Consider the following 72089-nt stretch of genomic DNA (forward strand, 5'->3'; position numbering starts at 1 on the left):
CTTCCTGGTGCGGTTCGCGCACGCCCGCCACAAGAACGTCGATGTGGACGTCGGCGTGGCGACCTGCAGAGGCGTGGCGCTCTCCATCGCTCCGTGGTCGCCGGTGGCGCATGGTCATCAGCGGGCCTGGCGGTTCTACTGCAGGCTTGCGGTAGAAGGTATCCCCGTCCAAGCCTGGACCAAGGAGGCGGTGCAGGACGCCATCGGCCGCTCCTGCCACGTCGAGCGGCTCGAGAGGCAGTCCACGTCGCTCTCCAACACCTCCTGTGTCTACGCATGGGTGTGGGCATGGTCGCCTGACGACATCCCCACGGCCAACGGCTTCTCCATCATCGACCGCCCTGACGATGGCCGTGGCCGCCAAGCGCTGCCAGAGGGCTGCCCCAGCTTTGACGGGCCCTGCGGCCCGCAGTTTCCAGTGCTCATCCATTTGGATCGCACCCGCAACTACTCGCCACTTGAAGATCGCCCCCCCAGCGCGGACCAGGACTGGCCCCACGATAAGCGCTTCCACTGGGAGCGACGCACGGAGGACGGCCAGGCCGGAACTGGCAGGCGTCGTGCTGTTGCTGCTTCCTGTGCTAGGCCAAGGCCGCGCCCTCGAGATGACGACGACGACAACCAGGGCCGAGATGGGCGCGGTCGGCAGCACCATGCCCATTCCCGTTCGGCGTGGCGCTCCGGTCTGCTCGGTTGCCGCTCCGACGAGGTGGCGCCCAGCCGTGTTCGGCGACAAGGAGGCGGCGGTGGCGGGCGCCCCGGTAGGCGCCGGGTGGTCTCCCAGGACGACGTGCCCGGCAGGCAGGCCCGCAGCCTGAGCCCACCTTCTGACGGCTTGGGGCGTCGGGACCGCTCTCGCTCGCGGGACCGCACATCGCCGACAAGTTTGGAGGCTTCCTCCTTGGAGGCAGGTGGCGTGCCTGTCTCTCCGCACGGCTGCCTGCCCTCAAGCGGCGCGTTGCTCCAGGAGGGCACGGTGCAGGTGCTCCAGGGCGTCCCTGTCGCCCCGGGCGTGGCGCCTGCCCCCGTGCTAGAAGGGGTCCCCGTGGGCGTCTTCCTTGAGCCTGACATGGGGCCGTTCCACGAGGAGGTGGGGGCCTTTTGGGAGGAGCTCACGCGCTCTGACCCCCAGTTGTTCGAGCTCGACGCCCTATCGGCCTAGCAGTCCGGTCAGCTGGAGCCCGGGGTGCAGGCTGCCGATGACTGCGCGGCCTGGGTGCAGCCGCGCCCTCCCCAACCCCACGGACTACCTGCATGGGAGGAGCTCGAGGAGCCACGCACCAGCGTCCTCGTTGGCCCAGGACCTGCTGGCCAAGCCATGGCCCTCGCTGGGTTATTTGGTTCCCGCACCGATCGAGCCTGCCCCTCTAGCGGCAGCCCAGGAGCTGACCTGGCCGGTGGGGACGGTTAACCATCGGGTGGAGTGCATCATGTCAGCAGATCAACTCGCAGCATAGCTTCAGGATCTGGAGGTCGACGAGGCAACCACGTTCCTCTCCAAAGTTTTCCGTCTGCTACCACCCTCCGTCATTGGTGCGCCACCTTGCTTGGACTCCAATGCCTCCACTGATGACACCCTGCCATGGCCGGCCTCCAATGCCACGGCTCCGGCCCCAGAGCCGCCGACGCTGATGATCAAGACCCCGGCCGTCCCCCGCCGGGCCAGCCCACGGGTCGCGGCCAGGGCGGCCGGCATGACCCAGCAGCAGAAGGCGCAAGCTAGGCTCGCCAAGCAGTTGGCGTTTATTGACCACCCAGGCCAGTTCACGGCCGATGTGCGTCAGCGCTACACTGATCGCTTCAAGGCGCCACTGGGAAGGATGGTCTCCGCGTTAGGGCGGGCGGCGGGAGTGCACTCTTCGGCCACCCTCAACCTTCCGGACGAGGACCTGCTCGAGCTTGCCGGCGATGCCGCCTGATGCAATCCAGATGTCCAAGGGGCCCTGTTCTGTTGTTATGTTAGTCCGTCTCCAGTTCGTGTCGTGTTGTAGCCACCACGCCGTCCCCGGACCGCGTCGTAGGCTAGGCTTTAGTTTGTTGCGACCTCGCCGGGCGCCCGTGTTGTCACTCCGGCCGTACCAGCTCATGTGTGTTCGCTTCGCTGCTCCCTGTTCGAGCATGCCAATGCAATGGGTCTTTGTTCGTGTTTGCCCTGAGTAGCTTTTCTCTGTTGAACTGGAACGCAAGGGGCCTGAATGACCGCGCCCGTAGATGGGGTGTGCGATCGCTCGTGGAGCAGTCTAGATGCTCGATCCTTTGTGTGCAGGAAACCAAGCGCGAAGCAATTCTGGCTGCCATGCTTGCTGAGATCGTAGGGCCGAGGTTGGGGAGCTCGTTGGTTCTGCCTGCGGCTGGAACGCGGGGAGGAGTTCTATTGGCCTGGGATGCTGCCTCCTTCCAGATCGATCAGATTGATATGTCAGCCTTCGCCATTACCGCGCTAGTGGCGCCGCTGGTGGGTGGTGCGGCCTGGACGCTGACCACGGTCTATGGGCCCTCAGAGGAAGACACCAAACCTCTTTTCCTTGCTGACCTGGCTCGGATTCGTGGGCTTATTTTCGGACCCTGGCTTATAATCAGGAATTTTAACCTAATTTATGAAGCCCGGGACAAGAGCAACTCCAACATCAATCTGCGGCTTATGGCGCGATTTCGATCGGCGCTAAATAACAGCGACCTCAAGGAGATCAATTTATGCGGCAGGCGCTTCACATGGTCAAACGAGCAAGCCTCGCCCACGCTGGTCCGCCTGGATCGCGCCTTCTGCACGCCGGAGTGGGATCTCCAGTTCAGTGCAGCATGGCTCCAACCCCTCGCCACGGCCATGTCAGATCACTGCCCTCTCCTCTTGACATGTGAGTCCTCCTCGCGGCCTAGTGCGCGGTTCCGTTTCGAAGCCTTCTGGCCGCACGTCTCTGGGTTCAAGGAGGTTGTGGCAGCAGTCTGGAACGCGCCAGGTGTGCAGGGATGCGCGCTTATCAGGTTGGACACAAAGCTCAAGCGGGCGGCTAGAGCGCTCCGTCTTTGGCACAAGCACCACATCGGGAACACTCGCTTGCAGCTGCTGATGGCGTAGGACACAGTTCTGTTGCTCGACCAAGCTCAGGAAGATAGGCAGCTCGAGCTGGACGAGCTAACCCTACGCAAAGAGCTCAAGTCCCGCATTCTTGGTCTCACAGTCATCGAGCGCATCAAGGCCAGGCAGCGCGCCAGAGTCAGGAAAGTTCGAGAGGGTGATGCCAACACCAAGTATTTTCACATAAAAGCTAATGGCTATCGAAGGAAAAACTTCATTGGCTCATTGGCTTCGGGCAGCGTTTTGGCCACTGAGCAACGCCACAAAGAGCAGATCGCGACCGAGTTCTTCGACCGCTTGCTCGGGGACCCAGGCTCGGTGTCAACGGGGTTCAACTGGGATGCGCTGGGCCTTTCTAGGGCCAATCTCAATGACCTAGAGGTCGCGTTCACCCGGGAGGAAATCGCAGCGGCCATTGCGGACCTGCCGCCAGATCGGGCCCCGGGCCCGGATGGTTTTTCAGGGGCTTTCTACAAGGTGGCGGCGGAAATCATTTTAGATGACCTGGTGCTCGCATTCCAGCAGCTGCACTGCATGAACCGGACAGGCCTGCACCTGCTCAATGGGGCGCACGTCGTGCTCTTGGCCAAGAAAGATGGGGCTTCGAGCATGGCGGACTACAAGCCCATCAGCCTGCTGCACAGCGTGGCGAAGCTCTTTAGCAAGGTGCTTGCATTGAGGCTTACCAAGCGGATCGACACGCTCATCTCGCCGACATAGAGCGCCTTCATCAAGGGCAGATGCATCCAAGACAATTTCATTTTTGTGCAAGGGATGGCCAGGCACTTCCACATGATAAAGCGGGCCGCTATTTTGCTAAAGCTTGATATAGCAAAAACATTCGACACCGTCTCCTGGCCCTACCTGTTGGACATGATGCGTGCGAGAGGTTTCGGGTCACGCTGGTGCAACTGGATCGCCATGCTCCTCGCCACCAGCTCGTCCAGGGTGCTCGTCAACAAGGCGTTAGGCCGGTCGATCAGGCACCACAGGGGGGCTCAGGCAGGGCGACTCGATTTCCCCTTTCTTGTTCATCCTCGCCATGGAGCCGCTCCAGAGGCTGCTAGACTTAGCAGTCCATGATGGGCTGCTTTCCAAGTTAAAGGGGAGGATTCCAAGCCTACGAACCTCTCTCTACGCGGATGACGTTGCTCTCTTCTTAAACCATATCCACCAAGAGCTTCTTGCCGTTCAGCAGATTCTGCAAGCCTTTGGGCATGCCACGAGGCTACACGTAAATTTCTCCAAGAGCAAGGCCATTCCGATCCGCCCCGAGCTTTTCGATGTGGAGAATGTCATACAACCGCTCGGGGCCGCGCGCGCCGCCCTGCCATGTTGTTTCTTGGGCCTCCCCCTGTCCCTTCGCAAGGTTCGCAAAGCTGAGCTGCAGCCGTTGCTGGACAAGATCTTGGCCCGTCTCGCCGCATGGAAATTCAAGCTTTTCACTGCTGCCGTCCATCTTGTGCTCCCGAACTCTGTGCTCTCCGTGTTGGCTGTATATTGGCTTTCAGTTCATCAACTACCAGCCTGGGTGAGGCGTCAGATAGACAAAATCAGAAGAGCGTGGCTCTGGCGTGGACAGGAGAGTTGCCTTGGAGGGCACTGCAAGGTTGCATGGGGTAGGATATGCAGACCTAAAGAGCTCGGAGGTTTGGGCATCATCGACCTTGACCGCTTCGGAATCGCTCTCAGGCTGAGATGGCTTTGGTGGGAAAAGACGGCCCCCTACAAACCTTGGATTGGTCTCCCCGTGTCGTGCAATGAGGACGACCGCCGTCTGTTTGCGGCTGCCACAACCGTGGTGCTAGGCGATGGCCGAACGGCCTCCTTTTGGATGGACAGTTGGCTGCAAGGCCAAGCTCCATGCCACATTGCGCCAGAACTGTTTCGCCTCTCGAAACACAAGCATAGCACCGTGCGGCAGGCACTAAACGGCAACCGTTGGGTGACCAACCTGGGTGGACGAGTCCCAAGTAACCTGCTCGCTGCTTTTGTTTCTCTCTGGGGCAGGATCAGTGCTGCGACCATCCTTGATACAGGCAGGGACAAGTTCACCTGGAAGCTTGAGGCCTCTGGCAGCTACTCGGCCTCGTCGGCATACCGATTGCAATTCATGGTGTCCACCTCCTCGCCTATCATGCACTTGGTCTGGCATGCCCGGGCGCCGGCCAAGATTAAGTTTTTCACATGGCTCCTATCTGCCGGTCGACTGCTCACGGCGGACCGGCTCATGGCCAGGGCATGGCCCAATTCCTATTTCTGTCCATTGTGCTGGCGCAACCTGGAGACCGCTCAACACCTATTTAGGAAGTGCATTTGGTCGAGGAACCTCTGGACGGCAGCGGCCAGCCGCTTCCGCGTTCCCACCTTCCTTCCTTCCTTGCTCCTGGAGGTCCACAAACTGCATGGTGGAGTGGCTGGACGGCCTCAGTGTGGTGCCTCATGACCACAAGCGGGCGCGATCAATCGCTCTCCTAACCAATTGGTGGATTTGGCTAGAGCGTAACGGCTGCATCTTCAGGGATCTCAAGCACCCCGTCCGGGTAGTGCTGGAGCTTCTCACCGATGACCTAGCTACGTGGGCACTAGCAGGGGGTAACCATCTGATGCTGCGAGAGTGAGGACCTTGCAACCTGGGTTCTTGTTTTTCTTTCTTTTGTATTTTGGCAGATGTCGGCTGCTTTTGTACAGACTAGCGCTCTGTCGCTGCTTCCTCTCACAATGCACACGCAGTTCACCTGCGCTTCCTAAAAAAAGATACTATGCATCACGAAAGTAGTATCATATACTAGTATCATATGCATGATCATACTAGTATATGATTCTCTCTATTAGAGCATCTTCAGCCGCGCCCCCAATAGGGCCTTAGGGTGACTTTTTTCGCGCCGGCGTCGAACCCCCCCCCCCCTCAGCTGCGTCCTCAAGACGTCGAAATCCGCTGGCTCGGCCCTTTTTGGACCCGGCGATCCCAGACCGAATCCAGTGCACTGGGGCGCTCAGGGGCTCCGGCGGAAGGGAAAAACACGCCTGGCCCACACCGTCAAACGAAAAGTCAAGGCAATCGTCCAGATTCGCTCCCACCCTCATGCGCTCGGCCACCACCCTGCTGATTCTGGCGCCGCTCACCGCCCAACACCGCTAGATAGGCCATTCCTTGCCGGAAAAGAGAGAATATTTCGTCGCGACAAACTCTCCACCACCTTCCGAGTGAGTTTTCCGGCGCTTCGACCACGCAGGGCGGTATACCAACGGTGATTTGTCTGCTCGGCGATGAATTCAGATGACGAGGAGGCACTCGCGGCATTGCTGGAGGAGGAAGCCAATGCCGACGTCCAGGGCGAGGGAGCATCTCATGGTCCTTGCCACCCTCGTCGTCCTGCTCGCGAGCAATGAAAAGCCGCGGCGAGGTGGCTCGGCGCCGGGGCGGCTGAAAGCAAAGAACCGGCATCGCTTGGAAGGCTATTGCATGCTCTACTCCGACTACTTCGCCGACGCTCCATTGCATGGCGACAAAGTATTTCGGCGCCGTTATCGGATGAGCCGAAAGATTTTCCTCAGGATTGTGTATTCCATCCGGGAGTTCGACATCTACTTCAAGTGCAAGAAGGATTGCACTGGCAAACTTGGATTCACCTCAATCCATAAGTGCACGACAATTATGAGGATGCTTGCATACGGAGCTCCCGATGATTCACTCGACGACTATGGGTGCATGGCCGAGTCCACGACCATTGAGTGTTTCAACAAGTTGTCCAGGGCAGTGGTGGCAGTGTTTGGACCGCAATACTTGTGAACACCCAATGTTGAAGACACTACTCGGATCCTAGCACAAAATGTAGCAAGAGGATTTCTTGAGATGCTTGGAAGCATCAACTGCATGCATTGGAAATGGAAGAACTGTCCATTTGCTTGGCAGGGGATGTACAAAGGCGCCAAAGGCGGTTGCAGTGTGGTACTTGAGGCAGTGGCCACACATGACCTCTGGATTTGGCACTCCTTTGGTATGCCAGGAACTCACAATGACATCAACGTGCTGCAGTGCTCCCCTGTCTTTGCCAAGCTTGTTGAAGGTCATTCTCCTCCTATGAACTTCGAGGTCAATGGGCGGCACTACAACAAGGGATACTACCTAGCCGATGGCATCTATCCGAGATGGTCTACATTTGTGAAGACTATCTCAAACTCTGTGCCAGGAGGCAAGAACTCCCACTTTGTGAAGGTTCAGGAGGCTTGCAGGAAGGGTGTCGAGCGGGCATTTGGTGTGCTCCAATCTCGATTTGCTGTTGTCCGGTACCCCACTCAAACCTGGTCGAAAGATCAAATGTGGGAGATCATGACTTCCTATGTCATCTTGCACAACATGATCATTGAGAGCGAGCAGGAAGAGCCAATGTTTGACATTGAACCATATTACAGGTAGGGTCCTCTTGTGCAAGTTGATCATCAGCTACCGGCAACCTGGATTGTCTTCCTCAATATGCGTCAGGAGATCCGAGACACATAGGTGCACCAACAACTGCAGCAGGATCTGGTGGAGCACCTATGGCGGCTCAAGGGCAACGCCTAGCTCGACATGTGATGAAAGACGAGTTTTTATTTGTTGAACTATATAATTTGTATTAAACTATTTGTTGTTGAACTATTTCATTTCTCTTGATTTTCTGTGATGAACTATGTGATAAAAAAATTGCGTCGAACCACGGTGAATATGGGTCGATTTGCGCCGATAGCAGGTCGATTTTTCGCCGAAAGTGGGCTGAAAAGCGGGCACATTGGGCCGATATGGGCGCTTGGAGGCGACATGGGGCAGCGGCTGGAAACCCAATCACCCCAGAGACGATTTTCGCGCTGGCTCATCCCCAGACGTCGATTTTTAAGCCCCCTAGAGGCCAACGGCTGGAGATGCTCTTACGGGCAGCCTCAAGGCGACTGGACGCTGCAAGGCTTGGCCAGGGGCAGTGGGTACCTGCTATACGCTGCAATTCACAACGGGGTTAGGCCAACTCCACCGTATGACCCCAAACGGATGTCCGGTTTTGCCGGATTTTGTCCCTTTGGGGCGGCAATGGGTTTGCCCATGTCCGCCTCTGTCCATTGGGTCGTGGGTGCGCCCAGCGCGTGGCCGCACCCCAAATCATGTCCGTGTTGGACGTGATAAAAAACAGAAAAACTTAAATAAAATGACTTTAAAAGTAAATAAACGCAGATAAAAAACTTGAAACATAATTTAAGGGGTCCATGGTGCACGGGGGCGGCGGGCGGGACGGTGGCAGGTGTCTGCACCACCCCCTCCTGTGGCGAGGCGTCCCGCTCCGATGACCCCGGCGGCGTGGGGCACCAGTTCACGCCCCCACGGCGTCCGCCATCTCCGGAGCCGTGCACGACCAGCTCCAGTGCTGGCCCACCAGGCCCGGGTGGAACGCGGCCATCGGCGGCTCCTCCATCACCTTCTCCTTCGCCACCATCTCCAGCTTGGGGATGGCGACGTCGCCTGCTGCAGAGAGGGCCGTCATCTCCTCGAGGCCCTCCCATTGGCGCTCATCGTGCGTGCGCATGGAGTCCTCCATGACACGCGCCATGAGACGGGCCTCCTCCTCCGCTGTCATGCGAGGAGGTGGAGGTGGTGATGGAGACGGGGAAGGCGGCGACGTGGGCGTGAGGCCGCGCACCCGCGTACGCCGGCGCACCTCCCGACATGGCCGCCGCGGCCCCGACACCGTGCCGGCGAAGTAGGATGCGCGTCGCACGTCGTGCTCGTCCTGGAGCCACGTGTCCCAGAGCACGGAGTCGGGGGCGTACCTCTCGTCGTAGTAGAGGTCGTTGGGGAGGAGGCGGCGGCGGTGCTCAATCTCATCACGTCGTGCACGGCCGCTCATCGACACCGGCGAGATCGGGACCCGGTCGGCGGAGAGGTGCCAATTGTTGGGGAGGTGCACGTCGCTCCACGGGACCGGCGTCCTCGTCTCCCAGTACGGCCGGCATACGTCCACGGCCAGGTACTGTCGGTCGCGCTCGCCGGCGGCCCTAGGGGCGATGGTGAAGGGGGCAGGCGCAGGGGCTCGACGGGTGGTGCGCGGCGGTGATGCGGGCTCCTCCTTCTTCACGGAGCCGCGGCGGCGCCCCGAGGAGGAGCCAGCCTCGCGGTCGTGCTTCCCCTTGCGGCCGTGGTTCCAGAAGCCCATGGCTGCGAGGCGGCCGGCCGGCGAGTTCGAGGCTAGGGTTTTGGTGCTGTCGGGTTTCGAGGAGGCCGCGGGGTGGAGTGGGAGTGTGGACGACGACCGGTCCACGGGTTCCCCATTTAAGAAGGACCGCGGCTGTTCGGCTGGGCGGATGACAGGTGGGGCCGCCCGCGCGTTCGCATTGATGTGGACGGGTGGAGGTAGGTGGCCGCCTGCCACGTGGCCCCGACGCGGACGAGGCGCGCGTCTGCTTGATGTCCGCCGCGACCCAAACCCGACGCATGTTTGCACTCGAAATGGGTCGGCCCGGACACAAAACGAACCAGATTGATCCGGACCGTCGCGCGTTGGGCCGATCTGTTTGTTCCTTTACCCCAAACGAACGGGGTCGGACAGAATAGGGTCGCGCAGTGGAGTTGGCCTTATTGCCTCCTTGATTATTCGTTTCGATCAATGCCTGGTGGCAAGTCATGTGGCCTCCATTTGTCGTCGATCTCGAGGGGAAAACTCAAAAAAGACTCGGCGCCCTCCACGCATGCATGCTCCGCGCCACGGATCCGGCTTGCTTGCTCCTTCCTCATGCTTCCATCCGTGCTTCCACTTCATGCTACGATTGTCTTTTTTTCTTTTTTTCTTTCTAATCTAATCATTCCCTCCCTGATTTTAAAGGGGTGGGGCCGAGCCATATTTTGTTCCAATCGAATCAAGCCATGTATACGAAAGTACGGATGTGCACACGTCAGGGAGCAGGCAAGTCTTGTCCCCGCGCCACACCCCCTCCACGCATGCATGCATGCTCCGCGCCACACCCCCTCCACGCATGCATGCTCCGCGCCACACCCCCTCCACCCACCCCTCTGCCGCATCATGCATGCATCGTGTGGGTACGTGCGTAGTACAGCGTAGCACACGAATGCATATGCTTCCTTTCTCTGTCTGCTGCTGTAGTACTGTGCATGTACTACCAGTCATCAGGTATTATTAGATCAGTTTTGCGAAGTCTTAGTCGACTGAGATCTTATATTAAGATTAGGTGTGGCCAGGTCTCAGTCGACTAAAATTTAACAAGGTCTTAGTTGACTGAGATTTAACAACGTCTCAATCAAAGTGTCATAATATGCAAGAAAGAGAAAGAAAAAATAAAAAGAAATTTTACACCAATCTCAATGTGAGATCTTACTGATATAACATTTTTTTTAAACTTACGGATATAACATAGACTGAGATTTAGCGAAATCTCAGTTGACTGAGATTTAGCAAGACTGTATTAGATTCTAACAGTAAGTTGATATCGTCATAGACGCCCACGGTAAAAAACACGAATCTGTCCGTCGTATAATTTCGACACCAGGTACGCAAGCACGTAAGAGTCGAGTCGGGGGACACATGCTGACACGCATGCACGCACGATTGGCGAGACGCGACAGCCCTACCAGCAGAGCCGTGCATAGAGAGCAAAGCGTGCGGCACGGCTGGATCACTTATTCACCTGCCTCCTGGGGCACCCCACAACGCCCTGCCTGCCTGCCTGCTCGTGTTGCTCGCGCATCTTCGCCCTAGCTCGACTGCGTCCAGCTCCAGTCGATGTGAGAGGCAAGTCAGGAAGCACACACGGACCTAGTACGAATGTCGACCGGGAGGGTGTCCCCGCTGCGTCTAGCGCATTAGCATCGCCACTGCCATTTTTGAGGATCAGTGCTGCTGATTCATTAGGAGGCGTCGCCGCATGCAGGTGGTGCGACCCCTGCACTGCCACCGCCACAGGGTGGCATGCATGCGGCCGGAGAGGGTGGGGTCTCGCGTTTACGCGCTTGTGGTGTGTCAATCTGTCATCTGTGTGTCTCGTGTGCAGTCATGGCGCTGTGTGCGTGACTGCTAGCGGGTACGTACGTGGCTACGACCGATGGTGATGTGCCGTCGGTGTGGCCATGCATGGTACGTCGAATGGTGTCAAGTCGAGCACGACGGACCGTCGTCATCTTTCTCCACCACACATGCATGTCCTGACAGTTTCAGGGTCAGTTCTAGACGAGCGACTATGAAGCTCTGCCGATGGAGTCATGACACGTACACACATGAAATCGTGGCTACATCATTTGCATTTGGGGCGCGACGAATTATTTGTTTTTGGTTTCAGAATGTGTACATGGCACCTTGGGTAATGGAGAACTCTGTTAGAGGATGGTGGTTAAGGAAAATGACACGCACAAGCCACCAAAGGAAGGCGATGGACACGCTCTGCCGCTCACAATACTTGTCAACATGCACAACCTGGAAGAAATGAAATGTGAGAATCCTCCGCAAACCTCGACGACGCCAACTATCATCCTATTAATACCATTTCTCATCCTTTTTTCTTTTCTTGTTCGGCCTAGTGATCCCAAATAGAATTTTTTTTGTGTGGTTAAAAAGAGTTTTATTTCATAATGATCGAGTTATAATCACGAGATAACAAGTCCTCATAGAAAGGTAGGCTTGAATTCAGCCATACTGCAGTACAAGCATTGGTACGGCTATAAAGAGCCAGTTGATGTGCTACCTTATTCTGATCTCTACTAATTTTCAGTGGAAGAAACTCTCTATCAACCATAAAAGCTTTAATCTCCGCAGCTAAGTGTCCGTAGGCCGACCTACACAACGTATCTCCTTCAATGGTGGCCAAAGCACTTGTAGAATCTGACTGGACAATGATAGACATATCCGAATGCTCAATGGCCAGTGCCATACCCTGTATTAAAGCATGAATCTCCGTTTCGTCTAAGGCGTCGTTACAGTTGAAGATATATCTATAAGCCGCAAATATTGTTGAACCATTCTCCCTTTGTAGCACCATCCCAGCCGACGCGCGGCCCTCCTGAGCCGAGAAAGATCCGTCCATAAAGAGCGCCACCTATCCCACCGGTGGTAGAGGCCAACGCTTAGATCGAGCATGGTTGGTATCGGTAATTTTTACTTGGCTGTGCACAACAAATGGCATCTTTCCCTTAATAATATCCTCCATGCTATACTTCTTCGCCACATTCAGAGATTTATAGTAACTGTCTAAGTAGTCAACAGTTGCCTGTACTGTGCACTCACCTTTCCCATGCGTAATGTCATTGCGCAGCTGCCTGTACTGTCAACAGTTGCCTCTAGTCATAATTACAAGGTCTCTAACCTGTCCCGAACAATTTGCCAAAAGCTGGAGCACCCAATCTTTACCAGTATCCCAAATAGACTCGATGCATCGTAAAATGTCTCCTAAAAGATCCTCGAGAAACTAGCACGCATGCACGTAAAAAACTAACCTCTCCATCGAGCTGGCCGTTGGATGGATTCTTCCGAAGGACAAGCACGTAATAAACACTACACGTACGAATCGATTCCGCCGGCCGGAGTCCGGAGATGCAAGAGAAACGTACACGAACCCGCTGATCTGATCCGAACACACGCACACGGTGTCGGGTGTGATGGGATTAACTAAATTAAGGATCTGTCTAAGACACATCTGGATATGACATAGTTATATCACATCTAATCTGATGTCCACTACGTTTGTGGTCTATTTTTTTTAACTTTTTCTGGTTTCTTGTTGCTGCCTTATTTGTGGAGTTTAGATGTGACATCCTTGGAAAACATCTAGATGTGAATTAGATAAACTGTCTAAGACACATCTAGATGTAACATAGTTATGTCACATCTAACCTGATGTCCACTACGTTTGCGGTCTATTTTTTTTCTCAACCTTTTTTTTGGTTTTTTGTTGCCGCCTTATTTGTGGAGCTTAGATGTGATATCTTTAGAAAATATCTAGATGTGAATTAGATAAATTGTTTAGTTAATTAGATTATCATCATTAAAGAACAAATCTATCTCTAATAAGGAATTACCAATATATCCTGAAGAAAATTTTTAATCGATCCATACTAATCATTGGATCAACTAAATGCTACCCCACTATTTTGGGTAGTATGATGTATCGTAATTTTTTTTGTGGTACGAGTCAAGTCATTTGCCTCTGTTTTGAAAAAAGCATATCAAGGTGTGTACACACACGCAGCATAAATTTTAAGCGATGGATCGAGCATATTGGCCGTCGTGGTCATGTCATGGATATGGTACGATCGATTTTTCCACTGAAAGCACAAGAGAACCCGTGGAATCTCCTCCGCTTCACCGTTCTGTGGCGTTCACACTTCTGACGGCAGATCACTAGTCCAAAAGGTTGGTTCTATAACGACGCACGGCCGCCTAGCTATCGGTTTCTTTAGCTACTTGCATACGCTTAACACGCTTCGCCACACATGCTGCCGGCTGCTGTCATGCATGCCGACGAAGCTATCGAGCTCACCAGCCCGTATATAACGTCGTTGTCACTAGGACAACTTGCAGAGTTGCAAGTTCAGGTTACTTTCTTGCTTTGTTTGCAAGTTGTACTGTGATTCGCATGAATGTACCGTGCCTAATTACTTGGAAATGGATACTAGCTCGTCAATTATTTAGTTGCATTAAGGCTCCATGAATCTTATAGTATATTTGCAAGGACAGAGAGAGAGCATGGCATAGGATGAGAGAGAGAGGGAGAGCACTAGCTAGTGCCTCGGTACTAGGGAAAGGGGTTTTCAGCTCCTGCTGCTCCTATCCTTGTTGGTGATCGATGGATACAGATTCCCTAGCGAAGCAAAGCGAGCAGCAATCTATTGGCCATCATCCTTGGCCAGCCAGCGCACAGCAAATATGGTGCTCTTCAAGCCTCACTTTTGGCTCCTTCCTTTACTCGATGATGCCCGGTCCTCGCAAAGACCCGGCTTTGGCCTTGTCTTTTTCCCGCTCTCCTTTTGATTGCTAGTGCATGCATACGCGCTCATGATGCGTCGTTAAATTTGTTTTATTGCCATCACAGTTGTAAAAGGACAAGATAGGCATGCAAAAGCTACCGGCGCCACGTACCTGGACCATAGGAATGCCTTTTCTAGCATTGGTCTCGTTCACCCCTTGCTGCCTACCCATACCTTATCTCGATATACGTGTAATCTACTCACACATAAAAGACGTTTTGGATTTTAATATAAACTAGATACGAACTAAAATGAATGAACAAATACACTAAAACGTGTCTACATACATTCGACTCACACTAAAATTTGAGAACAGAGGGAGTAGCTACTTGCGTTCCTGAGTTCCGAACTAATATGCATATATAGTTTATGTATTGCACGTGCACGGTCTAGTATTGCTCGAAGAATAGAAAAAAACACAATTTCAATCACTTGATTAGCATGAGAAAATCATATTTACATGCCAAATCAACCAAACATCATGATTTGCCAGCGAATCATCTGCCTACAATCTTAGAACATGATAAAGAGATGGAAACCCTGCCCCTTCTCCGTGATGACATGAGAGCACAAAATAATCTCCAAAGATGGGCGAAATCTCCATTGATACGTACATGTAGAAGGCAGATCTTCATCAGAGATATAATGAACCACATGTATCAATGTTGTCGAGGAAAATGCGCAAGCATGTTTGATCTCACCACATAGTAACGAGAAATGAACCTACAACATCCCTTGAAATGAACCTACAACGGTGGCTAGGGTTGGTGGTGTATATATACGAGCTCTCCCGTAGCCTCCTCCCTTGATGTAACATCTCTCCTTTGATCCAAGGGCTCTAGGAGCCCAATCCTCTCCTAAAACATTCCTTAAAGAACAAGGAAGTTGTAGGAACAAATGAGACGAAATTCACGAAGAGTGCCATCTAGAAAGGTAATTTTTGGTGAGGTTTGGAGCTCATACGAGCAGGTGTACGACCACACGCGATCGTTCGGTTGGGCGTCTTGCGTTGTGTCCCCCTCAGGTAAAACGACCGTCATTTCTTCATACGAACTCGGAATTTGATGTTTTTGGACTCATTAGATTCGTATGAACGACACGGATCCATTTCTGATTCTAGATCTTAATTTGGAGCACTTTGGAAAAATGACCTTTTCACTCTTTGAATTGGCTAAGTCTGGGGCGTGGATATCCTCCGTTGAAATTCTTTCATCGTGCTTAATGCTTGGGAAATCCACGTCACCTACAGGACACGCAAATACAGAGAAAACTAATAAAAACCAACGAAAAATGAAGAATATGAAATGTTCGTGGTGAAAAGAGTAACAAACTGGAAATCATGGATATGGACATGTAATTGGCTCAGTGGGACATGATATGCTGAAATAATGTGCAACAAATGAGCTCTAAAAATGCGAAAAATATGGAGCCATCACTCTTTCTTGTCATATGTGGAGAATACTGTCGACTGATACGTCTCCAACGTATTTATAATTTTTTATTGTTCCATGCTATTATAGTATCAATCTTGAATGTTTTATATGCAATTGTATGTCATTAGATATCATTTTGTGGGACTAACCTATTAACTTAGTGCCAAGTGCCACTTGCTGTTTTTTTGCCTGTTGTTGGTTTTCCAGGAAATCGGTACTAAATGAAGTCCAAATGCCATAAAACATTTGACAATTTTTTTCTTGACATAAGATGTTGGGGAACGTAGTAATTTCAAAATTTTCCTACGCACACGCAAGATCATGGTGATGCATAGCAACGAGAGGGGAAGAGTGTTGTCCACGTACCCTCGTAGACTGTAAGCGGAAGCGTTATGACAATGCGGTTGATGTAGTCGTACGTCTTCACAATTGATCGATCCTAGTACCGAAAGTACGGCACCTCCGCGATCTGCACACGTTCGGCTCGGTGACGTCCCACGAACTCTCGATCCAGCTGAGTGTCGAGGGAGAATTTCGTTAGCACGACGGCGTGATGACGGTGATGATGATGCTACCGTCGCAGGGATTCTACTAAGCACTACGATGATATGACCGAGGTGGATTATGATGGAGGGGGGCACCGCACACGGCTAAGGGATCAATAATCAACTTGTGCGTCTATGGGGTGCCCCCCCCCCCCCGTATATAAAGGAGTGGAGGAGGAGGGAGGGCCGGCCCTCTATGGCGCGCCCTAGGGGAGTCCTTCTCCCACCGGGAGTAGGATTCCCCCTGAGGGAGTCCTGGATTAGGTGGTGTCCGGATAGCCGGACTATACCTTCGGTCGGACTCCTGGACTATGAAGATACAAGATTGAAGACTTCGTCCCGTGTCCGGAAGGGACTTTCCTTGGCGTGGAGGCAAGCTTGGCTATACGGATATGTAGATCTCCTACCATTGTAACCGACTCTGTGTAACCCTAGCCCTCTCCGGTGTCTATATAAACCGGAGGGTTTTAGTCCGTAGGACAAACAACAATCATACCATAGGCTATCTTCTAGGGTTTAGCCTCTCTGATCTCGTGGTAGATCTACTCTTGTATTACCCATATCATCAATATTAATCAAGCAGGACATAGGGTTTTTACCTCCATCGAGAGGGCCCGAACCTGGGTAAAAACATCGTGTCCCCGGTCTCCTGTTACCATCCGCCTAGACGCACAGTTCGGGACCCCCTACCCGAGATCCGCCGGTTTTGACACCGACATTGGTGCTTTCATTGAGAGTTCCTCTGTGTCGTCACTTTTAGGCCCGATGGCTCCTCCGATCATCAACGACAATGCGATCCAGGGTGAGACTTTTCTCCCCGGACAGATCTTCGTATTTGGCGGCTTTTCTCTGCGGGCCAATTCGCTTGGCCATCTGGAGCAGATCGAAAGCTACGCCCCTGGCCATCAGGTCAGATTTGGAAGTTTAAACTACACAGCGGACGACCGCGGAGACTTGATCTTCGATGGATCTGAGCCGCAGCCGAGCGCGCCGCACTGTCACGATGGGCATGATCTAGCTCTGCTGCCGAACAGTGCCCTGGAGGCTGCACCTGTGTCCGCTCCGACCCTTGGCTCGGAGCCGACCACACCAATCGAGGATGGGTGGTTAGACACCGCCTCGGGGGCTGCAATCTCTAAGGCGATCAAGCCGAACACCAGCCTTGTCCTCCACGAAGCCCGTGACTCCAAGATGCCGGACTCCGAGCCCTCCGCACCCCTACTGACCGAATCCGATTGGGTGCCGATCATGGAGTTCACCGCCACAGACATCTTTCAGCACTCGCCCTTCGGTGACATTCTGAATTCACTCAGGTCTCTCTCTTTGTCAGGAGAGTCCTGGCCGGACTATGACCGGCAGGATTGGGATGTGGACGACGAAGAAATTCGATGCCCACCCACCACCCACTTCGTAGCCACTGTCGATAATTTAAACGACGTGCTCGACTTCGACTCCGAAGACATCGACGGTATGGACGACGATGTAGGAGATGAACATGAACCAACGCTCGTGCTAAATTATCCTCATGCTTATAGTCAAAATAAAGCTTTTACTAAACATATCGTTGATGCTTTGATGCAATCTTATGAAGAAAAACTTGAGTTGGAAGTTTCTATCCCTAGAAAAATTTATGATGAATGGGAACATACAATTAAAATTAAAATTAAAGATCATGAATGCTATGCTTTGTGTGATTTGGGTGCTAGTGTTCCCATGATTCCAAAAACTTTGTGTGATTTGCTAGGTTTCCGTGAATTTGATAATTGTTCTCTAAAGGCACTAGACAGCCACCTCATCTCATGATGTATACATGGTGAACACACCCAAAGGAAGCGACGACGAGGAACACAGGGATGCAACGAGGGATCGTTCACTCGAAAAGCAATCAAAGCGGCGACGTAAGTGCCGCTCCAAGCCCCGCCTCGACAGAGACAGCAGCCATACAGACCCAACCATAGAGCAGGACGAGCCGGCGGACGACGAGCATGCCTTCGAGCAACCGTCCGAACAGGGCAACTTGGATAAACAAACCGAACACCCCGTCCCCGGCGAAAACAACAGTCCGGACGACCTTACACCGGATAGGCTCATGGAGCAGAAGAACCTCCACAAATGGCTCGTCGCCACTGCGCGTAGCCTGAAAAAGCAGAAGCGGAAGCTCAAAACTGCGGAAGATGCACTCAGAATCAGATGGAGCAAAGTACGCAACACCGCAGACAAATATGGCGGCAGTCATCGCACAAAAAGCTATCCAAAGCGAAAGCTACTACCTGAATTTGACGAGGAGGCCTTAGAGCCCCCGCAGTCAAAAAATAGGAAAGCCACCCGGTCGGATAAACGACCGCATGGCCAGCATGGAGCGGCAAGCGGCGCCACACACAAGCCGGCACGCGATCCACCAAAGGATCTGCATCAAAAGATTGCCCAGCCAGATCTATCTATGGGCCAAGAAAGCAAACTCTAGTAAGCAATGCAACACAACAAATATCCGAACATCACGGCACACCCAAATACAGGGGTGCCGCACACCCCCTATGTTTCACCGATGAGGTGCCGGACCATGAATTTCCAGCGGGATTCAAGCCCGTAAACATAGAGGCGTACGACAGAACAATAGACCCTGGGGTCTGGATCGAGGATTATATCCTCCACATACACATGGCCAGAGGAGATGACCTCCACGCCATAAAATACTTACCCCTCAAGCTTAAAGGGCCAGCCCGGCATTGGCTCAAAAGCCTTCCCGAAAACACCATTGGAAGTTGGGAAGAGCTTGAGGATGCTTTCCGGGAAAATTTTCAAGGGACCTATGTCCGCCCTCTGGATGCAGACGACCTCAGTCACATAACTCAACAGCCCAGAGAGTCAGCCCGGAAATTCTGGAACAAATTTCTTACTAAAAAGAATCAGATAGTCGACTGTCCGGACGCCGAAGCCCTAGCAGCTTTTAAGCATAACATTCGAGACGAATGGCTCGCCAGACACCTCGGCCAAGAAAAGCCAAGAACAATGGCCGCATTAACAAGCCTCATGACCCGCTTTTGCGCAGGAGAGGACATCTGGTTGGCAAGATGTAGCACCAACGACCCAAGTACATCCGAAGTTAGGGATGGAAACGGAAAACCCCGACACAGCAAGGACCAGTGCCGGAATAAGGGAAACAACCCAAAGAGCACGGCGGTCAACGCTAGATTCAAAAGCTCGCGGCAGAATCAGAGAAAGCCGCCCCTCAAGGATAACAGGGACGAGCTATCCAACTTAAACAAAATCTTGGACAAGATATGTCAAATACACAGTACTCTCGGGAAGCCTGCGAACCATACCCATAGAGATTATTGGGTTTTCAAGCAATCCGGCAAACTCAACGCCGAACACAAGGGGCTCGACACACCAAGTGAGGACGACGATGAACCCCACAAGCAGAGCACCAGGAAACAAAAGGATTTCCCACAAGAAGTCAAAACAGTAAACTTACTTCACGCGACGAACAGAATGGCGCCAACAAAGATACGCGCCATACGGCCTATCCCAAAGGAGTCTCGCCAATGGTTGTTAAAATCGATCACCTTCGACCATCATGATTACTCTAGAAGTATCCGGAAAGCAGGCTGGACTGCCTTGGTATTAGATCCAATAATCGGCGGACTCCACTTTACAAATGTCCTGATGGACGGCGGCAGTGGTCTAAACCTGTTATACCAGGACACAATCCGCAACATGGGGATAGACCCAACAAAAATTCGCCATAGAAAAACCTCCTTTCAAGGGGTAACACCAGGCCCGGATGCCCGTTGCATGGGTTCTCTCCGGCTAGAAGTTATGTTCGGCTCCCCCGATAACTTCCGTCACAAACAACTAATTTTCCACATCGCCCCATTCTCAAGTAGCTATCAAGCACTGTTGGTACGCGAAGCTTTCGCCCGCTTTAACGCAATACCGCATTATGCATCTCTTACGCTTAAAATGCCCGGTCCACGAGGCATCATCTCATTAAAGGGAAAACACTGAGTGTTCCTCCCGCGCGTAAGACAGTGCGGCTGCCTTGACAGCCCCACAACAAAGCGGCTTCACCAGCCAAAGCACCTAAACAGGTCGTCAAGACCACGGACATGGCTAGACGAGTCCGGCATAAACATACAATTGATAAAGGCTTAATAGCCGTATACCCCTGTACTAGGGGCTCCACGCATATAAAACAAGAGACAATAAAGCTCAATTTTACCCATTTCGATTTATACTTTGTTTATTTAGTATAACTCATGTTCGGCATGATCTTTCTGTTGGAAATATGCCCTAGAGGCAATAATAAAATGGTTATTATTATATTTCTTTGTTCATGATAATTGTCTATTGTTCATGCTATAATTGTGTTATCCGGAAATCGTAATACATGTGTGAATACATAGACCACAACACGTCCCTAGTGAGCCTCTAGTTGACTAGCTCGTTGATCAAAAGATAGTCATGGTTTCCTGACTATGGACATTGGATGTCATTGATAACGGGATCACATCATTAGGAGAATGATGTGATGGACAAGACCCAATCCTAAGCATAGCTCAAAGATCATGTAGTTCGTTTGCTGTAGCTTTTCTGAATGTCAAGTGTCATTTCCTTAGACCATGAGATTGTGCAACTCCCGGATACCGTAGGAGTGCCTTGGGTGTGCCAAACGTCACAACGTAACTGGGTGACTATAAAGGTACATTACAGGTATCTCCGAAAGTGTCTGTTGGGTTGGCATGAATCGAGACTGGGATTTGTCACTCTGTATGACGAAGAGGTATCTCTGGGCCCACTCGGTAATGCATCATCATAATGAGCTCAATGTGATCAAGTGGTTGATCACGGGATCATGCATTATGGTTCGAGTAAAGTGACTTGCCGGTAACGAGACTGAACAAGGTATTGGGATACCGACGATCGAGTCTCGGGCAAGTAACGTACCGATTGACAAAGGGAATTGTATACGGATTGATTGAATCCTTGACATCGTGGTTCATCCGAGATCATCAAGGAGCATGTGGGAGCCGACATGGGTATCCAGATCCCGCTGTTGGTTATTGACCGGAGAGTTGTCTCGGTCATGTCTGCATGTCTCCCGAACCCGTAGGGTCTACACACTTAAGGTTCGGTGACGCTAGGGTTGTTAGGAAGACTTGTATGTGATCACCGAATGTTGTTCGGAGTCCCGGATGAGATCCCAGACGTCACGAGGAGTTCCGGAATGGTCCGGAGGTGAAGATTTGTAGGTAGGAAGTTGTCATACGGTCACCGGAAAGGTTCGGGGGCATATCGGTATTGTACCGGGGCCACCGGAGGGGTTCCGAGGGTCCATCGCTCTTGGAGGGCCTAATGGGCTGTAGAGGAAAGGGAACCAGCCCTACATGGGCTGGCCGCATCCCCCCTTGGGCCCATGCGCCTAGGGTTGGGGGGGAAACCCTAAAGGGGGCACCCCCTTGCTTGGGGGGTGGGGGAGGGGCAAGCCCCCTCCCCTTGGCCGCCGCCCCCCCCCCCTTTGGATCTCATCTAGAGGGGGCCGGCCCCTTCCTCCTTCCCCTATAAATAGAGGGGCAAGGGGAGGGCTGCACAGAACATCCAAGGCGCAGGCCCTCCCCTCCCCAACACCTCTCCTCCTCCGTAAGAGGTTGGCGAAGCCCTGCCGGAGTACTGCAGCTTCACCACCACCACGCCGTCGTGCTGCTGTTGGAGCCCTCTTCCCCAACCTCTCCCTCCTCCTTGCTGGATCAAGGCGCGGGAGATGTCCTCGCTCCGTACGTGTGTTGAACACGGAGGTGCCGTCCGTTCGGCGCTAGGATCTTCGGTGATTTGGATCACGATGAGTACGACTCCATCAACCCCGTTCTCTTGAACGCTTCCGCTCGCGATCTACAAGGGTATGTAGATGCACTCCTCTCTCCCTCGTTGCTAGATGACTCCATAGATTGATCTTGGTGATGGGTAGAAAATTTTAAAATTCTGCTACGTTCCCCAACAGTGGCATCATGAGCTAGGTCTATGCGTAGTTACTATGCACGAGTAGAACACAAAGCAGTTGTGGGCGTCGATATTGTCAATTATCTTGCCGTTACTAGTCTTATCTTGATTCGGCGGCATTGTGGGATGAAGCGGCCCGGACAAACCTTACACGTATGCTTACGTGAGACCGGTTCCACCGACTAACATGCACTAGTTGCATAAGGTGGCTGGCGGGTGTCTGTCTCTCCCACTTTAGTCGGATCGGATTCGATGAACAGGGTCCTTATGAAGGGTAAATAGAAATTGGCAATTCATGTTGTGGTTTTGGCGTAGGTAAGAAACGTTCTTGCTAGAAACCTATAGCTGCCACGTAAAAACTTGCAACAACAATTAGAGGACGTCTAACTTGTTTTTGCAGCAAGTGTTTTGTGATGTGATATGGCCAAAGGATGTGATGAATGATATATGTGATGTATGAGATGATCATGTTCTTGTAATAGGAATCACGACTTGCATGTCAATGAGTATGACAACCGGCAGGAGCCATAGGAGTTGTCTTTATTTATTTATGACCTGCATGTCAACATAAACGTCATGTAATTACTTTACTTTATTGCTAAAGCGTTAGCCATAGTAGTAGAAGTAATAGATGACGAGACAACTTCAAGAAGACACGATGATGGAGATCATGGTGTCATGTCGGTGACAACGATGATCATGGAGCCCTGAAGATGGAGATCAAAAGGAGCAAATGATATTGGCCATATCATGTCACTATTTGATTGCATGTGATGTTTATCATGTTTTGCATCTTATTTGCTTAGAACGATGGTAGCTTAAATAAGATGATCCCTCGAAATAATTTCAAGAAAGTGTTCCCCCTAACTGTGCATCGTTGCGAAGGTTAGTTGTTTCGAAGCACCACGTGATGATCGGGTGTGATAGATTCTAACGTTCGAATACAACGGGTGTAAGCCAGATTTACACACGTAATACACTTAGGTTGACTTGACGAGCCTAGCATGTACAGACATGGCCTTGGAACACAGAAGACCGAAAGGTCGAGCATGAGTCGTATAGAAGATACGATCAACATGAAGATGTTCACCGATGTTGACTAGTTCGTCTCACGTGATGATTGGACACGACCTAGTTAACTCGGATCATGTTATACTTAGATGACTGGAGGGATGCCTATCTGAGTGGGAGTTCATTGAATAATTTGATTATATGAACTTAATTATCATGAACTTAGTCTAAAATCTTTACAATATGTCTTGTAGATCAAATGGCCCACGTTGTCCTCAACTTCAACGCGTTCCTAGAGAAAACCAAGCTGAAAGACGATGGCAGCAACTATACGGACTGGGTCCGGAACCTGAGGATCATCCTCATAGCTGCCAAGAAAGATTATGTCCTAGAAGCACCGCTAGGTGACGCACCTGTCCCAGAGAACCAAGACGTTATGAACGCTTGGCAGTCACGTGCTAATGATTACTCCCTCGTTCAGTGCGGCATGCTTTACAACTTAGAACCGGGGCTCCAAAAGCGTTTTGAGAGACACGGAGCATATGGGATGTTCGAAGAGCTGAAAATGGTTTTCCAAGCTCATGCCCGGTTCGAGAGATATGAAGTCTCCGACAAGTTCTTCAGCTGTAAGATGGAGGAAAATAGTTCTGTCAGTGAGCACATACTCAAAATGTCCGGGTTGCATAACCGCTTGACTCAGCTGGGAGTTAATCTCCCGGATGACGTGGTCATTGACAGAATCCTTCAGTCGCTTCCACCGAGCTACAAGAGCTTTGTGATGAACTTCAATATGCAGGGGATGGAAAAGACCATTCCTGAGGTGTATTCAATGCTGAAATCAACAGAGGTGGAAATCAAAAAGGAACATCAAGTGTTGATGGTGAATAAAACCACTAAGTTCAAGAAAGGCAAGGGTAAGAAGAACTTCAAGAAGGACGGCAAGGGAGTTGCCGCGTCCGGTAAGCAAGCCGCCGGGAAGAAGCCAAAGAATGGACCCAAGCCTGAGACTGAGTGTTTTTATTGCAAGGGAAGTGGTCACTGGAAGCGGAACTGCCCCAAATACTTAGCGGATAAGAAGGCCGGCGACACTAAAGGTATATGTGATATACATGTAATTGATGTGTACCTTACCAGTACTCGTAGTAGCTCCTGGGTATTTGATACCGGTGCGGTTGCTCACATTTGTAACTCAAAGCAGGAGCTGCAGAATAAGCGGAGACTGGCGAAGGACGAGGTGACGATGCGCGTCGGGAATGGTTCCAAGGTCGATGTGATCGCCGTCGACATGCTGCCTCTACATTTACCTATGGGATTAGTTTTAAACCTCAATAATTGTTATTTAGTGCCATCTTTGAGCATGAACATTGTATCAGGATCTTGTTTAATTCGAGATGGCTACTCATTTAAATCTGAGAATAATGGTTGTTCTATTTATATGAGAGATATGTTTTATGGTCATGCTCCGATGGTGAATGGTTTATTCTTAATGAATCTCGAGCGTAATGTTACACACATTCATAGTGTGAATACCAAAAGGTGTAAGGTTGATAATGATAGTCCCACATACTTGTGGCACTGCCGCCTTGATCACATAGGTGTCAAACACATGAAGAAGCTCCATGTAGATGGACTTTTAGAGTCTCTTGATTACGAATCATTTGACACGTGTGAACCATGCCTCATGGGTAAAATGACCAAGACTCCGTTCTCAGGAACAATGGAGCGAGCCACCAACTTATTGGAAATCATACATACTGATGTGTGCGGTCCAATGAGTGTTGAGGCTCGCAGTGGCTATCGTTATGTTCTCACCCTCACTGATGACTTGCGTAGATATGGGTATGTCTACTTAATGAAACACAAGTCTGAGACCTTCAAAAAGTTCAAGGAATTTCAGAGTGAGGTTGAGAATCAACGTGACAGGAAAATCAAGTTCTTGCGATCAGATCGTGGGGGAGAATACTTGAGTCACGAATTTGGCACACACTTAAGAAAATGTGGAATAGTTTCACAACTCACGCCGCCTGGAACACCTCAGCGTGATGGTGTGTCCAAACGTCGTAATCGCACTCTATTGGATATGGTGCGATCTATGATGTCTCTTACCGATTTACCGCTGTCATTTTGGGGCTATGCTTTACAGACTGCCGCATTCACTTTAAATAGGGCTCCGTCAAAATCCGTTGAGACGACACCGTATGAATTATGGTTTGGGAAGAAACCTAAGCTGTCGTTTCTAAAAGTTTGGGGATGCAATGCTTATGTCAAGAAACTTCAACCTGAAAAGTCGAACCCAAGTCGGAAAAATGCGTCTTCATAGGATACCCTAAAGAAACTGTTGGGTATACCTTCTACCTCAGATCTGAAGGCAAGATCTTTGTTGCCAAGAATGAGTCCTTTCTAGAGAAAGAGTTTCTCTTGAAAGAAATGAGTGGGAGGAAAGTAGAACTTGATGAAGTATTACCTCTTGAACCGGTAAGTGGCGCAGCTCAAGAAAATGTTCCTGAGGTGCCTACACCGACTAGAGAGGAAGTTAATGATGATGATCATGAAACTTCAGATCAAGTTACTACTGAACTTCGTAGGTCCACGAGGACACGTTCCGCACCAGAGTGGTACGACAACCCTGTCTTGGAAATCATGTTGTTAGACAACGGTGAACCTTCGAACTATGAAGAAGCGATGGCGGGCCCAGATTCCGACAAATGGCTGGAAGCCATGAAATCCGAGATAGGATCCATGTATGAAAACGAAGTGTGGACTTTGACTGACTTGCCCGATGATCGGCGAGCCATAGAAAATAAATGGATCTTTAAGAAGAAGACAGACGCGGATGGTAATGTGACCATCTATAAAGCTCGGCTTGTCGCTAAGGGTTATCGACAAGTTCAAGGGGTTGACTACGATGAGACTTTCTCACCAGTAGCGAAGCTGAAGTCCGTCTGAATCATGTTAGAAATTGCCGCATTCTATGATTATGAGATATGGCAAATGGACGTCAAAACGGCATTCCTTAATGGTTTCCTTAAGGAAGAATTGTATATGATGCAGCCAGAAGGTTTTGTCGATCCTAAGAATGCTGACAAGGTGTGCAAGCTCCAACGCTCGATTTATGGGTTGGTGCAAGCATCTCGGAGTTGGAACATTCATTTTGATGAGATGATGAAAGCGTTTGGGTTTATGCAAACTTATGGAGAAGCCTGCATTTACAAGAAAGTGAGTGGGAGCTCTGCAGCATTTCTCATATTGTATGTGGATGACATACTGTTGATGGGAAATGATATAGAATTCTTGGAAAGCATAAAGGCCTACTTGAACAAGTGTTTTTCAATGAAGGACCTCGGAGAAGCTGCTTATATATTAGGCATCAAGATCTATAGAGATAGATCGAGACACCTCATTGGTCTTTCACAGAGTACGTACCTTGACAAGATATTGAAGAAGTTCAAAATGGATCAGTCAAAGAAGGGGTTCTTGCCTGTATTGCAAGGTACGAGATTGAGCATGGCTCAATGCCCGACCACGGCAGAAGATAGAGAAAAGATGAGTGTCGTCCCCTATGCCTCGGCCATAGGGTCTATCATGTATGCTATGCTGTGTACCAGACCTGATGTAAACCTTGCCGTAAGTTTGGTAGGAAGGTACCAAAGTAATCCCGGCATGAAACACTGGAGATCGGTCAAGAATATCCTAAAGTACCTCAAAAGGACTAAGGAAATGTTTCTCGTTTATGGAGGTGACGAAGAGCTCATCGTAAAGGGTTACGTTGATGCTAGCTTCGACACAGATCTGGATGACTCTGTCACAAACCAGATACGTGTATATTTTGAATGGTGGGGCAGTAAGCTGGTGCAGTTGCAAGCAAAGCGTTGTGGCGGGATCTACATGTGAAGCGGAGTACATGGCAGCCTCGGAGGCAGCACAAGAAGCAGTCTGGGTAAAGGAGTTCATTACCGACCTAGGAGTCATACCCAATGCGTCGGGCCCGATGACTCTCTTCTGTGACAACACTGGAGCTATTGCCCTTGCCAAGGAGCCTAGGTTTCACAGGAAGACCAAGCATATCAAGCGTCGCTTCAACTCCATTCCTGAAAGTGTTCAAAATGGAGACATAGAGATTTGTAAAGTACATACGGACCTGAATGTGGCAGATCCGTTGACTAAACCTCTCCCTAGAGCAAAACATGATCAACACCAGAACTGCATGGGTGTTCGATTCATCACAATGTAACTAGAATATTGACTCTAGTGCAAGTGGGAGACTGTTGGAAATATGCCCTAGAGGCAATAATAAAATGGTTATTATTATATTTCTTTGTTCATGATAATTGTCTATTATTCATGCTATAATTGTGTTATCCAGAAATCGTAATACATGTGTGAATACATAGACCACAACACGTCCCTAGTGAGCCTCTAGTTGACTAGCTCGTTGATCAAAAGATAGTCATGGTTTCCTGACTATGGACATTGGATGTCATTGATAACGGTATCATATCATTAGGAGAATGATGTGATGGACAAGACCCAATCCTAAGCATAGCTCAAAGATCGCGTAGTTCATTTGCTGTAGCTTTTCTGAATGTCAAGTATCATTTCCTTATACCATGAGATTGTGCAACTCCCGGATACCGTAGGAGTGCCTTGGGTGTGCCAAATGTCACAATGTAACTGGGTGACTATAAAGGTACATTACAGGTATCTCCGAAAGTGTCTGTTGGGTTGGCACGAATCAAGACTGGGATTTGTCACTCCGTATGATGGAGAGGTATCTCTGGGCCCACTCGGTAATGCATCATCATAATGAGCTCAATGTGATCAAGTGGTTGATCACGGGATCATGCATTACGGTTCAAGTAAAGTGACTTGCCGGTAACGAGACTGAACAAGCTATTGGGATACCGACGATCGAGTCTCGGGCAAGTAACGTACCGATTGACAAAGGGAATTGTATACGGATTGATTGAATCATCGACATCGTGGTTCATCCGATGAGATCATCGAGGAGCATGTGGGAGCCAACATGGGTATCCAGATCCCGCTGTTGGTTATTGACCGGAGAGTTGTCTCGGTCATGTCTGCATGTCTCCCGAACCCGTAGGGTCTACACACTTAAGGTTCGGTGATGCTAGGGTTGTTAGGAAGACTTGTATGTGATTACCGAATGTTGTTCGGAGTCCCGGATGAGATCCCGGACGCCACGAGGAGTTCCGGAATGGTCCGGAGGTGAAGATTTATAGGTGGGAAGTTGTCATACGGTCACCGGAAAGGTTCAGGGGCATATCAGTATTGTACCGGGGCCACCGGAGGGGTTCTGGGGGTCCACCGGGAGGGGCCTCCTCTCTTGAAGGGCCTAATGGGCTGTAGAAGAAAGGGAACCAGCCCTACATGGGCTGGCCGCATCCCCCCTTGGGCCCATGCGCCTAGGGTTGGGGGGGAAACCCTAAAGGGGGCGCGCCCCTTGCTTGGGGGGGCAAGCCCCCTCCCCTTGGCCGCCGCCACCCCCTCTAGATCTCATCTAGAGGGGGCCGGCCCCCTTCCTCCTTCCCCTATAAATAGAGGGGCAAGGGAGGGCTACATAGAACATCCAAGGCGCAGCCCCTCCCCTCCCCAACACCTCTCCTCCTCCGTAAGAGCTTGGCGAAGCCCTACCGGAGTACTGCAGCTTCACCACCACCACGCCGTCGTGCTGCTGTTGGAGCCCTCTTCCTCAACCTCTCCCTCCTCCTTGATGGATCAAGGCGCGGGAGATGTCCTTGCTCCGTATGTGTGTTGAACGCGGAGGTGCCGTCCGTTCGGCGCTAGGATCTTCGGTGATTTGGATCACGACGAGTACGACTCCATCAACCCCGTTCTCTTGAACGCTTCCGCTCACGATCTACAAGGGTATGTAGATGCACTCCTCTCTCCCTCGTTGCTAGATGACTCCATAGATTGATCTTGGTGATGCGTAGAAAATTTTAAAATTCTGCTACGTTCCCCAACACTTTCTTCAACTAAGTTCCTCTCTTTTACAGATAAACACCATGCTACGCCCGTCTAGGATACGGCACAACGGAGACACAGGCGCAGACGTGCAGCAGGGACCCATTCCAAGGATTCTTTTCAGATTAAGACCATGCGTAAACCTTTTTATTGTCTCTTGTTGATACACATCCCCTGGTTTCTTGGTATAACCAAGGAGGAGGCTGGCGTTTTGGCATGTGGCCACGTCAGAGTTTTGCGCGTACCTGGACACTAGGGGCTTATTACTAAGGGCATTATCCCGCCCGCCCTCATAAAGACCGAATACCTTAGGGAGTGTTCGGCGTCGCAAGTTTGGCCTTATATGCATCAGCTCCGAATCATGTCTTTGGTCAAATGTTGGGTTTGCCCGGCTCCTGTGTTTTGCTACCTTATGTTCCGCTCTATCGGCTAAGGCGGCACCAGGAGAACTACTGTGATTGTGCCCCGGTTCGGCCAGGCGAGCACCTCAGTAGAGAAAGCCGAAAACTGGCTGTCATGATATAGCGTGAGACTGGTCAACCACTCGATGACTTACCGGAATCTTTAGGATTCCTCCGCATTAACGAAGGGCCGCTTCCCGGCCAGGAACATATGCGCCCCGAGTTCGGGCGAGCGCAGGTGCCACCAGGGGCTATATAAGTAGCCTCACTATCAAACTCCTATGGCTAAGTGAACGTGATAAAGCATCATAGTACGATTGCCTAGTTCGCTGCGCTATCACCTCCTTTGTAGGACCAAGACGTTGGATCAAGTGTGAAAATGCGCCTTCTGCGAACACCCTCGCATTGTGTGCGTTGGGGCTGAAGCCGACGACTGCCATCTTTCAGATTATATATACATATATGTTAAACGGCCGCACTGGAGGTATTATAATACTTGCAGGCACAAGTATAAAAAGCTTCTACAATTTATCAAAATATTCTTTTACAATAATATATGATATTCGAATATAGTATCCTTCGAGCACTGCGTCTCTATTAAACGAGCGCCTTGCAGAACTTCCTGAAAATAGTGCTCGGCAGGTACTCGGCTTTCATCCGAGTCTGGGGATGCAACAACGGTGGCCTCCATTTCCGCCCAGTATGTCTTGACACGGGCAAGAGCCATCCGCGCACCCTCTATGCACGGTGACCTCTTCATCGCATTAATATGCGGCGCCGCACCAAGGAACTGCTGCACCAAGTTGAAATAACTTTTCGGCTCTGGCCTCTCTGGCCACAGATGACTCATGACATACTTCATGGCGAGTCCGGACAACCTATTTAGCTCGGCCCATTCGGCCAAACGATCGGCTAATGATAGTGGTCGCTCCGGATTGTGGAACTGCGACCAAAAGAGCTTTTCCACTTCGCGATCTTCTTGAACTCGGAAGTGTTCGACCGCATCTGCGACACTCGCTGCCAAATCCAGATAGGTGTCTGCCGTACTCCACATCCGGTCTAACGGAGCATGTTTAGGATCACAGAACTTCCTCCGCAGCATAAAGGGCTTTCCAGCCGCGATCTCTCCGGCCTGACGCAGCTCCTCCTTCATAGCTCTCATCGCAGAGCGAGCATCCTTGGCATCGGCAACGACCTTCTCCAGGTCCGTCTGTTCCGCCCGACCTTCTTTTTCAAGAAGCTTGCAACGGTCAGCAGCGCTCTTCAGCTTCACAGACATCTCGGCCATTTCCTTCTTCCTTCGGCAGTGAGCAGCATGTTCGGCTTTCAGCTCTTCAATTGCCTTTCCGGCAGCCGCATCACTTTTCCTGGCTTGCTCCTTGGCTCGGGCAAGTTCCGCCCAAAGATTCTCCATGGCAGCAGCACCATCTGCATCAAGCGCACACATTGTAAGATACTGGCATAAAGCTCCTCTTACCAGGTGCCGCCGGAGTAATTACATACCTTGTGCCTCGTCAAGCCGCTTGTTGACAAGCGCAATGTCGGCATCTGCCACGTCAAGTTGCCGCTTTAGCTCGGCAAATTCATCAGTCCGGCTGGCCACCCGACACTTCGCCACCTACGTATGAAGGCGGCATATTAGACCTGGGATTATGATCCTCTGCGCACCGTCACTTTTGACAACGCACAGAGTCTCAGGGGCTACTATCTACACAGGGTGCATCTTATTTATGCGCAACTGTCCAAAAAGGGTACATTATTTTGCGTACCTCAAAACCTGTCAGTAAACTCCTGACGGCCTCGTGCAATCCGCTCTCCGCGGATGAAATCCTCTCAATCACCGTACCCATCGAGGCACGGTGCTCCTCTGAGATAGATGCTCGCCCTAGCAAATCCTTCAGCCCCTCCGACCGCGCACCAGACGGTGCCGGACTCGTTCGATGGCCCTTTTCGAAGGCCGGATGCGGAGGGCTTTGGGGGGCCATATGACTACCTTCCGGCCCTGCCGGATTCGGAGAAACCCTCCGCGACGATACCTCAGGGTCGCCCGCCTCGCAAGGCGGTACGATAGGGGGAGGCGTTCCGCTCTCCATCATCTCTGGAAGAAGATCCCCCGAAGACGAGCTCTGCTGAGAAGGGCTAAGGTCCGAGCTACAAGGTAAATTTTCAATTACTCTTCTCAAATATAACGCAAGGATTTCTCTCATTTCTTAAAAAGAAAAACCCCTCTCTACTTACGGCTCGGTGGAGGGCTGATCCCCTTGAGGGCATAATTCGGCCAAATTATCCCCTGGCGCAGGATCCTCTGACGAAGATTTCTTCCCCCGCTTTGAGGCCATGGTCTCCGGGTCGTCAGAGGCGGTCCTCTTCTTCCCCTGAGGAGAGGAATTTTCGATTCGTCCCTTCCGTACAACCTTCTTCGAGGAGGCTATAGCTTCCTTGTCCCCTCCCTCGCTTTCCTCTGAAGGCACAACCTCCAACATCCTGACTAGCACGGGATCCGACGTGGCCTCGGGGAGGGGGGCCGGACACCTGATTAGCTTTGCTTTCGCTATCCACTCCTGTTTGAAGGACAACTCTTTTAGGGGCAATTTTATGATAAATATACGGATAGCGAGTCCGGGCACAAGGCTACTTACTTGAGTATTCGGGCGATTGCAGCTCAGGCCTGCGTCCTCGGTCAAGTCCGGACACATTGCTTGTGATCCAAAGAACAATTTGTACATCTCCACGGGCTTGCGCCCAAGAAATACTGGAGAGCTCGTGGTCCCTCCGGATTGAACTCCCACAGGCGAAGGGGGCGACGTTTGCCGGGCAAGGCTCGGCGGATCAACATGACATGTGTCACCACAACCAGTCTAATGTCTCTTTCTAAGAGATCTCGAATGCGGTGCTGCAACAAGGGCACGTCCTTGGATGGCCCCCACTCCAGTCCTTTATTGACCATGACACTAGCTGTGGTGGGGGACCCGAGCGAAAGGCAGGTGGCGCCACCCACTTGGTGCCCCTGGGAACGGTGATGTAAAACCACTCTCGTTGCCATAAGCTGGACTCCTCTTAAAAAGAGCCCTCGGGCCATGGAGCACCAGCATTCTTGCTTATAAAAACACCTCCGCACTCCGCGTGCCGTCCCTCGATCATATTCGGCTCTACTTTGAAGGTCTTGAGCCATAGTCCGAAGTGAGGAGTAATACGGAGGAAGGCTTCACACACGATGATGAATGAGGAAATATGGAGGATGGACTCCGGAGCTAAGTCGTGAAATTCCAGCCCATAATAAAACATGAGCCGCCTCACGAAGGGATCCGTCGGGAATCCTAGCCACTAAAGGAAGTGAGACATGAACACCACACTCTCACCAGGCTTGGGAGTGGGAATCACATGCCCTTGAGCAGGCAGCCTATGCCAGATTTCGCCGGTCAAGAACCTGGCCTCTCTCAACTTCAGCACGTCCTCCTCCGTGACGGAGGAGGGCATCCATCGGCCTCGAAGGTTGGAACCAGACATTGTTGAAGGTCCGAAGCGCCTGAAATCTGGAGCCTTGGGTGTTGGAACTCGAGGCGAAGGGCGAACTCGTTTGAGATTGAAAGAAAGGAGTAAGGCCTTGGTCTCTTTATAAGAGGCTGAATACCAAGGGCCCTCCCCGTGACCGTTTGGGACTCGCCTTTGATCGAGAAAACATACCAACGGGTACGGTTGGGTTACCCACGCCCGTATTGATGAGAATCCCGGAATAAGGGGACACGATCTCTGATTTGACAAGACGTGCCAAGGAAACCGCCTCGCTAAACACGCTGAGGTGGGACAGTAAAACGATTCGAATAAATACTTGGCCGTGGTGTGATGTCACGCTACGGAATACGTCAGCAGATTAGATTTGTGTAAATATTATTCTCTCTATGGCAATATGTGGAAACTTATTTTGCAGAGCCGGACACTACCTTTGTGTTCAAAATCTTCTATGAAGTACTTGGAGGAGGAACGACAATATGCGTGCCGGACTCGTCGTCATTGAAGCCTGGTTCAGGGGCTACTGAGGGAGTCCTGGATTAGGGGGTGTCCGGATAGCCGGACTATACCTTCGGCCGGACTCCTGGACTATGAAGATACAAGATTGAAGACTTCGTCCCGTGTCCGGAAGGGACTTTCCTTGGCGTGGAAGGCAAGCTTGGCGATACAGATATGTAGATCTCCTACCATTGTAATCGACTCTGTGTAACCCTAGCCCTCTCCGGTGTCTATATAAACCGGAGGGTTTTAGTCCGTAGGACGAACAACAATCATACCATAGGCTAGCTTCTGGGGTTTAGCCTCTCTAATCTCGTGGTAGATCTACTCTTGTATTACCCATATCATCAATATTAATCAAGCAGGACGTAGGGTTTTACCTCCATCGAGAGGGCCCGAACCTGGGTAAAAACATCGTGTCCCCGGTCTCCTGTTACCATCCGCCTAGACGCACAGTTCGGGACCCCCTACCCGAGATCCGCCGGTTTTGACACCGACACCCCCCTTCCATGTAGTAGGAGTAGGAGAGAAGGAAGGGGAGGAGAGGGGAAAGGAAAGGGGGGGCACCCAATTCGGATTGGGCTAGGGGGTCGCACCTCCCACCTTTTCCCTTCCTCTCCTCTATTCCACTAAGGCCGAATAAGGCCCATATATTCCCCGGGGGGTTCCGGTAACCTCCCGGTACTCCGAAAAGTGCCCAAACTCATCCTGAACCATTCCGATGTCCAAGTATAGGCTTCCAATATATCAATCTTTATGTCTCGACCATTTCGAGACTCCTCGTCATGTCCGTGATCAAATCCGGGACTCCGAACTACCTTCGGTACATCAAAACACATAAACTCATAACACCGACCATCACCGAACGTTAAGCGTGCGGACCCTACTGGTTCGAGAACTATGTAGACATGACCGAGACACGTCTCCGGTCAATAACCAATAGTGGAACCTAGATGTTCATATTGGCTCCCACATATTCTATGAAGATCTTTATCGGTCAAACCGTATAATGATATATGTTGTTCCCTTTTCATCGGCATGTTACTTGCCTGAGATTCGATCGTCGGTATCTCAATACCTAGTTCAATCTCATTACTGGCAAGTCTCTTTACTCGTTCCGTAATGCATCACCCCACAACTACCTCATTAGTCACATTGCTTCAAGGCTTATATTGATGTGCATTGCCGAGAGGGCCTAGAGATACCTCTCCGACAATCGGAGTGACAAATCCTAATCTCGATCTATGCCAACTCAACAAACACCATTGGAGACACCTGTAGAGCACCTTTATAATCACCCAGTTACGTTGTGATGTTTGATAGCACACAAAGTGTTCCTCCGGTATTCGGAGTTGCATGATCTCATAGTCATAGGAACATGTATAAGTTATGGAGAAAGCAATAGCAACAAACTAAACGATCATCGTGCTAAGCTAACGGATGGGTCAAGTCAATCACATCATTCTCTAATGATGTGATCCCGTTAATCAAATGACAACTCATGTCTATGGTTAGGAAACATAACCATCATTGATTCAACAAGCTAGTCAAGTAGAGGCAAACTAGTGACACTCTGTTTGTCTATGCATTCACACATGTACTAAGTTTCCGGTTAATACAATTCTAGCATGAATAATAAACATTTATCATGATATAAGGAAATATAAATAACAACTTTATTATTGCCTCCAGGGCATATTTCCTTCAGTCTCCCACTTGTACTAGAGTCAATAATCTAGATTACATTGCAATGATTCTAACACCCATGCAGTCTTGGTGCTGATCATGTTTTGCTCGTCAGAGAGGCTTAGTCAACGGGTCTACAACATTCAGATCCGTATGTATCTTGCAAATCTCTATGTCTCCCTCCTTGACTTGATCGCGGATGGAATTAAGCGTCTCTTGATGTGCTTGGTTCTCTTGTGAAATCTGGATTCTTTTGCCAAGGCAATTGCACCAGTATTGTCACAAATGATTTTCATTGGACCCGATGCACTAGGTATGACACCTAGATCGGATATGAACTCCTTCATCCAGACTCCTTCATTTGCTGCTTCCGAAGCAGCTATGTACTCCGCTTCACATGTAGATCCCGCCACGACGCTCTGCTTGGAACTGCACCAACTGACAGCTCCACCATTTAATAAAAACACGTATCCAGTTTGTGACTTAGAGTCATCTGGATCAGTGTCAAAGCTTGCATCGACATAACCATTTACGACGAGCTCTTTGTCACCTCCATATATGAGAAACATATCCTTAGTCCTTTTCGGGTATTTCAGGATGTTCTTGACCGCTGTCCAGTGATCCACTCCTGGATTACTTTGGTACCTCCCTGCTAAACTGATAGCAAGGCACACATCAGGTCTGGTACACAACATTTCATACATTATAGAGCCTATGGCTGAAGCTTAGGGAACACTTTTCATTTTCTCTCTATCTTCTGAAGTGGTCGGGCATTGAGTCTGACTCAATTTCACACCTTGTAACACAGGCAAGAACCCTTTCTTTGCCTGATCCATTTTGAACTTCTTCAAAACTTTATCAAGGTATGTGCTTTGTGAAACTCCAATTAAGCGTCTTGATCTATCTCTATAGATCTTGATGCCCAATATATAAGCAGCTTCACCGAGGTCTTTTATTGAAAAATTCTTATTCAAGTATCCTTTTATGTTGTTCAGAAATTCAGTATAATTTCCGACCAATAATATGTCATCTACATATAATATCAGAAATGCTACAGAGCTCCCACTCACTTTCTTGTAAATACAGACTTCTCCAAAAGTCTGTATAAAAACATATGCTTTGATCAGATTATCAAAGCATGTATTCCAACTCTGAGAGGCTTGCACCAGTCCATAAATGGATCGCTGGAGCTTGCACACTTTGTTAGCACCTTTTGGATCGACAAAACCTTCAGGTTGCATCATATACAACTCTTCTTTAAGATATCCATTAAGGAATGCAGTTTTAACATCCATTTGCCAAATTTCATAATCATAAAATGCGGCAATTGCTAACATGATTCAGACGGACTTAAGCATCGCTACGGGTGAGAAGGTCTCATCGTAGTCAACTCCTTGAACTTGTCGAAAACCTTTTGCAACAAGTCGAGCTTTGTAGACAGTAACATTACCCTTCAGCGTCAGTCTTCTTCTTCTTGAAGATCCATTTATTCTCTATGGCCTGCCGATCATCGAGCAAGTCAACCAAAGTCCATACTTTGTTCTCATACATGGATCCCATCTCAGATTTCATGGCCTCAAGCCATTTTGCGGAATCTGGGCTCATCGTCGCTTCCTCATAGTTCGTAGGTTCATCATGGTCAGGTAACATGACCTCCAGAATAGGATTACCGTACCACTCTGGTGCGGATCTTACTCTGGTTGACCTACAAGGTTCGGTAGTAACTTGATCAGAAGTTTCATGATCATCATCATTAGCTTCCTCACTTACTGGTGTAGGAATCACTGGAAGTGATTTTAGTGATGAACTACTTTCCAATAAGGGAGTAAGTACAATTACCTCATCAAGTTATACTTTCCTCCCACTCACTTCTTTCGAGAGAAACTCCTTCTCTAGAAAGGATCCATTCTTAGCAACGAATATCTTGCCTTCAGATCTGTGATAGAAGGTGTACCCAACAGTCTCCTTTGGGTATCCTATGAAGACACATTTTTCTAATTTGGGTTCGAGCTTATCAGGTTGAAGCTTCTTCACATAAGCATCGCAACCCCAAACTTTAAGAAATGACAACTTGGGTTTCTTGCCAAACCACAGTTCATAAGGTGTCGTCTCAACGGATTTAGATGATGCCCTATTTAATGTGAATGCATCCATCTCTAAAGCATAACCCCAAAACGATAGCGGTAAATCAGTGAGAGACATCATAGATCGCACCATATCTAATAAAGTGCGGTTACGATGTTCGGACACACCATTACGTTGTGGTGTTCCACATGGCGTGAGTTGCGAAACTATTCCGCATTGTTTCAAATGAAGTCCAAACTCATAAGTCAAATATTCACCTCCACGATCAGATCGCAGAAACTTGTTTTTCTTGTTACGATGATTTTCCACTTCACTCTGAAATTCTTTGAAAATTCTTTGAACTTTTCAAATGTTTCAGACTTATGTTTCATTAAGTAGATATACCCATATCTGCTCAAATCATCTATGAAGGTGAGAACGATATTCGCCGCGAGCCTCAATGTTCATTGGACCACATACATCAGTATGTATGATTTCCAGTAACTCTGTTGCTCGCTCAATTGTTCCGGAGAATGGAGTTTTAGTCATCTTGCCCATGAGGCATGATGTCTACTACACAACCTTCTTCTTATAGATGTTGTTGGGCCTCCAAGTGCAGAGGTTTGTAGGACATTAGCAAATTTCCCTCAAGTGGATGACCTAAGGTTTATCAATCCGTGGGAGGCGTAGGATGAAGATGGTCTCTCTCAAACAACCCTGCAACCAAATAACAAAGAGTCTCTTGTGTCCCCAATACAATGGTAAATTGTATAGGTGCACTAGTTTGACGAAGAGAGGGTGATACAAGTGCAATATGGATGATAGATATATGTTTTTGTAATCCGAAAATATAAAAACAGCAAGGTAGCAAGTGGTAAAAGTGAGCGTAAACGGTATTGCAATGCTAGGAAACAAGGCCTAGGGTTCATACTTTCACTAGTGCAAGTTCTGTCAACAATAATAACATAATTGGATCATATAACTATCCCTCAACATGCAATAAAGAGTCACTCCAAAGTCACTAATAGTGGAGAACAAACGAAGAGATTATTGTAGGGTACGAAACCACCTGAAAGTTATCCGTTCTGATAGATCTATTCAAGAGTCCGTAGTAAAATAACATGAAGCTATTCTTTACGTTCAATCTATCCTAGAGTTCCTACTAGAATAACACCTTAAGACACAAATCAACCAAAACCCTAATGTCACCTAGATACTCCAATGTCACCTAGATACTCAATGTCAAAAGAGGCCATAAAAAAAGAGAAGGCCCAAATAAAAAAAATAAAAAAGAGAGAAAAAGAGATAAGGGGCAATGCTACTATCCTTTTACCACACTTGTGCTTCAAAGTAGCACCATGATCTTCATGATAGAGAGTCTCCTATGTTGTCACTTTCATATACTAGTGGGAATCTTTCATTATAGAACTTGGCTTGTATATTCCGATGATGGGCTTCCTCAAAATGCCATAGGTCTTCGTGAGCAAGCAAGTTGGATGCACACCCACTTAGTTTCTTTTGAGCTTTCATAAATTTATAGCTCTAGTGCATCTGTTGCATGGCAATCCCTACTCACTCACATTGATATCTATTGATGGGCATCTACATAGCCCGTTGATACGCCTAGTTGATGTGAGACTATCTTCTCCTTTTTGTCTTCTCCACAACCACCATTCTATTCCACCTATAGTGCTATGTCCATGGCTCACGCTCATGTATTGCGTGAAGATTGAAAAAGTTTGAGAACATCAAAAGTATGAAACAATTGCTTGGCTTGTCATCGGGGTTGTGCATGATTTAAATATTTTGTGTGGTGAAGATGGAGCATAGACAGACTATATGATTTTGTAGGGATAACTTTCTTTGGCCATGTTATTTTGAGAAGACATAATTGCTTAGTTAGTATGCTTGAAGTATTATTATTTCTATGTTAATATGAACTTTTGTCTTGAATCTTATGGATCTGAATATTCATGCCACAAGTAGGAAGAATTACATTGAAATTATGCCAAGTAGCACTACGCATCAAAAATTCTTTTTTACCATTTACCCACTCGAGGACGAGCAAGAATTAAGCTTGGGGATGCTGATACGTCTCCAACGTATCTATAATTTTTGATTGCTCCATGCTATATTATCTACTGTTTTGGGCAATATTGGGCTTTATTATCCAGTTTAATATTACTTTTGGGACTAACCTATTAACCGGAGGCCCAGCCTAGATTTGCTGTTTTATGCCTATTTCAGTATTTCGAAGAAAAGGAATATCAAACGGAGTCGAAACGGAACAAAATCAACTGGAGAAGTTATTTTTGGAAGGAAACCTACCGGATAGACTTGGACCCTACGTCAAAAGATGAAGGAGGTGCTCACGAGGGTAGGGGGCGCGCCCACCCCCCTGGGCGCGCCCCCTGCCTCGTGGCCCCTCCTTCGGTCCACCGACGTACTCCTTTCACCCATATATACCTACGTATCGTAAAACTTACAGAACACACAATAGATCAGGAGTTCCGTCGCTAGAAGCCTCCGTAGCCACCAAAAACCAATCTAGACCCGTTCCGGCACCCTGTCGGAGGGGGCAATCCTTCTCCGGTGTCCATCTTCATCATCCCGGTGCTCTCCATGACGAGGAGGGAGTAGTTCTCCCTCGGGGCTGAGGGTATGTACTAGTAGCTATGTGTTTGATCTCTCTCTCTCTCTCTCTCTCTCGTGTTCTTGAGATGGTACGATCTTGATGTATCGCGAGCTTTGCTATTATATTTGGATCCTATGATGTTTCTTCCCCCCTCTACTCTCTTGTAATGAATTGAGTTTCCCCTTTGAAGTTATCTTATCGGATTGAGTCTTTAAATATTTGAGAACACTTGATGTATGTATTGCCGTGGATATGTGTGGTGACAATGGGATATCACATGATTCACTTGATGTATGTTTTGGTGACCAACTTGCGGGTTCCGCCCATGAACCTATGCATAGGGGTTGGCACACGTTTTCGTCGTGATTCTCTGGTAGAACTTTGGGGCACTCTTTGAGGTCCTTTGTGTTGGTTGAATAGATGAATCTGAGATTGTGTGATGCATATCGTATAATCATGCCCACGGATACTTGAGGTGACATTGGAGTATCTAGGTGACATTAGGGTTTTGGTTGATTTGTATCTTAAGGTGTTATTCTAGTATGAACTCTAGGGCTGTTTGTGACACTTATAGGAATAGCCCAACGGATTGATTGGAAAGAATAACTTTGAGGTGGTTTCGTACCCTACCATAATCTCTTCGTTCGTTCTCTGCTATTAGTGACTTTGGAGTGACTCTTTGTTGCATGTTGAGGGATAGTTTTATGATCCAATTATGTCAGTATTGTTGAGGGAACTTACACTAGCGAAAGTATGAACCCTAGGCCTTGTTTCCTATCATTGCAATACCGTTTACGCTCACTTTTATCATTAGTTACCTTGCTGTTTTTTATATTTTCAGATTACAAAAACTATTATCTACTATCCATATACCACTTGTATCACCATCTCTTCGCCGAACTAGTGCACCTATATAATTTACCATTGTATTGGGTGTGTTGGGGACACAAGAGACTCTTTGTTATTTGGTTCCAGGGTTGCTTGAGAGAGACCATCTTCATCCTACGCCTCCTACGGATTGATAAACCTTAGGTCATCCACTTGAGGGAAATTTGCCACTGTCCTACAAACCTCTGCACTTGGAGGCCCAACAACGTCTACAAGAAGAAGGTTGTGTAGTAGACATCAAGCTCTTTTCTGGCGCCATTGCCGGGGAGGTTAGCGCTTGAAGGTATATCTTTAGATCTTGCAATCTAGTCTTTAGTTTCTTGTTTTATCACTAGTTTAGTTTATAAAATAAAACTATAAAAAAATGGAATTGAGTTTGTCTCATACGCTTCATCTTTTTAATATCTTTCGTGAGTATGATGGAAAGGAAAATTGTGCTCAAGTGCTAGAAGAAGAAATCTATAAACTGTTTGGCACTAAATATTTGAATGATGAGCATGATTTCAATGTTGTTAGTATGAATTCCTTGAATATCCATGATGCTAATGATATGCAAAGCCACAAGCTTGGGGAAGCTATGTTTGATGAAGATGATATTTTTTGTCCCCCAAGTTTTGATGAGAAAATTTATTATGATGAAAGCATGCCTCGTATCTATGATGATTATTGTGATGACAAGTATGCTTTAAAGAATAATGATAACCATGAAACTTGTCATCTTGATCTTAATTTTCAATCACATGATAGTTATTTTGTTGAGTTTGCTCCCACTATTATTCATGAGAAGAATTTTGCTTGTGTGGAGAGTAGTAATTTTTCTATGCTTGTAGATCATGAAAAGAATGCTTTAGGTGCTGGTTATATTGTTGAATTCATTCATGATGCTACTGAAAATTATTATGAGGGAGGAATATATGCTTGTAGGAATTGCAATAATATCAAATTTCCTCTCTATGTGCTTAAAGTTTTGAAGTTATGCTTGTTTTACCTTCCTATGCAAGTTGATTCTTGTTCCCACAAGTTGTTTGCTGACAAAATCCCTATGCATAGGAAGTATGTTAGACTTAAATGTGCTAGTAATATTCTTCATGATGCTCTCTTTATGTTTCAATTCTTATCCTTTATGTGAGCATCATTGAAATCATCATGACTAGCTAGGGGCATTAAACGATAGCGCTTGTTGGGAGGCAACCCAATTTTATTTTTGTTCCTTGCTTTTTGTTCCTGTTTAGTAATAAATAATTCATCTAGCCTCTGTTTATATGTGGTTTTATGCTTTTAATTAGTGTTTCTGCCAAGTAGAACCTTTGGGAAGACTTGGGGAAAGTCTTGTTGATCATGCTGTAAAAAACAGAAACTTTAGTGCTCACGAGAATTGCTGCCATTTTTATTTGAAGAGTGATATTGAGTTAATTATTTTTTCATATGAGTAACAGATAAATTCCTCAGGTCCAGAAATTTATTTGAGAATTTTATGAGTTCTAGAAGTATACGTTTGATCCAGATTACTACAGACTGTTCTGTTTTTGACAGATTCTGTTTTTCATGTGTTGTTTGCTTATTTTGATGAATCTATGGCTAGTGAAATAGTTTATAAACCATATAGAAGTTGGAATACAGTAGGTTTAACACCAATATAAATAAAGAATTAGTTCATTACAGTACCTTGAAGTGGTGATTTATTTTCTTATACTAACGGAGCTTACGAGTTTTCTGTTAAGTTTTGTGTTGTGAAGTTTTCAAGTTTTGGGTAAAGATTCGATGGACTATGGAATAAGGAGTGGAAAGAGACAAAGCTTGGGGATGCCCAAGGTAATATTCAAGGATAGCCAAGAGCCTAAGCTTGGGGATGCCCCGGAAAGCATCCCCTCTTTCGTCTTCGTTCATCGGTAACTTTACTTGGAGCTATATTTTTATTCACCACATGATATGTGTTTTGCTTGGAGCATCAATTTATTTTGTTAGGATTTGCTTTCTGTTATTTATAACAATGTTTTGAATCTTTTATTTCAATAAAAGTGGCATTAATAGTCTTTACTATGCCTATGTTACAAGTCTTCATGTTGCTGTTTGAAAACAGAAAGTTTACCGCTGTTGCAATAATTCCCTAGAAAATTCAGAATGTGATAAAATGTTGAAACCTTTTGCATATTAATATCTGATAAATTTAATATAGTGGTAATTTTATTTAATAATTTTTGGAGCTAGGGAAGTGTGGATGTTGCTGCATTCTTTACAGACTGTCTTGTTTAGGCAGATTGCTGTTATGTTTGCATTGTTTGCATATGTTTGCTTCTTTAATGATTCTATTTGAGGATAGGACTATTAAATATGCAGAGGAATTTAGTATGCAATGTTGAATAATAATTTTAGTGATTTGCTACAGTAGAGTATGATAAGGTTTTTGCAATGGTTTATACTAACTTGTTTTGTGTGGATGAAGCTTTTGAGATTTAGGGAGACCGTGATATGAGAGGAATTAAGGAGACACAAAAGCTCAAGCTTAGGGATGCCCAAGGCATCCCAAGATAATATTTCAAGAAGTCTCAAGCATCTAATCTTGGGGATGCCCCGGTTGGCATCCCACCCTTCTTCTTCAACAATTATCGGTTAGTATCGGTTGATCCTAAGTTTTTGCTTCTTCACATGATGTTTGCTATTCTTAGATGTCATTTTCTTTTTCTTTGCTTCCTGTTTGAATAAAATACCAAGATCTGAAATTACTAAATGTTAGAGAGTCTTCACATAGTTGCATAATTATTAAACTACTCATTGATCTTCACTTATATCTTTCGGAGTAGTTTGTTGTTGCTCTAGTGCTTCACTTATATATTTTAGAGCATGGTGGTAGTTTTATTTTGAAGAAATAGATGAACTCTCATGCTTCACTTAGATTATTTTGAGAGTCTTAAATAGCATGGTAATTTTCTTAAAATCCTAATATGCTAGGTATTCAAGAACAATAAAATTCTCTTATGAGTGTGTTGAATACTATGAGAAGTTTGATGCTTGATGATTGTTTTGAGATATGGAGGTAATAATATCAAAGTCATGCTAGTTGAGTAGTTGTGAATTTGATAAATACTTGTGTTGAAGTTTGTGATTCCCGTAGCATGCATGTATGGTGAACCGTTATGTGATGAAGTCGGAGCATGATTTATTTATTGATTGTCCTCCTTATGAGTGGTGGTCGGGGACGAGCGATGGTCTTTTCCTACCAATCTATCCCCCTAGGAGCATGCGCGTAGTACTTTGCTTTGATAACTTGTAGATTTTTGCACTAAGTATATGAGTTCTTTATGACTAATGTTGAGTCCATGGATTATACACACTCTCACCCTTCCACCTTTGCTAGCCTATCTAATACCGCGCACCTTTCGCCGGTATCATACACCCACCATATACCTTCCTCAAAAAAGCCACCATACCTACCTATTATGGCATTTCCATAGCCATTCCGAGATATATTGCCATGCAAATTTCCACCGTTCCGTTTATGACACACTCCATAGTTGTCATATTGCTTAGCATGATCATGTAGTTGACATCGTATTTGTGGCAAAGCCACCGTTCATGATCCTTTAATACATGTCACTCATGGGTCATTGCACATCCCGGTACACCGCCGGAGGCATTCATATAGAGTCATATCTTATTCTAAGTATCGAGTTGTAATTCTTGAGTTGTAAGTAAATAAAAGTGTGATGATCATCATTATTAGAGCATTGTCCCAGTGAGGAAAGGATGATGGAGACTATGATTCCCCCACAAGTCGGGATGAGACTCCAGACGAAAATAAATAAATAAAAGAGGCCAAAGAAGCCCAAATAAAAAAAGGGAGAAAAGAGGCCATAAAAAAGAGAAGGCCCAAATTAAAAAAATAAAAAATGAGAGAAAAAGAGAGAAGTGGCAATGCTACTATCCTTTTACCACACTTGTGCTTCAAAGTAGCACCATGATCTTCATGATAGAGAGTCTCCTATGTTGTCACTTCCATATACTAGTTGGAATCTTTAATTATAGAACTTGTCTTGTATATTCCAATGATGGGATTCCTCAAAATTCCCTAGGTCTTCGTGAGCAAGCAAGTTGGATGCACACCCACTTAGTTTCTTTTGAGCTTTCATAAATTTATAGCTCTAGTGCATCTATTGCATGGCAATCCCTACTCACTCACATTGATATCTATTGATGGGCATATACATAGCCCGTTGATATGCCTAGTTGATGTGAGACTATCTTCTCCTTTTTGTCTTCTCCACAACCACCATTCTATTCCACCTATAGTGCTATGTCCATGGCTCACGCTCATGTATTGCGTGAAGATTGAAAAAGTTTGAGAACATCAAAAGTATGAAACAATCGCTTGGCTTGTCATCGGGGTTGTGCATGATTTAAATATTTTGTGTGGTAAAGATGGAGCATAGCCAGACTATATGATTTTGTAGGGATAACTTTCTTTGGCCATGTTATTTCGAGAAGACATAATTGCTTAGTTAGTATGCTTGAAGTATTATTATTTCTATGTCAATATGAACTTTTGTCTTGAATCTTATGGATATGAATATTCATGCCACAAGTAGGAAGAATTACATTGAAATTATGCCAAGTAGCACTCCGCATCAAAAATTCTTTTTTATCATTTACCTACTCGAGGATGAGCAGGAATTAAGCTTGGGGATGCTGATACGTCTCCAACATATCTATAATTTTTGATTGCTCCATGGTATATTATCTACTGTTTTGGGCAATATTGGGCTTTATTATCCACTTTTATATTACTTTTGGGACTAACCTATTAATCGGAGGCCCAGCCTAGATTTGATGTTTATGCCTATTTCAGTATTTCGAAGAAAAGGAATATCAAACGGAGTCGAAACGGAATTAAATCAACTGGAGAAGTTATTTTTGGAAGGAAACCTACCCGATAGAATTGGACCCTATGTCAGAAGATGAAGGAGGTGCTCATGAGGGTGGGGGGCGCGCCCACCCCCTGGGCGCGCCCTCTGCCTCGTGGCCCCCCCTTCGGTCCACCAACGTACTCCTTTCACCCATATATACCTACGTATCGTAAAACTTCCAGAACGCATAATAGATCAGGAGTTCCGCCGCCAGAAGCCTCCGTAGCCACCAAAAACCAATCTAGACCCGTTCCGGCACCCTGCTGGTGGGGGTAATCCTTCTCCGGCGGCCATCTTCATCATCCCGGTGCTCTCCATGACGAGGAGGGAGTAGTTCTCCCTCGGGGCTGAGGGTATGTACCAGTAGCTATGTGTTTGATCTCTCTCTCTCTCGTGTTCTTGAGATGGTACGATCTTGATGTATTGCGAGCTTTGCTATTATATTTGGATCCTATGATGTTTCTTCCCCCTCTACTCTCTTGTAATGAATTGAGTTTCACCTTTGAAGTTATCTTATTGGATTGAGTCTTTAAAGATTTGAGAACACTTGATGTATGTCTTGCCATGGATATGTGTGGTGACAATGAGATATCACATGATTCACTTGATGTATGTTTTGGTGACCAACTTGCGGGTTCCGCCCATGAACCTATGCATAGGGGTTGGCACACGTTTTCGTCGTGATTCTCCGGTAGAACTTTGGGGCACTCTTTGAGATCCTTTGTGTTGGTTGAATAGATGAATCTGAGATTGTGTGATGCATATCGTATAATCATGCCCACGGATACTTGAGGTGACATTGGAGTATCTAGGTGTCATTAGGTTTTGGTTGATTTGTATCTTAAGGTGTTATTCTAGTACGAACTCTAGGGATGTTTGTGACACTTATAGGAATAGCCCAACGGATTGATTGGAAAGAATAACTTTGAGGTGGTTTCGTACCCTACCATAATCTCTTCGTTCGTTCTCCGCTATTAGTGACTTTGGAGTGACTCTTTATTGCATGTTGAGGGATAGTTTTATGATCCAATTATGTTAGTATTGTTGAGGGAACTTAAACTAGCGAAAGTATGAACCCTAGGCCTTGTTTCCTATCATTGCAATACCGTTTACGCTCACTTTTATCATCAGTTACCTTGCTGTTTTTATATTTTCAGATTACAAAAACTATTATCTACTATCCATATACCACTTGTATCACCATCTCTTCGCTGAACTAGTGCACCTATACAATTTACCATTGTATTGGGTGTGTTGGGGACACAAGAGACTCTTTGTTATTTGGTTGCGGGGTTGCTTGAGAGAGACCATCTTCATCCTACGCCTCCTACGGATTGATAAACCTTAGGTCATCCACTTGAGGGAAATTTGCTACTGTCCTACAAACCTCTGCACTTGGAGGCCCAACAACGTCTACAAGAAGAAGGTTGTGTAGTAGACATCAGATTCCCACTAGTATATGAGAGTGACAACATAGGAGACTCTCTATCATGAAGATCATGGTGCTACTTTGAAGCACAAGTGTGGTAAAAGGATAGTAGCATTGCCCCTTCTCTCTTTTTCTCTCATTCTTTTTTGTTTTTTCTTTGTTTTTTGGGCCTTCTATTTTTATGGCCTTTTTTTCTCTTTTTTTATTTTCCGTCCGGAGTCTCATCCGGACTTGTGGGGGAATCATAGTCTCCATCATCATTTCCTCACATGGGACAATGCTCTAATAATCATGGCCATCACACTTTTATTTACTTAGAACTCAAGAATTACAACTCGATACTTAGAACAAAATATGACTCTATGTGAATGCCTCTGGCGGTGTACCGGGATGTGCAATGACTCATGAGTGACATGTATGAAATAATTATGAACGGTGGCTTTGCCACAAATACAATGTCAACTACATGATCATGCAAAGAAATATGACAATGATGAAGCGTGTCATAATAAACGGAACGGTGGAAAGTTGCATGGCAATATATCTCAGAATGGCTATGGAAATGCCATAACAGGTAGGTATGGTGGCTGTTTTGAGGAAGGTAAATGGTGGGTTTATGGTACCAGCGAAAGTTGCGCGGTACTAGAGAGGCTAGCAATGGTGGAAGGGTGAGAGTGCGTATAATCCATGGACTCAACATTCGTCATAAAGAACTCACATACTTATTGCAAAAATCTATTAGTTATCAAATCAAAGTACTACGCGCATGCTCCTAATGGGATAGATTGGTAGGAAAAGACCATCGCTCGTCCCCGACCGCCACTCATAAGGAAGACAATCAAAAAATAAATCATGCTCCGACTTCATCACATAACGGTTCACCATACGTGCATGCTACGAGAATCACAAACTTTAACACAAGTATCTCTCAAATTCACAACTACTCACTAGCATGACTCTAATATTACCATCCTCATATCTCAAAACAATCATAAGGAATCAAACTTCACATAGTATTCAATGCACTTTATATGAAAGTTTTTATTATATCCCTCTTGGATGCCCATCATATTAGGACTAGTTTCATAACCAAAGCAAACTACCATTCTGTTTAGAGACTCTCAAAATGATATGAGTGAAGCATGAGAGTTCAAAAATTTCTTCGAAATAAAACTACCGCCATGCTCTAAAAAAATATAAGTGAAGCACTAAAGCAAATGACAAACTACTCCAAAAGATATAAGTGAAGATCAATGAGTAGTCGAATAATTATGTAACTATGTGAAGACTCTCTAACATTGAAGAATTTCAGATCTTGGTATTTTATTCAAATAGCAAGAAAAACAAAAAGAAAATAAAATGACGCTCCAAGCAAAACACATATCATGTGGTGAATAAAAATATAGCTCCAAGTAAAGTTACCGATGAATGAAGACGAAAGAGGGGATGCCATCCGGGGCATCCCCAAGCTTAGGCTCTCGGTTGTCCTAGAATATTACCTTGGGGTGGCTTGGGCATCCCCAATCTTAGGCTCTTGCCACTCCTTATTCCATAGTCCATCGAATCTTTACCCAAAACTTGAAAACTTCACAACACAAAACTTAACCGAAAACTCGTAAGCTCCGTTAGTATAAGAAAATAAATCACCACTTTGGTACTGTTATGAACTCATTCTAAATTCATATTGGTGTAATATCTACTGTATTCCAACTTCTATATGGTTCATACCCTTCGATACTACTCATCGATTCATCAAAATAAGCAAACAACACAATGAAAACAGAATTTGTCAAAAACAGAACAGTCTGTAGCAATCTGGAGGTTTTGAATACTTTTGTCACTCCAAAAATTCTGAAATAAATTGGTGGACCTAAGGAATTTGTCTATTAATCATCTTCAAAAAGAATCAACCTAAACGTACTCTCCAGTAAAAATGGAAGCTAATCTCGTGAGCGCAAAAGTTTCTGTTTTTTACAGCAAGATCGCAAAGACTTCACCCAAGTCTCCCCAAAGGTTCTACTTGGCACAGACACTAATTAAAATATAAAACCACATATAAAAAGAGGCTAGATGAATTATTTATTACTAAACAGGAGCTAAAATCAAAGAACAAAAATAAAATTGGGTTGCCTCCCAACAAGCGCTTACATGTAACGCCCCTAGCTAGGCATGATGATTTCAATGATGCTCACATAAAAGATAAGAATTGAATCATAAAGATAGCATCATGAAGAATATGACTAGCACATTTAAGTCTAACCCACTTCCTATGCATAGGGATTTTGTGAGCAAACAATTTATGGGAACAATAATCAACTAGCATAGGAAAGCAAAACAAGGATAACTTCAAGATTTTAAGCACATAGAGAGGAAACTTGATATTATTGCAATTTCTACAAGCATATATTACTCCCTCATAATAATTTTAAGTAGCATCATGAATGAATTAAACAATATAACCTTCACATAAAGCATTCTTTTCATGGTCTACAAGCATATAACTTTTATTATTATCCACATAAGCAAAATTCTTCTTATTCGGAATAGTGGGAGTATCATAAGAAACTCGAATACTATAAATTGTTTCCACATTAAAAGTGTAATGTTCGGAAAAATGGTAATCATAATCATGACAAGTTTTATAAATATAACCATCACTACTTTTTATAGCATAAGTGTCATCACAATAATCATCATAAGTAGCAACTTTGTTCTCATCATAATCAATTAAGACCTCTTCCAAGATAGTGGAATCATTACTAAATAAAGTCATGACCTCTCCAAATCCACTTTCATAATTCTCAAAATAAGATTCAACACCCTCCAAAATAGTGGGATCTTTACTTCCTAAAGTTGACACTCTTCCAAACCCACTTTCATCAATATAACCATCATAAATAGGAGGCATGCTATCATCATAATAAATTTGCATATCAAAACTTGGGAGGTTAAATATATCATCTTCATGAAACATAGCATCCCCAAGCTTGGGACAAACATTAATTGTAGCAAATAAATTCTCAAACATGTCATTCTCATCAAAATAGCATCCCCAAGCTTGGGCCTTTTCATATCATAAGCATAATCACTCTCATCATTAATAGTATGGATAGCACCAATAGTATAGCAATTATCATCATCACAATGAGCAATAGGAGCAACATCATTTGGGAGGGATACCTTTTTACCTTTGCTACTTCGTCTTTTCTTTTTCTTCTTCACATTATGTGTGGGTTTAATCCTCTTTGTGGAGCTCCTTATTAATGAGATTGGTTGAATAGAAGGCTCCTCCTTGTTAACTGATTCATCATAAGAAATAATAGGAGGATATTGGGAAGTCTCTTCCCTTTCATTAGTATTCTCTTCATCTTCTATTTGTTTTCTTGTCTTTATGTAATTGGCAATATAAGAATTTTCAATGCAATTCACCGCACAATACTGTTGGATTTCGGGTTCCGGCAAAACCCTTGAGGTTCGAACACTGGGGTGCGCATGAAGATCTTCCCCCTCTCTAGCTCACACACATCATGATCTCACGACCTAGCTCGACGAACCCAAAGAACAAGAGACACAAGAGTTTATACTGGTTCGGGCCACCAATGTGGTGTAATACCCTACTCCAGTGTGGTGGTGGATTTCCTCTTGGGCTGAGGATGAACAGTTACAAGGGCAGAACAACCTCCTGAGGAGAGGTGCTCTTATGCTTGGTGAGTGTGGTGGTTTTGGTGGAATGAATCTGGTCCAAGATGAGGTGATCTCTCTCCCTGCCTACGGTGGTGGCTAGTCCTATATATAGAGGCCCAGGTCCTCTTCCCAAATATTAGGCGGGAAGGGATCCCACAATGGCCAATTTGAAGGGGGGCAACTAGTACAAGCTATCCTGGCAAAAGTAGTCCTCTCCTGCCAAAGGCTCTGGTGGTGACGCCGTCTTGGGCTCCACGGTGACCTCCGTCCTGCTCTCCTGCTGGTCTTGGTCTTGTTGCACCGATATGGAAACCTTTGCATGATGCCTCGGGACTCCTCGCCTGCGCTAGCCTCTTTAGCACCAAAGAGGAAACAAGGACACTGCGCGCGCTGGCGCTTGCCTGGCATCAGTCATCATGGCTTGCGTCACACTAACCTCACGAGGTGTCCCTTGCCTTGATCTCTCTGCCCCTCGCGAGGCAACCTGGTGAGGCCGCCCCTGAGGAGGTCTTGCGTTGTCCGCCTCGCGAGGCTTGGCCCCTCCCGAGGGTCTTGAGTGTTTGCTGGTGAAGATGGGCCATACAGGGCCGCTGGTGGAGCCACGCTGTGGGCCGCAGGCAGGCAAGTCTAGGGACCCCCATTCCCAGAACACCGACAGTAGCCCCCGGGCCCAAGGCGCGCTCGGACTTGGCTTCAAGGCGAAGCCAAAGTGCAAGTGCGGAGTGCCGCGGGCCCCAACAGCCCGCGGCGCCGCTTGACGCGTGGCGATTGATTGGACGTGGGCGTCTCCGCTTCCCCATGCCGCCTCGTGTGGTTACAGAACCCGGCCGACACTTGGCTTTAGCTCCCATGCTTCTTTGCCGACGAGCTGCCAGCCACTGGTCCAGGCGGTCTCTGGCTGCAGGCAAACGACTGCTGCAGCAAGGCTTCGTGGGTCGTGGTCGAGGTCTCCGCCGCAGGCAATGCAGCCTTGACCCGCGGATGGCAGACGTTTGCCCGCGCGCGCGGCCTGGGCCGGCGGTGCTCCCTCCACTTCAAGTACAATGGCAACGCAGCCCTCTATGTGAGGGTGTTCGGCGAAGATGGCTGCCACATTGGGTGTTGCCCCGAGGAGAACGACGGCGGTGAGGTGCTCGGCCTCGGCGACGGCCGCGGCGAGAGTGAAGGAGGGCTCGCCCTCGGCGCCAGCCATGGCTCGTCCAGCTACGGCTACTCTTCTTCCGGCGACAACTCCAGCAGTGGCGGCTACGACTAGCCGCCACGCTCGCTTCGAAGGTGGCAACAGGTCGTCTCGTCGCCGCGCTTCAGTGAAGGGCGAGGAGGAGTCTGGCTGAGCTCAGGAGAGCGCCATGGGCCCGTCCTCGCGACCTACCACGGGAGCCCGTGCCGCTTTTGTTTCGTTCTTCTTTTCCTTCCTGCATTAAGAGAGAGACAAGTATGGCGCCTCGTTGGGCGTGCAACAACTATGATTTCCATGTGGCTGTGCTATGTTTATCGCTCTTGTGTTGTGTTGCAGCGTCAACTTTTTATGTATGCGCGTAGGAATAACTTAGCTTGATGCGCTTGAAGTAGTTTCCACCTCGCGAGGCGCGCATTCCCCGATGCCTGGTGAGGCCTCCTGTGCTCGTAAGGCATCTGGGAACTGCAAAAATTCATCAGGAAATTCTTATTCTTCCGAATCCTGGTCAGAAGCACTGCCGGCCATGACCCAGTGCTTCGCATCATGGTACCCGGGGGCACGGATTGAGAGGGGTGCGCCAGCTTGCGAACTCGAGCAAGGGTGCCTTGCGAAAAACAGGAAAATGAAAACACTCACGAGGGCATCTGTCCAGCCCCCTCGCGAGGCATGCGGGGGAGAGTATGGGTCAAAAAACGAGGAACCGAGAGCAGAAAAGGAGGCAAAAAGGCAATGGAACCAGGCCAGCGAGGAACACCAGAAAGTAAATTCTCACCAAAAAGGGGCAAGCCAACTGCGGAAAGCAAATGAAAAGCCGCGTCCGGCACCTAGTCTAGTCTTCTTGTCTTCTCACCAGCGCAGGGCTAAGTGCTTCCACTAAGACATGGGAGGGAGCCCCCGAGGCCCGAGGGCAGCACTCCTTAGACTCTGGGGCGTGTACAGCCCCACTCATTATCATGTGAGAGTGTCACGAGCGGAGATCTTCACAAGCACTGGGCCTTGCTTCACAGGCGCCGGGCCTTGTTTAATGGGTAGAACTTCCGAATGTGCTGGATGTTTCAGGCGTTCTGGATGGGGATCCCGCCATGCGTCTCCAGGCATGCGGCGCCAGGCCTGGATACGTGGGCGACCCGAAAGGGACCCTCCCACATGGGTGAGAGATTGTGCAGCCCTTCCCTGGAGAGCACCCGCCTCAGGACAAGATCACCCACCACGAGCGTCCTGAAGCGGATGCTGTGGTAGTGGTACCGCCGCAGCGCCTGCTGGTACCTCGCAGCTCGGAGCGAGGCTTCACGGCGGCGTTCCTCCCCCAGCACGAGGTCCATCCCCCGCATGGCGTTCTGCTGCACTTCATCAAACGCCAGGACCCGCGTGGAGCGATGCTTGACCTCGTGTGGGAGAACCGCTTATGCTCCGTAGACGAGGAAGAACGGGGTCTCGCCTATCGGCCTGGTCGCGATGGTGCGGATGAACCACAACACGGACTAGAGCTCATCGTGCCAGCCCCTACCGCAGGCCTCGAGCTTCTTCTTGAAGGTCCTAGTCTTGATACCCCTCAGGACTTCCGCGTTGGCGCGTTCGGCCTGGCCGTTGCTCCTAGGGTGCGCCACAGAGGCGTAGAAGATCTGCGTTCCAATGTTAGCACAATATGTTTTGAAGAGATTGCTAGTGAATTGTGAGCCATTGTCAGTGATGATGCGATTAGGGACCCCAAATCAGCTTACGAGGCCCTTGATGAACTTGACTGCTGACCCAACTAGGATGGTGCGGACGGCTTCCACTTCCGCCCACTTAGTGAATTTTTTGATGGCGACGTAGAAGTAGCAGTAACCTCCGGGTGCTCGAGGATATGGGCCCAGGATATCCAGCCCCCAGACTGCGAACGGCCATGAGAGTGGGATATTCTGGAGGTCCTGAGCCGGCTGGTGGATCTGCTTGGCATGGAATTGGCAGGCCTCGCAGGATTTCACCAGCTCGTCCGCATCATTGAGTGTCGTGGGCCAGTAGAACCCGCTGCGGAAAGCCTTGCCGACTAGGGTGCGTGATGATGAGTGGTGCCCGCAGTCTCTGCCATGTATGTCAGGCAACAGCTCATTCCCCTGTCCCTAGAAATGCATCATAGAGAAACATCATTTGGCCGCTTCCTGTATAGCTCACCGTCCTGAATGCAGTACGCTGTAGCCTGCCGGGCCACACGCTCCACGTCTTCTTCCTTCTCCGGCAACGTGCCTTGCGTCAGGTACGCCTTGAACTCCCCGATCCAGCACCCCTCTTGAGGCTCGAGCGCTAAGAGGAGGCGTGCTCCTGAGGTCGGGCCGCAGGTGGGGGCTCCCGAGGCTAGTGGCTGAGGGAGTTCCTCCTGAGGTGACATCGGCTCCGCAGGCGGAGGTGCCGCCGTCGGCTTGAAGAGCCGCTCCTCGAAGACGCCGGGCTCTTGGGGTAGCCATTTGGATGCTCTTTTGGTGATGTCGTCAGCCTCCTTGTTGGTGCCACGATGCACATGCTGTAGCTCCAGGTCGAGGAACTGTTTCTCCATTTTGTGTACCTCTGCGAGGTATGCCTTCATGTGCTCATCCTTTGGCTCATACACCTTGTTGGAGAAGTTGACGAGGAGCTGCGAGTCTCCCTTGATGGTGAGGCAATTCACCCCCAGGGCCACCACAGCCTTGAGGCCAGTGATGAGACCCTCGTACTCTGCGATGTTGTTGGAGACCTTCTCGCCCCGCTGGAAGCAGAGCTGCACGGCATAGTAAAGTTTGTCCTGAGTGGGCGAGATGAGCACGGCTCCAGCCCCCGCGCCCTGGCGTGCGAACGCGCCATCGAAGTACATGACCCAGCCATCCGGCGCTTCACTCCCTGGCGAGAGGGATCGGTTCTCGCCTGCTTCGAGCTTTGGGGTGTCGGTCCATTCTGCCACAAAGTCCGCGAGTGCAACCCCCTTGATGACCCTGGTTGCGCTGAGCTCTAGGTCAAACACTTGCAGCTTGATGTTCCATTCGGTGATCCTTCCTGCGGCATTGGGGCTTCTGGGCACTCTCTCCAATGGTAAGCTGAGACGACCTTGATGGGGTGACCCTAGAAGTTGTGGCGCAGCTTGCGTGAGGCCACCAGGAGTGCAAGCAAGAGCTTTTGAGGCATGGGGTATTGTGCTCTCGCATCTCGTAGCACTATGCAGACGAAGTACACTAGGTGCTCGACGAGGGCGGGAGAGCTGACGGAGTTTTTGGCTCCCAGGGGCTGAGGTGTTTCCTGTGGGTCCCTAGTTTCAGGGGCTTGATGACTAGCCGAGGCAGCCGCTGTCTCAGGAGCATTGCGTTGGTGTTGTGCTGCCTCATCCAGCTTGGAGGCTGCATTTGGCGGGCCCTTGACCCGAGGCTCCTCTCTGAGGGCCACCAGCGCCGCGCTGGCGGAGTGGGGTGTGGCAGACAGGTAGAGTACCAAGGGCTCGAGAGGATGAGGCGCCACCATCATCGGCGAGCTGGTCAAGTATCTTTTGAGGTCTTGAAGTGCCAGGTCGGCCTCGGGGGTCCACTCGAACAGACCCTTCTTCTTCATCAGCTTGAAGAACGGCAAGGCGCGCTCTCCCAACTTGGAGATGAAGCGGCCCAGCGAAGTCACGCAGCCTGCAAGCTTCTGCATCTACTTGAGGTTTTTTGGTGGGCTCATGTCTTCGATTGCCTTGACCTTCTTCGGGTTGGCCTCGATCCCCCTGTGGGACACGAGGAAGCCCAGCAGCTTGCCGAAAGGGACACCAAACACGCATTTCTCCAGGTTGAGCCGCAATTCCACCTGGCACAGGCCCACGAAGGTCTCCTCTAGGTCCCGAATCAAAGTTCTCACCTCCCGAGACTTCACCACAATGTCGTCGACGTAAGCCTCAGCATTTCTCCCGAGCTGCCGCCCCAAGGCGATGTGCATCAGTCGCTGGAAGGTCGCTCCTGCATTGCGCAGTCCGAATGGCATGCAAGTGTAGCAGTATACCCCGCATGGGGTCAAGAAAGCTGTTTTCTCCACATCTTCCACCGACATCTTGATCTGGTGGTAGCCTGAGAACGCATCCAGGAAACATAGCAGATCACACTCGGCGGTGGAGTCGACAATCTGGTCGATGCGCGGCAGCGGGAATGGGTCTTGAGGGCAAGCCTTGTTGAGGTTGGTGAAGTCGACACACATGTGATCCTTCCCTCCTTTGTTCGGCATGACGACCGGGTTCACCAGCCACCCTGGACACCGGACCTCGTGAATGACACCCACTGCCTCCAGCTTACGGGTTTCCTGAACGATGAAGGACTGCTTCTTCATGGACTGTCACCTCGCCCTCTGCTTCACAGGGCGCACGTTGGAGCATACCCTCAGACGATGCTCAATCACTTCTCTCGGGACCCCAACCAGCTGCTTGGGCTCCCAGGCGAATACTTCCTTGTTTGCCTGCAAGAAGTCCACCAACTCCCTTTCTTGATCTGGGCGCCTATAGTAAAGGTAGTGCCAGAGGCCCCGTCCGCGTTAACCGATATCTGATTTGTCTTGGCTCGACCTTGAGTGAATAGCTGCTTCTTCTTGGTCGGCGCAGCCCACTTGGTCCTGGACACGGCCTTGTCGGCCGGACAAGCTGCCGCTGTGGCCCTGAAGGTGAGTTTGAGGGCCGCTAAGGCTTCCTTGGTGTCTCCGGCTATGGTGAGGACGCCCTTTCTTCCTCGCATCTTCATGAGGTTGTAGGCAAGATGGGTAGCTGCCATGAATTGGGCCAGTGCCGGGTACCCGAGGATGGCGTTGTACGACAAGACGATGCAGGCGATGCCGAAGTTGTTTAGCTCGGTGCCGAAGGACACGGGGAGACAGATCTTCCCAAGGGGGTTGGAGGAGCCGTTGTCGACTCCAGAGAAGGGCTTGCTGGGGCGGAGCCGCTCAAGCGGTACGTGAAGGAGACTAAAAGCCTCCACGGAGAGCATGTTGAGGCTGGCACCGCCGTCGATGAGGGTCTTGGTGATGGCTACGCTACAGATGGTGGGCGTGCGAAGCATCGGGAGGACGTCCGAACCAATGGTGGTGACTGGGTGATCCCTCGAGTCGAAGGTCAGGTCAGCCTTGGGCGCCGCCTAACCCGGGGAGCCCCCTGCCGCCTGGAGGCGGCACTGATCTAGCAAAAGAACAGCTTGGTATGACGGTCCAAGGGAGGTGCCTGCGAGCCACCGTGGAGAGCCGCGACGAACGGGGGTGCTGGTCCCCCGAAGCGCGTGATGAAGAGGTCGCGCAGCTCCTCCCAGGAGGCCACAGAAGATTCTGACAGATGGAGGAGCCAGGCGCGCGGTACGCCAGCGAGGGCCATTGGGAGCCAGTTGGCCATGACTTTATCATCGCCCCCGGCCTCCAGGATGGCCTCCTCGTACGCCAGTAGAAAGGCCGCCGGATCCGCCGCACCATCGTAACGGGGCGGCATCTCCAGCTTGAACTTGTGCGGCCACCGCACCCGCCGTAAGGCGGCGGTGAAGGCCCGAAGCCCCATGACGCTGTGGAGGGTGCCCGTCGATCCAGTCGGAGAAGTAGCGACGTCCATGAGAGCCGGTCGGAATGGCGAGGCCGTCGGGGGCAAGCTTCGGCACACCCCTACCTGGCGCGCCAAATGCCGGATTTTGGGTTCCGGCAAAACCCTTGAGGTTCAAACACTGGGGTGCGCATGAAGATTTCTCCCCTTTTCTAGCTCTCACACATCATGATGGCACGACCTAGCTCGACGAACCCAAAGAACAAGAGACACAAGAGTTCATACTGGTTCGGGCCACCGATGTGGTGTAATACCCTACTCCAGTGTGGTGTGGTGGATTGCCTCTTGGGCTGAGGATGATCAGTTACAAGGGAAGAACAGCCTCCTGAGGAGAGGTGCTCTTGTGCTTGGTGAGTGTGGTGCTTTTGGTGGAATGAATTCGGTCCAAGATGAGGTGATCTCTCTCCCTGCCTACGGTGGTGGCTAGTCCTATATATAGAGGCCCGGGTCCTCTTCCCAAATATTAGGCAGGAAGGGATCACACAACGGCCAATTTGAAGGGGGACAGCTAGTACAAGCTATCCTGACAAATGTAGTCTTGGGCTCCACGGTGACCTCCGTCCTGCTCTCCTGCTGGTCTTGGTCTTGTTGCACCGATATGAAAACCTTTTCCTGATGCCTCAGGACTCCTCGCCTGCGCTTGCCTCTTTATCACCAAAGAGGAAACAAGGACACTACACGCTGGCGCCCGCTTGGCTCCAGTCGTCATTGGTTGCGTCACAAGAATCTCGCGAGGTGTCCCTTGCCTTGATCTCTCTGCCCCTCGCTAGCCAGCCTGGTGAGGGCACCCCTGAGGAGGTCTTGCGTCGTCCGCCTCGCGAGGCTTGTCCCGTCGCGAGGGTCTTGAGTGTTTGCTGGTGAAGATGGGTCGTACAGGGCCGCTGGTGGAGCCACGCTGTGGGCCGCAGGCAGGCAAGTCTGGGGACCCCCGTTCCTAGAACGCCGACAAATACATATAAATTTTCCCTAGATCAAAATCAAGAACTTTATCAAGGACAAATTCTCGAAGATCCTTAGTTATACGTTTCATTTCTTCATAACCCACAAGCAAACTAAGTTCATTCTGGTGTGCAAGGGAAATCAAGCCATCACAATTTTTGGACACGATTCGATCATGAAACAATTTGCATTGGATATTTAAATGACCACATTCATTGCAAAGTTCACAAGGATGGCTAAGAAAATTTAAATTTTCAGCACAAACATCTAGCCTTTCTTGCAACCATTTAGTTTCTAAATACTTATGTCTCTTGCAAAATCTATCTTCCCTATTTGGTGTGTACTTGCAAACCCTATGATCTCCATAAAAATTTACATGCTTATAAGATACATTCTCATCATGATTAGTGCAATCATCATTAGTACTATGAATATTCAAAGAGTTCGTACTAACAACATTGCAATCATGCTCATCATACAAAGATTTAGTGCCAAACATTTTAATGCATTCTTCTTCTAACACTTTGGCACAGTTATCGGAATCCTTATTTTCATGAAAGACATTAAAAAGATGAAGCATATGAGGTACCCTTAATTCCATTTTTTTGTAGTTTTCTTTTATAGACTAAACTAATGATAAAACAAGAAACAAAAAGATTCGATTGCAAGATCTAAATATATACCTTCAAGCGCTAACCTCCCCGGCAATGGCGCTAGAAAAGAGCTTGATGTCTACTACACAACCTTCCTCTTGTAAACGTTGTTGGGCCTCCAAGTGCAGAGGTTTGTAGGACAGTAGCAAATTTTCCTCAAGTGGATGACCTAAGGTTTATCAATCCGTGGGAGGCGTAGGATGAAGATGGTCTCTCTCAAACAACCCTGCAACCAAATAAAAAAGACTCTCTTGTGTCCCCAACACACCCAATACAATGGTAAATTGTATAGGTGCACTAGTTCGGCGAAGAGATGGTGATACAAGTGCAATATGGATGATTGATATAGGTTTTTGTAATCTGAAAATATAAAAACAGCAAGGTAGCAAGTGGTGAAAGTGAGCGTAAACGTGTGCCAACCCCTATGCATAAGTTCACGAGGTCACGGAACTCGCAAGTTGATCACCAAAACATACATCAAGTGGATCACGTGATATCCCATTGTCACCACAGATAAGCACATGCAAGACATACATCAAGTGTTCTCAAATCCTTAAATACTCAATCCGATAAGATAACTTCAAAGGGAAAACTCGATCCATTACAAGAGAGTAGAGGGGGAGAAAGATCATAAGATCCAACTATAATAGCAAATCTCATGATACATCAAGATCATGGTGAATCAGGAACACGAGAGAGATAGATAGATAGAGAGAGAGAGAGAGAGAGAGAGATCAAACACATAGCTATAGGTACATACCCTCAGCCCCAAGGGTGAACTACTCCCTCCTCGTCATGGAGAGCGCCGGGATGATGAAGATGGCAACAGGAGAGGGCTTCCCCCCTCCGGCAGGGTGCCGGAACGGGTCTAGATTGGTTTTCAGTGGCTACGGAGGCTTGCGGCGGCGGAACTCCCGATCTAGGTTATGTTCAGGAAGTTTGGGTATATATAAGAGGTGTTGGCGTCGGGAACAAGTCAGGGGGGCCTTCGAGGCGGCCACGAGGTAGGGGGTAGGGCGCGCCCCCACCCTCATGGGTGCCTCAGGACTCTTCTGGCCCATCTTTGATACTCTGTGGGCTTCTTCTGGTCCAAAAATAATCTCCGTGAAATTTCAGGTCAATTGGACTTCGTTTGGTTTTCCTTTTCTGTGATACTCAAAAACAAGGAAAAAACAGAAACTGACACTGGGCTCTAGGTTAATAGGTTAGTCCCAAAAATCATATAAAATAGCATATATATGCATATAAAACATCCGAGATGGATAATATAATAGCATGGAACAATCAAAAATTATAGATACATTGGAGACGTATCAAGGCATGGTTCGCAAGTACCAAGTGATTCATAATCAAGTGATTCCAGAAGTCCATCCGAATGGAGTTTCTTCATGAGCTTTACACCAATATGACCTAAACGGCAGTGCCACAAATAAGTTGCACTATCATTATCAACTCTGCATCTTTTTGGGTTCACTACTATGAACATGTGTATCACTACTATCAAGATTTAGTAAAAATAGACCACTCATTAAGGGTGCATGACCATAAAATATATTACTCATATAAATAGAACAACCATTATTCTCTGATTTAAATGAATAACTGTATCGCATTAAAGAAGATCCAGATATAATGTTCATGCTTAACGCTGGCACCAAATAACAATTATTTAGGTCTAAAACTAATCCCGAAGGTAGATGTAGAGGTAGCATGCCGACGGAGATCACATCAACTTTGGAACCATTTCCCACGTGCATCATCACCTCGTCCTCAGCCAATCTTCGCTTAATCCGTACCCCTGTTTCGAGTTGCAAATGTTAGCAACTGAACCAGTATCAAATACCCAAGGCACTACTGCGAGCATTAGTAAGGTACACATCAATAACATGGATATCAAATATAACTTTCACTTTGCCATCCTTCTTCTCCGCCAAATACTTGGGGAAGTTCCTTTGCAGTAGAAGCACTCAGTTTCAGGCTTAGGTCCAGACTTGGGATTCTTCACTTGAGCAGCAAGTGGCTCCCTGTTCTTCTTGAAGTTCCCCTTCTTCCTTTTACCCTTTTTTCTTGAAACTAGTGGTCTTGTTGACCATCAACACTCGATGCTCCTTCTTGATTTCTACCTCCGCAGCCTTTAGCATTGCGAAGAGCTCAGGAATCGTCTTATCGATCCCTTGCATATTATAGTTCATCACGAAGCTCTTGTAGCTTGGTGGTAGTGATTGAAGAACTCTATCAATGACACTATCATCAGGAATATTAACTCCCAGCTGAGTCAAGTGGTTGTGGTACCCATACATTCTGAGTATATGTTCACCGACAGAACTATTCTCCTCCATTTTACAGCTGTAGAACTTATTGGAGACTTCATATCTCTCAATCCGGGCATTTGCTTGAAATATTAACTTAAACTCTTGGAACATCTCATATGCTCCATGACATTCAAAACGTCGTTGAAGTCCCGGTTCTAAGCCGTAAAGCATGGCACACCGAACTATTGAGTAGTCATCAGCTTTGCTCTGCCAGGTGTTCACAACATCTGGCGTTGCTCCTGCATTGGGTTTGTCACCTAGTGATACGTCTCCAACGTATCTATAATTTTTGATTGTTCCATGCTATATTATATTCTATTTTTGGACATTATTGGGCTTTATTATACACTTTTATATTATTTTTGGGACTAACCTATTAACTGGAGGGCCAGCCCAGAATTGTTGTTTTTTGCCTATTTTAGGGTTTCGCAGAAAAGGAATATCAAACAGAGTCCAAACGGAATGAAACCTTTGGGAACGTGATTTTCGGAACGAACATGATCCAGAGGACTTGGACCCTACGTCAAGAAATCAACGAGGAAGGCACGAGGTAGGGGGCGCGCCTACAACTAGGCGCACCCTCCACCCTCGTGGCCCCCTTGTTGCTCCACGGACGTACTCCTTCCTCCTATATATACCTATGTACCCCCAAACTACCAGATACGAAGCCAAAACCCTAATTCCACCACCGTAACTTTCTGTATCCACGAGATCCCATCTTGGGGCCTTTTCTGGAGCTCCGCCAGAGGGGGCATCGATCACGAAGGGCTTCTACATCAACACCATAGCCCCTCCGATGAAGTGTGAGTAGTTTACTTCAGACCTACGGGTCCATAGTTATTAGCTAGATGGTTTCTTCTCTCTTTTTGGATCTCAATACAAAGTTCTCCCCCTCTCTTGTGGAGATATATTCAATGTAATCTTCTTTTGCGGTGCGTTTGTTGAGACCAATGAATTGTGGGTTTACGATCAAGTTTATCTATGAACAATATTTGAATCTTCTATGAATTCTTTTATGTATGATTGGTTATCTTTGCAAGTCTCTTCGAATTATTAGTTTGGTTTGGCCTACTAGATTGATCTTTCTTGCAATGGGAGAAGTGCTTAGCTTTGGGTTCAATCTTGTTGTGTCCTTTCCCAGTGATAGTAGGGGCAGCAAGGCACGTATTGTATTGTTGCCATCGAGGATAACAAGATGGGGTTTATATCATATTGCATGAGTTTATCCCTCTACATCATGTCATCTTGCTTAAAGCGTTACTCTGTTCTCTTGAACTTAATACTCTAGATGCATGCTGGATAGCGGTCGATGTGTGGAGTAATAGTAGTAGATGCAGGCAGGAGTCGGTCTACTTGTCTCGGACATGATGCCTATATACATGATCATACCTAGATATTCTCATAACTATGCTCAATTCTGTCAATTACTCAACAGTGATTTGTTTACCCACCATGAATACTTATGCTCTTGAGAGAAGCCACTAGTGAAACCTATGGCCCTCGGGTCTATTTTCCATCATACTAATCTTCCAACACTTAGTTATTTTTATTGCCTTTTATTTTACTTTACATCTTTTATTTCTCTTTATCATAAAAATAGCAAAATATTATCTTATCAGATCTATCAGATCTCACTCTCGTAAGTGACCGTGTAGGGATTGACAACCCCTTATCGCGTTGGTTGCAAGGATTTATTTGTTTGTGTAGGTGCGAGGGACTCGTGCGTGGCCTCCTACTGGATTGATACCTTGGTTCTCAAAAACTGAGGGAAATACTTACGCTACTTTGCTGCATCACCCTTTCCTCTTCAAGGGAAAACCAACGCAAGTGCTCAAGAGGTAGCACCTAGCGATGCTTCTAGGACGTAATTCTTCTATGCAGCAATGAGGATAATCCTCAAGTTACGGACCCAGTCCATGTAGTTGCTACCATCATCTTTCAACTTAGCCTTTTCTAGGGACGCATTAAAATTCAACGGAACAACATCACGGGCCATCTATCTACAACAACATAGACATGCAAAATACTATCAGGTACTAAGTTCATGATAAATTAAAGTTCAATTAATCAAATTACTTAAGAACTCCCACTTAGATAGACATCTCTATAATCATCTAAGTGATCACGTGATCCAAATCAACTAAACCAAGCCCGATCATCACGTGAGATGCAGTAGTTTTCAATGGTGAACATCACTATGTTGATCATATCTACTATATGATTCACACTCGACCTTTCAGTCTCAGTGTTCCGAGGCCATATCTTCATATGCTAGGCTCGTCAAGTTTAACCCGAGTATTCTGCGTGTGCAAAACTGGCTTGCACCCGTTCTATGTGAACGTAGAGCTTATCACACCCGATCATCACGTCGTGTCTCAGCACGATGAACTGTAGCAATGGTGCATACTCAGGGAGAACACTTATACCTTGAAATTTAGTGAGAGATCATTTTATAATGCTACCGTCGAACTAAGCAAAATAAGATGCATAAAGGATAAACATCACATGCAATCAATATAAGTGATATGATATGGCCATCATCATCTTGTGCCTTTGATCTCCATCTCCAAAGCACCGTCATGATCACCATTGTCACCGGCTTGACACCTTGATCTCCATCGAAGCATCATTGTCGTCTCGCCAACTATTTCTTCTACGACTATCGCTACCGCTTAGTGATAAAGTAAAGCAATTACAAGGCGGTTGCATTTCATACAATAAAGCGACAACCATATGGCTCCTCCAGTTGCCGATAACTGTGTTACAAAACATGATCATCTCATACAATAAAATTTAGCATCATGTCTTGACCATATCACATCACAACATGCCCTGCAAAAACAAGTTAGACGTCCTCTACTTTGATGTTGCAAGTTTACGTGGCTGCTATGGGCCGAGCAAGAACCGTTCTTACCTACGCATCAAAAAATCACAACGCGGTATAGTGATTGCTTTTTGATCTTCAGAAAGAACTCTGTTCATTGAATCCGATTCAACTAAAGCTAGAGAAACAGACACCCACTAGCCACCTGTGTGCAAAGCACGTTGGTCGAACCAATCTCGCGTAAGCGTACGCGTAATGTTGGTCTAGGCCGCTTCATCCAACAATGCCGCTGAATCAAGAATCAACTAGTGACGGCAAGCAATATGTATATACCAACACCCACAACTCCTTTGTGTTCTACTTGTGCATATAACATCTACGCGTAAACCTGGCTTGGATGCCACTGTTGGGGAACGTAGTAATTTCAAAATTTTCCTACGCACACGCAAGATCATGGTGATGCATAGCAATGAGAGGGGAAGAGTGTTGTCCACGTACCCTCATAGACCATAAGCGGAAGCGTTATGACTACGCGGTTGATGTAGTCATACATCTTCACGATCGACCCATCCTAGTACTGAAAGTACGACACCTCCGCGATCTGCACACGTTCGGCTTGGTGACGTCCCGCGAACTCTCGATCCAGCTGAGTGTCGAGGGAGAGCTTCGTCAACACGATGGTGTGATGACGGTGATGATGATGCTACCGTCGCACGGCTTCGCCTAAACACTACAATTATATGATCGAGGTGGATTATGGTGGAGGGGGGCACCGCACACGGCTAAGGGATCTATCGGCGTTCTGGGAACGGGGGTCCCCAGACTTGCCTGCCTGCGGCCTGCGGCGTGGCTCAAGTGGGGGCCTAGCGCGCCCCATCTTCATCAGCTCAAGCTCAAGACCCTCGCGAGGGGCCAAGCCTCGCGGGGCGGACAACAGAAAGCTCCCTCAGAGGTAGCCTCATCAGGCAGGCTCGCGAGGAGGCGGAGAGATCAAGGCAGGGGTACCTCGCAAGGAACCCGTGACGCAAGCCATGATGATCGAGACCAGGCGGGCGCCGGCCTGCGCAGTGTCCTTGTTTCCCCTTTGGTGCAAAGGGGGCAAGCGCAGGCCAAGGCATCGGGCAAAGGTTACCATTCTGGTGCAACAAGACCAAGACCAGCAGAGCGGCAGGACGGAGGTCACCGTGGAGCCCAAGACGGCGTCACCACCAGTGCTTTTGGCAGCCGAAGACCACCTTTGGTCAGGATAACTTGTACTATATGTTCCCCTTCAAAATGGCCAATTGTTGGGGCCCTTCCCGCTCATTATTTGGGGAGAGGCCCAGGGGCCTCTATAAGTAGAACTAGCCACACAGAGTAGAGGGACATCTAGAAATCTGGTAGAGCCCTAGCAGAGAGAGAGAGAAGCGACTGAACTCACCCTAGCAGTTCATCGCACCAGCTCAAGAACACCTCTCGCGAGGCTGTTCTTCCCTTGTACTGTTCATCGTCAGCCCCTGAGGCAATCCACCACACCACACACCGGAGTAGGGTATTACACCACAACGGTGGCCTGAACCAGTATAAACCTCGTGCCCCTTGTGTTCTTCGTGGTTTCTAGCTTAGATCACGCGAGGAGATCGGACGTAGATCGGTAGGGGAGAGATCTCCGCATGCACCCCAGTGTTCGAACCTCAAGGGTCTGCCGGAACCCAAAATCCGACATTTGGCGTGCCAGGTAGGGGTGTGCCGGAGTCCTCCCTCCTGACGACCCGCTCTCCGCCGACATCGCATCCCACCCTCATGGCGGACAACGCGCCGCCTGCTCCAGCAACGGATGCTGACACTGGGGCCAGGGGGCTCCAGGCCTTGGTCCCCGCCTTCCGACAGGTGCAGTGGCCGCGCAAGTTCAGGCCCGAGACACCGCCACGATACGACGGTGCGACGGACCCAATGATTTTTCTGCTGGCGTATGAGGAGGCCGTCCTCAGAGCCGGGGGCGACGACCGGGTGGTGGCGAACTGGTTACCCATGGCCCTCACCGGCGTCCCGCGCGCGTGGCTCCTCCACCTGCCGACGGCCTGTGTCACCTCCTGGGAGGAGCTGCGCGACCTCTTCCTTGCCCATTTCGCCGCACCAGCGCCGCCCGTCGTCAAAGCTCTCCTGGGTGGCTCCCAGGCACCACCCTCGAGCCATCACGTCAAGCCATTCACCCACCGGATTAGCACCGCCTCCAAGCGCCGAGAAGCCCCCCGGGCTGGGTGGCGCCCAAGGCTGATCTAACCTTCGACTCGGAGGACCACCCCTTCAACCCCATTGGTTCGGGCGCGCTCCCGATGCTGTGCACCCCCACCATCTGCCAAGTGGCCGTCACCAGGACCCTCATCGACGGTGGTGCCGGCCACAACGTGCTCTCGGTGGAGGCCTTCAGCCTCCTCCATGTGCCGCTGGAGCGGCTCCAATCCAGCAGGCCTTTCTCGGGCGTCGGAGCCAGTTCCACCGCCTCCTTGGGACAGATCCGCCTCCTAGTGACCTTCGGCACCTACGACAACTTCTGCACGGAGCTGATTGACTTCGACATCGCCCCCATTGGCCTCCCCTACAACGCCATCCTCGGCTATCCGGCCTTGGCCCGGTTCATGGAAGCAACTCACCCAGCGTACAACCTCATGAAGATGCCTGGGAGAAGCGGCATCCTCACCGTGTCAGGAGACACAAGGGATGCGCTGTAGGTGCTCCAGCTTGTTTTCAGGGTGGCCGCGGTGGCGCAGCCCACTAGCATCGACGCCCTTGAGCCTAAGGGGGCTGCGCCGGCTAAAAAGAAGCGGTTGTTCACCCAAGACAAGGCGAAAACCAAGCAGGTACCAGTCGACGAGGACGGGTCCACTAGTGCCACCTTCACCATAGGGGCCAACCTCGAGCCCGAGCAGGAGAAGGCCCTGATCAGGTTCCTTCGTGCGAACAAGAAGGTGTTCGCGTGGGAACCTGATCAGTTAGCAGGGGTCCCAAGGGAAGTGATTGAGCATCACCTCAACGTGTGCCCCAATGTGCGCCCCATGAAGCAGAAGGCAAGGCGGCAGTCTAGTGAGAAACAGGCTTTCATCATTCAAGAGACCCGGAAGCTAGAGGCGGCAGGAGTTATCCGCGAGGTCCGCTACCCTGATTGGCTGGCTAATCCGGTCGTTCTGCCAAAAAAGGGAGGAAAGGAGCGCATGTGCGTTGATTTCACCAACCTCAACAAGGCCTGCCCGCAGGATCCATTTCTGTTCCCCGCATTGACTAGATAGTCGACTCCACCGCAGAGTGTGACCTATTGTGCTTCCTAGATGCCTTCTCGGGCTATCACCAGATCAAGATGGCGGTAGAAGACGTGGAGAAGACAGCTTTCCTGACCCCGTGTGGAGTGTACTGCTATACGTGCATGCCGTTTGGGTTGCGCAACGCAGGCGCGACCTTTCAGCGGCTAATGCACATCGCCTTAGGCCGGCAGCTTGGGAGTAACGCTGAAGCTTACGTCGATTACATTGTGGTGAAGTCTCGTGAGGCAAGAACCCTGATACAGGACCTGGAAGAAACCTTTGCAAGCCTCAACGAAGTGGACCTACGGCTCAACCCGGAGAAGTGCGTGTTTGGAGTCCCCTCGGGCAAGCTCCTGGGTTTCCTCGTATCCCACAGGGGCATTGAGGCCAACCCGGAGAAGGTCAAGGCAGTCGAAGACATGAGCCCACCGAGGACCCTCAGAGAAATGCAGAAGCTCACCGGGCATGTGACTGCGCTGGGGCGCTTCATCTCCAAGATGGGGGAACGAGCGCTGCCCTTCTTCAAGCTGATGAAGAAAAAGGGCCCCTTCGAATGGACTGATGAGGCCGACAAGGCATTCCAAGACCTCAAGAGGTACCTTACCAGTCCACCAGTGATGGTAGCTCCGCGTCCTCGGGAGCCCCTGGTGCTCTACCTTGCGGCCACCCCCTACTCCGCTAGCGCAGCCCTGGTGGCGGTCAGGGAGGAGCGCTGTGCCAAGGCCGCATCGACCGTCCGAACTGAAGTAAAGCAGAGCCAGGAGGGCCTCGCGAAGGCCGCAACCGCAGCCGGAAAGGAACAGCCGTAGCAAGAGAACGCACCCGAAGCAGGAGAGGCCTCTTTAGGCGACCAAGCACTGGGAGCTCCGTCGTCTCAAGAGACGCCTCGACCTCTGAAGGACGCAAGCTGCCCAGCACCCTCAACCTCGTCAAGCATCCCATGTACTTCGTCAGCACGGTGGTACGGGACGCAAGGGCACGGTATCCCATGCCTCAAAAACTCCTCCTCGCGCTACTAGTGGCCTCACGCAAGCTGCGCCACTACTTCCAAGGACATCCCATCAAAGTCGTCTCAGCATACCCCTTGGAAAGAGTGCTCAGGAGCCCCAACTCAGCTGGAAGGGTTGCTGAATGGAACATTGAGCTACATGCATTTCAGCTAGAATTCAGTATGACCAGAGTCATCAAGGGAGCCGCACTTGCAGATTTCGTGGCAGAATGGGCAGAAGCGCCAGGTCTCGAGGCAGGCGAAGACCGATCACTTTCCCCGGGAAGTGAAGCACCGGATGGCTGGGTCATGTACTTTGATGGGGCGTTCTCCCGACACGGTGCGAGAGCTGGCGCAGTGCTCGTATCCCTTACCCAGGACAAACTCTACTACGCCGTACAACTTTGCTTCCAGCACGGAGAAAAGGTCTCCAACAACATAGCGGAGTATGAAGGCCTAATAGCAGGCTTGAAGGCCACAATTGCCTTAGGGGTGAAGCGCCTCATCATCAAGGGCGATTCGCAGCTCCTCGTCAACTTCTCCAACAAGATATACGAGCCAAAGGATGAGCACATGGAAGCCTACCTCGCTGAGGTTCGCAAGATGGAGAAACAGTTCTGGGGGCTGGAGTTGCAGCATGTGCCTCGCGGCACCAATCAGGAGGCTGATGACATTGCCAAGAGGGCATCTAGGCGGCTGCCTCAGGAGCCTGGCGTCTTCGAGGAGCGGCTCTTCAAACCCTCGGCGGTGCCGTCACTGTCGAGCACGGCGCAACCAAGGGAGGAGCTCCCTCAGCCGCCTGCCTCAGGAGCCCCGGTCTGCGGCCCAGCCTCAGGGGCACGCCTGCTCCAGGCGTTGGAGCCTCAGGAAGGGTGTTGGATCCCGGAGCTCAAGAACTACCTGATGCGAGGGACTCTGCCGGAGAATGAGGAGGAAGCGGAGCGTGTGGCGCGGCAGGCCACGGCTTATTGCATTAGGGATGGAGAGCTCTACAGGAAGCGACCAAATGACGTGTCCCTACGTTGCATCTCCCGAGAGCAAGGGAAGGAGTTACTGGCGGACATACATGGCGGAGACTGCGGGCACCACTCATCGTCACGGACCCTCGTCGGCAAGGGGTTCCCTAGTGGATTCTATTGGCCTACAGTACTCAACGACGTCGTTGAGCTTGTGAAGGCTTGCGAGGCCTGCCAGTTTCATGCTAAGCAGATCCATCAGCCTGCGGGGGGTCTACAGACTATACCCCTCTCATGGTCGTTCGCAGTTTGGGGGCTGGACATTCTGGGCCCGTTTCCTCGGGCGCCAGGGGCTATCGCTACCTCTACATCGCCGTGGACAAATTCACCAAGTGGGCTGAGGTGGAAGCCGTCCGCACAATCCCGACAGGCTCAGCGGTCAAATTCATCAAGGGCCTCGTGAGCTGATTTGGGGTGCCCAACCGCATCATCACCGACAATGGTTCTCAATTCACTAGCAATCTCTTCAAAACGTACTGTGCTAACCTTGGAACGCAGATATGCTACGCTTCGGTAGCACACCCCCGGAGCAACGGCGAGGCCGAGCGGGCCAACGCGGAGGTCCTGAGGGGCCTCAAAGCCAGGACCTTCAAGAAGAAGCTGGAAGCCTGCGGTAGGGGCTGGTACGACGAGCTCCAGTCCGTGCTGTGGTCAATCCGCACAACTGCGACCAAGCCGACTGGCGAGACCCCGTTCTTCCTCGTCTACGGAGCAGAGGTTGTTCTCCCTCACGAGGTCAGGCGTCGCTCCGCACGAGTCCTGGCGTTCGACGAGACGCAGCAGGATGCCATGCGGGGGACGGATCTCGTGCTGGGGAAGGAACACCGTTGAGAAGCCGCGTTGCGAGCGGCAAGGTATCAACAGGCGCTGCGACGATACCACTGCCGCAACATCCGCCCAGAACTCCTGAGGTAGGGGATCTCATGCTCAGACGGGTTATCTCTAGGGAGAGGATGCACAAGCTCTCTCCCATGTGGGAGGGCCCATTCAAGGTTGTTCATGTTTCCAGGCCTGGCTTGTGATGGCCTGGCTTATTAGGGATGATAGACTACTCATATCAATAAGGAATTCCTTCTTTTCCGGTAGCCCATTCGGTCAGAACTCCAAAGTTAAGCGTGCTCAGCTTGAAGTAGTATCAGGATGGGTGACCGACCAGGAAGTTGCTCCCGGGTGTGCATGAGTGAGGACAAAGTGCGCAGAAAAAACTAGTATTGATCTGTGGGGCCAGTCTAGATCCCGCCAGGAGTAACGACCACCGGTGGGTGTGTCCGGTGTGTTACAAGTTGGTATCAGAGCCGACCCTCGCGGTTACACGGATGCTTGCGGACAGGTGCGTGGTCATGTTGTTCATGACGGTTGTGACCCGTCATGGCACACGACATGGCACATGTACTAGACTAGAAGCACAGACGTATGTGTCAAGAGGGAACGTTCCTGTGGCCCGACGAGGATGTCGGTTCCTCTGAGTGGGGGTGTATGTGATGGCCTGGCTTATTAGGGATGATAGACTACTCATATCAATAAGGAATTCCTTCTTTTTCGGTAGCCCATTCGGACAGAACTCCAAAGTTAAGCGTGCTCAGCTTGGAGTAGTGTCAGGATGGGTGACCGACCGGGAAGTTGCTCCCGGGTCCGCATGAGTGAGGACAAAGTGCGCAGAAAAGACCAATATTGATCTGTGGGGCCAGTCTAGATCCCGCCAGGAGTAACGACCACCGGCGGGTGTGTCCGGGGTGTTACATGGCTCCGCGCGCTTGGAGACCCCGTAGGGGGTACCCGTCCTGAACGTGTGGAACATTCAACATCTTCGGAGGTTCTATCCCTGGCCTAGCGCCTAGGAAAGGCCTGGTGCCTATGAAGAAGGCGAATGCCTATGAAGCTGCCGCGTTTTGGGAAAGGCCCGGTGCCTGTGAAGAAGGCAAATGCCTGTGAAGCTCGCCGCCCGTGACACTCTCACGTAATAATGAGTGGGGTTGTACACGTCCCGGAGTCTCCGGAGTGCCGCCCTCGGGCCTCGGGGGCTCCCGCCCACGCCCAGTGGTAGCACTTAGCTCCGCGCTGGTGAGAAGACGTCAAAGACTAGAATAGGTGCCGGACGCGGCTTTCCCATTTGCTTTCTGCAGTTGGCTTGTTTATTCCCGTTTGAAGTTTTATTGGAGTTGCTGACGTTCCTGGCTTGTGACTCTTTGTCTTTCTCGCTCGCTTGCCTCGTTTTCTCTCCCACAAGTCTCGCGAGGGAGGTTTGCGGGCGCCCTCGCGAGCGTTTTCTGCCCCGATCGTTTGGAGCTTTCCTATCCGAGTCCTCTGCGGGAGCACCCCTCCCAGTCCGTGCCCCACGGCCATCGCGACACGAGCGCAGGACCTGGGCCGATCACCCCCACAACCAAGACCTTAAGTTACCCCTCCAACTGATCCTTGCAGGGCATGAAGCGCACGATGAGGCCACGGCCTCGGGAGGCGAGGAACGCGCCAAGACCCACCGAGCTAAAATAGTTGCCGCACATGGGTGCGCGGCGCGGAAACACAGCGCAGAAATAGCGGAAACAGCGTGATGGTTAAACAGCAGCAGTTCTAACACGCCCCCGCGGGGCCCTACATTACTTTCTATTTCTGTGCAGGGT

Source organism: Triticum aestivum, chromosome 4A, assembly GCF_018294505.1.
Source record: "Triticum aestivum cultivar Chinese Spring chromosome 4A, IWGSC CS RefSeq v2.1, whole genome shotgun sequence".
Classification (NCBI taxonomy): Eukaryota; Viridiplantae; Streptophyta; class Magnoliopsida; order Poales; family Poaceae; genus Triticum; species Triticum aestivum.